This window comes from Oryzias latipes, chromosome 22 (assembly GCF_053564925.1).
Source record: "Oryzias latipes strain Hd-rR chromosome 22, Olatipes_Hd-rR_3.1".
Lineage (NCBI taxonomy): Eukaryota > Metazoa > Chordata > Actinopteri > Beloniformes > Adrianichthyidae > Oryzias > Oryzias latipes.
This window is the reverse complement of record NC_136258.1, coordinates 23,181,099-23,242,046: the sequence shown is the minus strand read 5'-3', so window position 1 is coordinate 23,242,046 and position 60,948 is coordinate 23,181,099. Positions and strand designations below refer to the sequence as shown.

General features: G+C 37.3%; 1 protein-coding gene and 2 long non-coding RNA genes across 5 annotated transcripts; 1 reads left to right on the top strand and 2 right to left on the bottom strand.

Annotated features, from left to right (window-relative positions):
• Window positions 1–922: 922 nt before the first annotated feature.
• On the bottom strand, window positions 923–55,898 carry cdin1 (CDAN1 interacting nuclease 1). 3 transcript variants are annotated; one of them, XM_078940421.1, is made up of 13 exons: window positions 55,587–55,601; window positions 55,237–55,337; window positions 47,434–47,525; window positions 43,600–43,645; window positions 42,480–42,544; window positions 41,627–41,687; window positions 38,388–38,460; window positions 31,946–32,025; window positions 31,585–31,634; window positions 30,198–30,265; window positions 24,376–24,441; window positions 24,037–24,142; window positions 923–2,025 (listed from the first exon to the last, which is right to left on the bottom strand). In XM_078940421.1, exons 3-13 carry the CDS (start codon window positions 47,469–47,471, stop codon window positions 1,863–1,865), a joined length of 816 nt encoding a protein of 271 aa, XP_078796547.1. In that variant the 5' UTR covers window positions 47,472–47,525; window positions 55,237–55,337; window positions 55,587–55,601; the 3' UTR covers window positions 923–1,862. The 3 variants fall into 3 exon arrangements, with proteins under 3 accessions (XP_078796547.1, XP_011488540.1, XP_011488542.1); XM_011490238.4 differs by lacking the exon at window positions 47,434–47,525 and having other exon boundaries at window positions 55,587–55,898; XM_011490240.4 differs by lacking the exons at window positions 24,376–24,441; window positions 47,434–47,525 and having other exon boundaries at window positions 55,587–55,898.
• On the bottom strand, window positions 26,439–27,839 carry LOC111946850 (uncharacterized). The gene is made up of 3 exons (XR_002872633.2): window positions 27,719–27,839; window positions 27,278–27,339; window positions 26,439–26,634 (listed from the first exon to the last, which is right to left on the bottom strand). It is a non-coding gene; the product is annotated as an uncharacterized LOC111946850 (long non-coding RNA).
• LOC144988964 (uncharacterized) lies at window positions 27,363–28,372 on the top strand. Its single transcript, XR_013653072.1, has 2 exons — window positions 27,363–27,494; window positions 28,196–28,372. It is a non-coding gene; the product is annotated as an uncharacterized LOC144988964 (long non-coding RNA).
• Window positions 55,899–60,948: the final 5,050 nt, after the last annotated feature.

Sequence of the window (60,948 nt, the reverse complement as noted above, 5' to 3'; positions counted from 1 at the left end):
CCCTGGTAAGGCAGTAGGGTTGGGTTTAACTGGACACATGGGGACAGTTGTTTTGTACCACATGGAGCAGGGTGGGGGCTGACAGAGGAAGCCACTGCCGCCTGGCGACCTCGCGGTGACCCAGTGGCCCTTCTCATGGAGGGATCAAGGCCTAGAGGGGAGCAGGCTGCGGGTTAGCAGTTTAAGGGTAACAAATCAAGCAACACTTTAATGGTATTTAACCCCCACATACCGCCTCTCTGCAACTGCATGAAGAGTGCACGACTAAAGCAAGGAAAATCACAAAAAAATAGGTTAAAAGGAAATAAAGCAGTCAATTTTGGTCATTGTAAAAAATAAATACAACCACATCTTATATTCAGATCTTAGAAAAAGACGTAATTCAACTATTTTTGGTTCCACCGACAACATGGAGAAAAGGCACCACACACACGAAGAATACCTTGTGATGGAAAGTTCTTCACCTCTTCCCTTTCTTTGCTCTTATCGTTTTTTCTGTGCCATAAAAAGGGAACGGGATAGGGACCTCCTATGGGCAGTGCATATCTGCCTCTAAAAGCATCAGTCAACTTTATGTTCACCTCTGCTTCTCATAGCCTTGCTGTGTTTCTTCCATCAGTATCTGCTCATAAAACAGACCGGGGTTATAAAGATGTGCAACAGAAAACCACTACATAGTCATACACTTTTACATAGTAATCAGATGTTTCTATGGGAAGAACTTGCAGGGAGACAAAGAAGAACAGATCAGCTTGAGGGTGATAATCCATTTAAAACATTTAATTTTTAACAGTAAAAAGAAAAAGTTTTATCCCAACATATGAAGTTCTTTTTGGTTGAACATAAAAATGTATTAAAAAACTTAAAAATGTTTGAAAAAAATACATTTAAGGTGAAATAAAATGCACACAAACACACGATATTTAATATATTTCATATTTTTATTATGTAAAGCAAGCATTTTGTTACTTTTTTATTTTCAAATAGATTTGATCATTTCTTGTCAAATATTTTGAATGACGAGGTATTCCAAAAAAAAAAAAAAAAAAAGGTAATTGTCCAGGATTTTCCACATTTAAATGAAATAATTACAAGAATATCAATCACTCAGTATTGAGAAAAAGTAATTAAAATTAGTCCAAACACTAAGCAAGACTGAGTATTTAGGTTAATTAATTTTAAATTCTGGAGGACGTTGGATGGAAATTTTGGCATAACTTTTGAATGGAACAATCCATTTAAATGAATGTCCTCTGTTTATGCATGTCTGTTGAGAAATACAAAAAGAAATGTGGGGGGGAAAAGGTCACAGTGAGGCCAGCTTAAATCAGAAATCATCCTGTTTAGCCCTCCTGAAGAGAGACTGAGAGGGCACCGAGTGACGCAGGTGAGAGACAGACGTCCACCAAACATCCAGACCGCACCTCTCTTATCTGCCAATGGAACGGAGGAGGAAGGAGTGACAAAGGCCAGGGCTTTGGGAGTGATAAGGAAGGGTCTTGTGTCCTGCTTTGGTTCTGATCGTACTGTGGGTGTCCTCTGCAAGAGGCCATCCAAGAGCCAGGTAGTCCTGCACAAGCAGTCTGGTTTTTCACAAATACAGAATGTGGTTATGTGTTTTATGTGCAGTCACTTTAAGACAGAGAATGAACAAAACAAGAGATGCAGAAACAGGGGGTCAGGTGGAGTTCAGGGCAGATTTTTCACGAGTCCTATTACGCTACAGGAAAACCAAATTGCTTCCGGATCTAGGCATCCACCCCTGCATAGTTCATAGTCCACCTCCTAGCCTCCCTCCCCTTTCCTCCCATTCAACCTTCCATCCTTCTAATTTATCTTTTATCACTTCCGACTTTTCTCAATCATTGTCCTCCTTCTGTGCTCTCTGGTGATTGTTGATGGGTGGCATGGCAAAGGGTGACTATGTCAGTGGGGAAGCAGTCTTTGAGTAGGATACCTCTGTCTCTTTGGCAGTCTAGCTCTCCAATAAAACCATACCAGTATATGACAAGTCCTGGACCAAACCTGAAACGAAAAACAAAGAAAATCATTTTCAGCTGAAGTATGTGCATGTTAAAGCTTTTTTTGGATTTTAAAACCAAAGGTAAAAAATATGTAGTCAGTAAGATGATATGAGTGAGATGCGTCTACAGCAGATAAGTCGGCCCATGGATGTTTATTGGATCAAGATCCAGGAAACTTTTACTAAATAAAACTAACAAGAAAAATCTCCAGGAAGATAAAATTCTTTCTAACAGGCTGATACACACTTGATCACATTACAGTGGCAATGAAGTAACAATAATATGTGAAATTTCAAAGTCCTGCACCAAGGCCTCTGTATCCTGTCATCAGAAGCTTTTGGCACAGAACAGAGCAGGCAGAGGTCGACACAAAGCCTGTGACTTCAGCTTGCTGCATCTGGTGGTTAATGTCTCCCAGGCCAGCAGTGTCCAGCTGTTTCATTCACATGTGCTTTGAAAGTAAAACAACTTTGTGTTAGGTGGTTTGCACGATTACTCTTGATGGCTATCAAGGACTTGTCCATCAGATGAAAAAATGTAAATCCATACTGTTTAAAAATGTGTGTTTTCCTGCAGTCTTCTAGCCTGCAGCTGTTTTTCTTTAATCCTGAAGCTACTGCAGACTGGATTTGGTTCTGCTGGTGTCCAGGATCCTCTCTGGAATGTGAAACAGTATTTTACAACTTCACGAAGGAAATAAATTATGTGTAAAAGTATTAGCTAAGCCCGACAGAGCACCCGTGGCCCTTCTATGCCTCAAATAGATCATACCTATTCTTTGAACATTTGCTGCAACGCATGAAGCCTTCGCCGCTGAACTTTGACTGGCGAGCACTTAAGGTCCCACATGCATGACCAGATTCAGGGAGCTGAAACAGCTCTAGTCCCTGGTACTGTTCTCAGACAGTTAACAGTGTTGTGAAGCCTCAGGAGATCTAGACAGGAAGCTAGCCAAAGAGCTACAGAGGAGAGTGGAAGTTCACTTCCAAGGTAAAGTACACAAAAACTTCAATCTAAAATGTATTATTTAAGACTGAAAATTTGACTCAAATACTATGTTGACACTTTGTGTGGTTACATTCTACGAGGTTGTAATGAATATTTTGATAACTGACTTTAGACTTTGACATTCTATTGTGACAACTTCAGTTCTAAACGTGTGCATGGACTGATCAAACCTTGCAGGCTGTACATGTGATGTGTTGACTAAGCTTTGCGGGAATCCATGTTTTACATATAGTACTTCTATAGAGACAGACACATGTACAAGATGATTTGTGAGAATACATGGCCACCCCTCCTCTCCATGCTTCTGCACTCCGCTCCTGCGTTCTGCGCCGCACAGTTTGTGGTTTACAGCGCTGTATCTATAAGCAAAAGAGGCCAAAGCCAACAGGCCTGCAGAAAACCTGCAAGTTCACTTCAATGTCACACACACCGCAGCGTCTCTGAGCAGCCAAGCTCAAGAAACCGTCATTTCCCTGGTCTGCTGCTGCGCATGTGTAGCATCTCTTAATATGGAAATGTTATGGAACCCAATCTAAACATTTACATTAGACAACTTGAGGAAAAGGGTTATTCTCGTTTTTCTATTAAGCCGCTGTGCTGAACGTATTTCCTGTGCACTGGATGGGAAGAAAAGAGGTTTTGAGCAGTTGAGAGGGGGGAACTCTGTGAAAAGGTTAAAACTGTACATCAAAAGATAAGACAGTGGAGCATGATACATCATGTCCCAAGTCTGTCAGGGGAGGGCCGAGCACAAATTAAAACTAGCAAAATTATAAACACTGGGGAGCAATGTCACCAAGGTCTTTCCATGCTGAAAATAAAATAAATGAACTTTGAAACCCACTCAGCATTAATACTAGTGAATCCTACAAGGACCTTGAGGAAAAAAAAAAGTGAAATCGAGCGTAGGAACAATAACAGAGGGGGAGGGTCAGGGGATGACTACATTAAATACTTAAAAAAACAAGAGCAAAAAAAAAAATAAAAAAATAAAAAAGAAAGAAAAAAAACATTGTAAACGTTCCTTTTTGTCCTTTTTTAGTTTGTGCAGTGATAATTAAGGAATTAACCTGAAATGTAGTTTAAATTTACAAGCAAATGATGGTTCATTATGTGGGCTTGCAAACCTTAACCTGGCGTGTAGTTATTACACAGACCAGTACTAAGTCAGACCAACTCACTTTCAATAAACAATAAAACCAATAAAACCTAAGTATGTAACAAGGCAGTAAAATTGTTTGTGAAATGCAGCTAATTTCAGCAAGAGGACCACTTGACAAGTCTGGGCGTGGGCTGCGACTGCCAGCCATGCTTTTGTTAGTGTTAATGAGCGACTGGTGGTCACATTTTAAGCAGGTGCCAAGTAGCTTACTAGAGGAGCTTAATGAGAGCAAGACACTCAGGAACAAAAACGCTTAAATGGAGAAGAGGGAGCGTTATTAGCTGGCAGGACACAAACTGCATGATGTGAAGCCAAGCCTCTGAAAGAGCGGAGTGCTAAATGATACCTCTGCATTTTAAATACTCAACCAATGTAATTCAGAAAAAGGGTGCTGCTTTTAAAATATAGAAACACTTTGGAAAGTTAAAAACGCTGATGTCTACTGGAAAAAATATTAAGAGCATATTTTCAACCATGTTGCATCATCTATTATTTGTACCACAAAGTGTTCATGAAGTGAGAAGAGGAAGTTATTTCCAAGCAAAAATATTTCACAATCTTCTTAAAGTGCTCCAAAAACTTTCTTCCATTGGTGTTGTGTCTCAACTGCAGTCAATCCAGTTTAAGAGGGGAATTTTTACCATAAAGTAATGTCAAAGACTTTGCTTGTTTTTCTGCAATTTTTGCTTGTTGCCTTTTTCTTCCTGCACCTAAGCTATATTGACTGATTTACTCAAAAATTCTTACTAAATGTTTATCATTTATACATTAAATACATTTATCATGTATTTAATTAATGTCATCCCTAAAACAAGGACAAAATAAATTAAGTGATAGAATTAGATAAAATTCAAATAAGCATATTTGGATCTAAATTTGTATGACAAGAAACATTTCAATAAATAAATATTTTAATCAATGAAACACATGCTTTCCTCAACTAATTCATCCTCTCACAGTTTGTGTCGAGATAGAAGGTCAACGGAAAAACCCCAGAGTTAAATGTTTCAATCCATGGCACAAATCGAGGTTTATTTGATGTGGCACATTTAGTGAGAAATACTTGAAACCAACCACTTTGGCTAAAATAAATCACATTACGTGATGAATTATCAATAGAATCAAGACAAATTTCCATGGAAAAGAAAAAAAAACAACCCTTGACTTCACTTTACATACCACACAGAGCCATTTTAAACAAAGCCGCCAGCAATGATTTAGGCAGAGCAAGTCTCTACCTGAAGGTGAACTCTACGTCTCTGAGGTCTCTCTATAAAGACTTCTTTGTTTCAGAATCCATACATCAGGTTACAGGGCAGGGCCATTAAAGAACTGCCAAACATTAGATTTAGCCAGTTTTTTCTCTGCATTTCAGAATGCAAGTATAAAACCTGCTCAGCTTTAAAAACTAAAAAAAAAAACAGATGGCTATGACATTTATCAGGAAAAAAGTTTATATGAATAAAAGTATTTGTGTTAAAGAAACTCTGTGTATATTGCAAATGACATAAAATATGCCTCTTTAAAGAAAAATGCTCATTTTTATGGGTCAGTCACTGCTAGTGTCTACATTAGGTATTTTATGTCACCTCCGTGTGTGCTATAGGTGCTTTAGCTGGGTGACTGCTAACTGTAAATCTAGCTGTTTGCGTATTTCAATGCCCGTGCAGTAGTTGTTTGTAGAGAGTCAGCTAGTGTGACGATGATGACACGAATGATAAGTAAAGCTTTTGTGCACAAATCAAATATTTAAAAGCTGACTTTGCCTAAAGGGGCATCCTGGAACAAGTGGGTAAATAGTCCATTATAGCAAACTCTACAGCCTGCTCATCATAAACAATGGGAACTGAGAAGAAGATTTAACTTCTCTGAAACAACTTGTTAACATCTCGAGAGCTAAGATTAGTGGACTCCTTTTTTCCCCCCGTCTTTCTTTCTGATTTGTTTTTAATGATATATACTCATTTTACCTTATTTATCCGTTTGCAAAGACTGAATATTTTTTTAATTCGTATTAGCTTAACCAACTGGGACAACATAATAAAATTGAACAGAGGGCAGGATGTTGACCTTTGTTGAAAGTGCTTCGTACTGTTTGTATTTAATACCCTTGTTTGAGCACTGCAAGTATTTAGCAAGATTATAGTGCAAACACAATGTTCATTTTTTTAAGGTTTTGCATGTTCTTTAGCATTTTGTGGGGAGGTGTACCTTGGCATGTTTAACCTAAACACTTTAAAAGAAAGAAATGAAAATGAATGCATTGGAATAAAAAATTGTTGCTTTAAGTATGCTTTAAGGTAATAAGAAGGATGGCTGTGTGCTGACTAAACTATGAGAACGGCTGTGACTCCCGGATTCCTGCTCAGCACTGAAGACTGTAACGTATTTTGTTGAAGTATTTTCAATTACCGGTAGACTTTTTTGGTGACTTAAATATTTTAGCTACTTTAACATTTTATTCAAAAAAACAAAAGAAAATTGTTTAGAAATAGTTAAAAAATTTCAAAATGATTTATTTGTAGGACATTTTGACATTAAAACGTAATATCTGAAAATATTTGAAGTGGAATATCTAAAAACTTCATAAAACGACAACAACAGGTTCCAGACATATGGTTTAGCTTCAAGTCACAGTTTTTGTAATAATACTGAAGTTGTAGTAGTGTAGTAGTACATGTAGTAGTGTTAAATAATACTAGTATTTAGAATACTAAAATTGGTAATTCATTAGAACACTTGATAAGTGATAAATATTTTTAGGAATTATTTAGATTGAATAACCTATTTCTGATAGTAAAAATCTAAAATAGAACAGTACAAAACTAGCCCTTCTTTTTGCACTTTGAAAAAAACAGCAAACACCTAACATTTTTTCCATGAACCTTCCAACACCACAAGTTTTTATCTAAAATTATCAGAAAAACCTCCTTCGACCTCACTTCCCCCCAAAAAAGCTCTTAGCCACGCTCTCACACTAACCCAAAACTTATCACCCAACACACTCACGCACAATCTGACAGCAAACTGATAAATTGAGTTCTACATGATTATGTGATTAAGCTGATAAACATTAGAATGATTTCAACTCTGAGAGCACAGGGGGAATATGTGGAAACCTTGCTCCAGGCACCATGCGAGTCTTACAAACAGCAACTGTTTGTATGACACTGGGATTTCCAAACATTTTCCAGCTGAAGAGGCGAGTTTTAATCAGTGTTTGGAACTCGTTAAGTCTCTTAACTAGGCATGTCGCCTTACACATTAGCAGCACATATCTGAGGGACAAGTGTGCTCTGTGTGTGACCTGTGTGAGCCGTCCCCTGTCAGATCTCTCGCGTCACGGTGAAACAAGTTTTGACGCACTCCGGTCTGTGTTGGATGTAGAGTCAAACCAAACAAGGTGTGGTCTAACTATAGTTTTGTCCACTATTTAAAAGTTGGTCCAAACAGCAGAGGGGAAACTGAATACACAACCAAACAATCAAACAAAAGCAGCTCTGTCAGGACAAAAGACCGCTCTAGAGTAAATGTTAGGACTTTTTTTTTTCCTCCAAAGTTAGAAGGCATTCATGATTTTCACCTTCATAAACTGTTAGCAGCCTGTCGGGTCAATGGAATTTTTGAAATGCGCTGGCTGAATAAGGGTTAACATTCAGATAGTCGGAGCACACTTGATCTTTTCTCAGATATCGACTCTCCATTCCCTATAATGGCCCTCTATATCATGAAAATGGCTTGATCTCTTCAGTTACTGCACTCTGATTGGGTATTCATTAAGACTATCTGGCAATATTATTAAATTATACTATCCTGATGGCCACAAATGGTATCTCCTTTACAACAACTTCCGCTATGAAGCAGGCATTTTAAAAGTAGTTACAGGACAGGATTAAATAGACGTTTGTACAATTTTGCTGGGGAAAAAATGTTCAAAAGGCAAACAATACATGCTTTCAATGTTTTGGGGAAAAGCTTAACCATCTGTAAAGCCAATTAAAGTAAAATGAGTTAATTTGGAATATCTTTCCAGCGAGTCCCGCTAGCCTTTGATGAGTCCCTGTGTCTGTGTGTTCTATGTCGAGACAGGAAGCACCCCATGGTGGGGAGTGAGCCGGGTGGGGGCAGATACACTGTGCAGACAGAGAAGACCACATCGTCATGGGGATACATGCTCCTTTAACCTGTTACTGTGAACTCCCAGCAGTCCTGGCCGATAATTGCAACTCGTCTCTGGGGAAACACAGTCAAAGGCAGACAGAGGGACAAACATTTTGTATCTGCTGCTCCTCCTTGCCCTGCTCACTCCCGGTCTTAATCCTGCCCTTAAGCCTGATGGCTAATGTGTTTTCAATTTGGGATGATCCCCCCCCACTACAGGCATGGCCCTAATCAACAACAGTTTGTACTGTAACCCTATCTGGCCCAGCTAGGGCTAGCGTCAGTTTGACCGGGCGCCTGCAAATCTGATGTGTCCAGTAAGGCAGAGTGTGTATATGTATAGATTTCATGTTTACATGTGTGGTCATTAACATCTAAGCCTCAGACTTGTTTTTTTGTCCTCCACTTTTGCCATTAGATTAAACATATATACATCTATGTACATTGATTACAACTAAGCACAGTTACTTCACACTTTACAAATGAAACATATGCCTTTGACCACAAGTGTACATAAAAACAATGATTATTCATTTTGAAATGCTTTCTGTAGAAACCTTGCATTCACCAAAACAGATGATCCATAGATGTATTTGTTTTTTTTCCCCATTTCTGTTAGATTTTAGAGGATTTTCTTTTAAAGGACAAAGGCTTATTGCTAATTCTCTAAACAAGATGAAGTGTTCCAACGTGACTAAAAAAAAAAAAAAAAAAAACATCAGTGGCTCCTTCTCTCTGGGAGGTTCAGGTTAGATCTAATATAAATCTCACCATCCCATGGAGGGCTAAATCAAAAGTCATGGAAAAGGCAGGTGTGAATATTTGTTGTGTAGGCCTCCTGACCCCTGCATCCATGAGAACAACTCTGCCCCAAAATTAGAGCGCAGTCTCTAATGTCTCCCTGAGAGAAAAAGAGGCCTGGCTTTCATCCAAGTCAGCACCTTTGGAAGTGCAGTCATGTTACCACCACTAAATCAACATGTCAGCACCCAGCCTAGTGAACTTCTCCAACCAGACTCCACTGCTTACGGCTACCTTACACACCTAATGAATTGGTGTGAATGCCTATCTGTCTGTTAAAACCTAAGACAAAGGAGTTAGGAGAATGAAAAAAAGTGGGGGGAAAAGAACAACGATTTTATTTTAAACTTCACTCCAAAACTACGGCTATGTCCACCCAAACGGTGAATTTGGTCATGTTCCATAAGTGGGAAGTTGTCAGAACAAGCCAGCCTAAGCCAGGTAAAGGTGTGTTCACCTTCAACCTTGTTCCAAGTGTCTAAAATGGATGTGCCTCAAGGAGAACGGAGGTGAAGGCCAGTGTGTGCTCACTACACAGTCTTGTTTACATTCCTATATGTAATTTTAGCCCCCAGGGGGAGCAAAGCAGGGGGGCAACATATCGTTGGGGTTCGTCAGTGTTCAATGGGATAGCCAATGCAATGGCGGGACTTGGACATCTGGGGGGCACATAAATACATATAAAGATGAAAGAAAATAAGCCCCAGAAGTAAAGATAAACCAACCTACCAATGCCATTTAGGTTTATTTCTTAATGGTTTTTACAATTAAAAATGAGAAGATACAGATTAAATGAACATCTTCTCCATATGTGTAACTACATACATGTTTGTCTAAGTAGCGGCAAATACCACAGCAAGACTTAGTCTTACTAACAGCCACAGATGACACATGATACCCACAGTGTTTTTTGCTGACAATCAGGGGTGCAAATCTAATTTCATTGTAGTTTTTAAAAATTTGCTATGCAAACAAAACAATAATCCTTGCTTAGAAAGGAAAGAGTTGGGGGTGGGCTTATGTGTGCATGTTGGGATTTGTCTACTTATTACTCCCAGTCCAGAGCATCCCTTCAAAAGAGCAAGGAAGCATAATGTCCGTTATGTTTGCAGGGTTCGTGTGTGAACACACGTGTAACAGAGAAGGAGAAAGAGGCTCAGAGCTTATCGAAACTAATTAGGCAAGGGATCAGGGTGGAAGTTAAATACTGGGCTACATGTAATGAAAGAAGCAGAGTGAGGGACATCTAGGGGTCAGGTCCACACCAAACAGTGGTCCTCAGGCAATCTGGTATTGATTTTTTACCCGTTTGGGGAAGAAGGAGGATGGGAGGGAGGGAGGCCACGGAAAGGCAGCAGAGCAGAGTCTAAGGGTCTCGTGAGTTGTCAACTTGACAGTTTAACCCCTTTTGGAGTAGAACAAACAAACAGAAGGATCTTCTAGGCTGACAGCGTTGATCTGTCATAGCGATGACACTGCAAAGCCCCACACAATGCCCACACAGGAGGAACAAGTGGGGAGCAAGACGGGAGGGTGAGTTAATATGAACAGGGACATTCCCCAATGGTAAGAAGACTGATAGTTTCCTCAAATATTTTAAAAAAGGTCTTTCTCGTATCAACAGTCTTCTTTCTATCAAATTAGTTTAGTTTAAAATTAGGTAAGGATTAATATTATGTAAATAGGGACAGATCTTGGATGTGATTGTCCATTGTGAATCATTGTGATCGTCTGCAGATACACAGATGTCAAAGCTCCTCTGATGTCATTCAGTCCGTCACCCCCAGCCCCTTCCTTCCTCAAAATGCAAGAAGAGCCTTTCACTCTTCCTTCAAGACTGCCTCATCATTTTGTCACATTGCCAAAGGGGATTCTATTAGTCTGGTCAGCTCTCACTTATACTTTACAAATACATAAACAAACGGAAAGGACGGCTGACAGAGCTAAGGCATTCACGTGAAATTAGAGTGGCCTCTATTGTCCCTTTATGGCCTGGGAGTGCTCCATCATGACGGATGCTGCTGGGTCCTTCACTTGTCAGAAGTTGTCAGAGAGGCAGGGAGTGTGGATACACACAGTTGACAGGTAATCTTAATGTCTTCAATTAGTCCAATTAAACCTGTCATAAACAATTGGAATGGTATTCAGCCAAACAACACAAACACATAAATGGAGGCACAACAGCAGAGATGTACACACTCACATCCAAAGGTCTGCAGGGTATTAATGAGAAAGGTAATGGATAAATCAGTGAACGGTTGACTTCTCTTTTGTATCAAGGAGGGGTGTGTCCCCATCCCTTGCTCTCAGCTGTGCACTGCTGCTTTCTACCTGGTCAGTTCAAATTGTACCATCTCCTTTCATTAGCCCATTGCAGGCTGAGAATCTGAAGGGCCGTGACAAAATTCATCTGAGACGAGGGAGAGCAGATTGCCTGAAGCAGGTGCTATAAGGGAGATAAAACAAAAGCTGCACCTTTGTAGAGCTGTGTGTGCACAGATGAACTTTTTGCGTGTTTCTCAGAGAGATTTTTCCTTGGTCTTCACCTTCCATTCCTCTTCTTGCTTTGGTAAATAGATAATGACACAAAAGTGCTTTAAAAAACAGAAGGGACCACAGAGAGATCAGCCATGCACACTATTGGTGCGTTAACAAAGCAGCGGTGAAATCTAAATATTATTTTCAGGGTGACTAAAACCGCCCCCGCCTTTGTGTGCCAAAAATGTGAAATTGCAAGAATTGCTAGACTTTTTTTGTCTTTTATTCATAGGTGGTACCAACATGCCATTCATCTGCTTTATCCTCCTTATCTTTCTTTTATGAAAATACAATCAACTGCCTGTAATTTCTATTTTCTCCTGGGATAATACACAAATCTGCAGGAATTATACATTTAAATGCATCAAACAAAATGTGCTTCGAAAAAAACCCAGTTTCATAAATTGTGCTAGGTTAACCATCAATATTTGAGGAGCTCTACGTTCACATACCCCTGATATTGTGTAAATACACTCTGGAAACCCCCACATCAAGCATCAGCAAAGGGGTTTTAAAGGCAGCATTAGTCTTTGGACATCCGAATGAACAAAACACATAAATGCAACACACACGCACACACAAAAGATGTCCACGTGTAAGACCACGATGTTGGGTTTCATTCAAGAAGTCAACCTAGAGCAACAAGACAAACCAACAGCTATCACCAAGATCTGTGATGGATCTTTAACTCCATTTTGATCCCAACTTCAAGTGACAGCTGGTAAACCATCTAAGAAAGAAAAAAAAGGAGAAGGAGAGCAGGAAAGAGAAAAGCCGTCACAGGGAAGTTGTAATAGGAAATTGCTGTTGGCAACTATTTGTTCAAGCACCAGAATTTTTTTTTTTTAATGCCAACCCAGCGCGCCCCCATTGGAAAACGGGGAAGGTCCCTCTAATGAGTAATCTATTTCAAAGCAGTCGTGTCTGGGCATGACAGTTTACTGAGAGGCTTGAAGAACTGGTAATTACCAGTGTTACGGAGCAATTAATGAATATTACACTGCGGCACTCATGGTGGTGACTGTCAGCTCCCCAATAAAAATGAGCACTCTTCAGCTAAAGGGTGACATTAATTGGGCCCTTAATGACTATGCAGAGGAACCAAGCCAAATAGGAACAAAACAGGGGACTCACTCTGACAATAGCAGAGGGCTGGAAATTGGACTAAAAATGAGATTAATTGCTGTTTAGAAAAAAAGATGGAAAAATGTGGTAAAGGAACGAGGGAGAGAGGGGTTAGAATTACAGGGTGCATAGAGCAAGAACTGTTCATACCGGTGACAATTCAATTAATTATTTTACACTGTAGTTTCTCTCTTTAAAGAAATGTAGAGCAGCCTTAAAGTTCAGTTTTTGGCTGTCTGGCTATAGAGCCCAAAATATAAACAAGTACTCATACATTTCCAAGATAAAGTCAAAGGGTTTTTATGATTAAAAACATCCACAGTAATTTTAAAAATACATGACGACGTTTGCATTATTTTCCTGAATGTACAAACATGCCCAAATGTCTCCAATTGTATTATATCTATTTTTCTACCAAACTATACATATGTATTTTTAAATACTTAGAATTAAAAGTATTAAAAAAAACTCAGACAAGGATATTGTCTTAGAATAAAATATTCTAAATTACAGATTAGATTTGAAGTGTCCTCGAACACTTAAAATCCTAAAATGTTCCGTAAAAACATGAGGCAAAGAATTCCCCAAAAGAAAATCTACCACACTGCAAGTTTACCACCTCCAGAAATGTTTGTTTAGAAGAAGATCAAGGATGTGCTGAAGAGATAAAATAAAATCACGATTAATGGTACAACATCTAGGCATCCACTGAGCACCACCTGAATATGCAAGCTTCAATTTGCGTGAAAAAAAAAATGCATGCAAAACATGTAGACATTTGCATACATTTCGAATTCTGGATTTCCTTCCTATTTAAATATGCAGTTAGAAATAGTCCAGCACTGCCTCTTGCACTGTCACGCTGTACACTCACACTGTCATTGGTCCTGATAGAACTCTTCGGCTTCAAAGGCAGCTTTGCAGTGGAGAAAAGAATGAGCAAATATTTGAATTGCAAAAACACATCATTTTCTGAGGGGAGAAAATTGAAGACAACTTTTTAGAGGCCAAGGCGATCCCAACCCCCAGCAAACCAACTTCTGTGCAAAGCATTAAAAAAGTCAACACATTCATAGCTTAAGCTCTCTGCCTACAAATTTACCATATCCAAATTTGTGTAATAGGCTATGACATACTTGTGAGGGGCTTGCAGGGGTAAAAAATAAATAAATAAATAAAACTTTAATTTGAGGAGAAAACCATAAAATGTTTAAGGTGCTGCCATACTAAGATGAAATCCACCATACAAATCCAGGGACCCCAATCATTTGACACAGGTTAGACTACAAAATGAAGTGCAATTAGTAATTTAAGTCTTATGTAGAAGCTTGAAGAGAGGATCACATCTATTTTTGCTACAAATTTCAATGTAAATAATGAGAACTTCTGAATCTAAAAGCACATTTTTGGTCATGCAAAAATAAGGATTTTTTTTCCAAGGGTTTTTGCAGCGACTTCAGAGAGCTATATCTAGTGGTTTCTGTTGGATGTCTAAAAATAAACAAAGCAATATATTACCTTTAAAAGTTCCTTTAAGTTTAGCCATGAAATCCATTGAGGCAACTGCATAAAATTAAATAAACATCCTTAAAAATAAAGTCTTAGATTTCGAATATTCTGAACACAAAATAAGGATTACCCAAAGCAAATTGAAACATTCTCCACATCCAAACCCAACCAACAGGCTACGCAACTCTTTTAAGGCCTATTTCTGGGTTTCCGGCTTATGCGTAGACAACCTGGAGACAAGTTTGAGCAGAAATCAAATCTGAGTGATTGATAGCTTTACTTCAGAATGACCTCTGTCTCTATGGGCTTTTGCCTTAAATCATTGTTGGTGATAAGGGCCCTCCGCCAGCGCTCACCTTGGTATGTTCACCAGCACAGCTTATCTACGGCAGGAGGAAGTATGAGTAATAACTAAAGACAAGCTACAACAAAACCACTAACTCCACCTTGTCAAACAAAATTTACAACATATATCCATTTGCCCCCCACCCCCACCCCCCGTGCTGCTGTTAAACAGTAATTATGAGCACCAAAGAGGATTGCGAGTTGAGAAGATTAACCAGTTACAGAATGGTGGGAGTATTTTGTTAATACCCATGATTTAAGCAGACTTCGCTTTAAATAATGAGGCTAGGACTAAAAAACTCCACCCTTCCCCATTCATTTGCAAAATTCTGGATGAGATCATTTAGTTTCAGTGTTGCCAAGACTGTGTGGGGAAGCCAAACTTTGAATGATGCAAACACAAAGAGGTTAGAGGTTGTAGTTTGACAAGGGAGCTGACAGGAAGTGGTGGCAGAGATTTTATACCCAACAATGCAAGACTTCTAAATAGTTTCCATTTGATTATATATGAAAATGTGTGTGCAGGACAGAAGGAGGGACATCAAGGAAGCAAGAGAGTCCATGCTCCACAGGCAGTCAAAATGAAAAGAGAGACCAAACATGACATCAAACGTTGCAATTAGCTGACCCCTTTCTCTCAGAGCCACAGTTTGGAAAGGACTGCCTTTAAAACTCTGATTAAAATATGTTTGCTTTCTCATTCAAAATGACATTTGACAAGGTTAGCAATATTTCAACTAACTGCAAAAACATTCTTGGAGACGTAATCCCTTTTTTCCATCAATTTGCAGGGGAGCAGGTAACCTCAGAGTGAGTTTCCCATGAACTCAGTGGTTCAGTTAGAAAACAAACCAACGAGAAGAGAAAGAAAAAAAAAAAAGAGGAGGGAGCAGTTCAAAGTTTCACTCAAGTGTGTTTTGTTTCACCCGGGCAGTTGAAACTAAATGTTTTCTGATCATTATTCAGAGCGTTCATCCCCTTTCTAATTCAAACCGCAGCATATATCTAAAACGGAGTAAGAGGTTTTTGTTTTTTTTTAACCAACATTTTAAGCAGAGAGCAAAGGGGAAGGCTGTCAGCAAAGTTCGTCACACTGGCAAATCCTCTCATCCAGATGAGAAGGGGTGTGGTGTTTAAATCTGTTATTTCCAGTAGGAAACTAAAACAGAAATTTCAATTAATGCAAGTGAATTTTAACTGAAGTCATCAATAAATACTTCTTTTTTTTTTGACTCGTACTACTGTGCAGCCAGTTTTTTCTTTGGGATAATTATAGTATAAGTTTAAAAAGCTATTAGCTTTAAAAAGAAATTTGGTTAAATTTGGTTAAAAAAAAGAATAAAAAACATGAAGTGTCTGCAACAGCTTTACAACTGCTGTGCTTAAATACTAGTTGAACTTTCCGTCATAAGCCCTCCACGAAACAGCTTCATTCTGCCTGTTCCCCTCCAATCTCAATGACACACAAGCATCTCTTTAGAAAATAAAATAGGAGTGTCATTTAAAATATACTCTATACATCCCTAAAAAGATGGATTCTTGATTTAACTTGGAGGAAAATTCAGGATGTGAATGTGGCAGACGTTTCCGAATTTAGTGGAAACGAGAAATGGATTTGACATCATTGCAGCGACTGTTTAAAAAGGGGGCGAGTGCAAGCCCAAAACTCTGAAAAGTTTATATTTCACTTGCTTAGAAATGTTTGCCTCTCTTATCTTGCATCAGTCTGAAGGAAAGGATTGAGTTGCATCCGTTTCAGCCTCCCGCTTCTGATCAAACGCTATCGACAACAGACATAGTTGGAATTTGGATAATTACTCTGGTAACTCCTTCAGGCCTATGCTAAAGGTTTACAAAGGTGAATTCCATTAATGAAAAACAAATGTTCAATATCAAAACAAGAGAGCTGTAGAAGCAATCAATTTTTGATGCACTTTTCTAGTGGAATCAGACAAAGTTTTTGCAGATGAATCTGTTGACCTGGTACAAACGTATATGAGCCCTAAGAACTGATGAGCAAAATCAGATGGTCAGATAAAGGCCTGGTTGTGTGTCTTTGATTACATATTCCCAGTAATACATAGGCATGCGGAGATATTCAAGCTATCAGGCAATCAGACCGCAGAGAGATGTGAAACTCAAACCAGAGGCAGGAGAGTTTTGAGCTGCCTGCGAGCAAAGTGGCAGAGAGGAGGGGCATACGATAAAAATCTTAAAAGATTTAAGAAAAATAATGTTACCAACAGATTTAAGTTTCAAACTTTAGTCAAGACAGTTACATTTTTAAATGAAAACATTGTATATGAATGAATTATCATATTCTGTAATTGTTTTACAACAATTAATGATTATTTTACTAGTTTATCATAAATATTTGCAGATATGCTAACAATACTCAATGGTTAAATTCATCTTTCTTAAAGATGAAAAAGTTGTTTGCGGCATTTATTAAAAAAAAGAAAAGAAAAAATGTAAATTACAAGGTCTCTGTTCAGAACTTTAATCTTTGCAGGAGAATCTACAAATAAAAATAACAGCAAATTTGTGTTTTACCGACTTTGTTTTCATCCGCTGTGTCCTCCAAAAAACACAAATAACCAAAGAAATTACTTCACTCAATTGAAACAATAACAGTGTCGGACACAAAACAAAAGGACTAAAAATTAAAAAACAAGCTAAAAATCAGTCAAGGGAAAAAGGAAGTAAGCACAAGTGGGAAAAATAGGAAAGGAGCAAAAGAAAACACGAAACAAGGTTATGTGAGGGACAGTGGACCTATAAAAAGAAGCCTACTGTCTGGGTTATCTATAAGGAACCACTTATCACAAGCGACCAGCTTCACACAGTGACTGATGGGTCTCCACAGACCACGAGGGCTCCCACATTATCTGGTACACACAGAGCTGCTTCTTAAAACACAAAAGGCAAAAATATGAAACATTTTTTTTGCTTGATTTTTTTTTCCTCCAGAAACAACACTTCATTTTTGCTCTGTTCATTTTATGCTTATTTACATGGATACAATACAGACAAACAAATACATAAATTAAAGCCAAGATAAGCTGACCAAATTGATGCATGGCATTTAGAGCATTTCAACAGCAAACCAAAGCAGCTCCTCTAATATTAAACCCTTAGACATTAGAACATTAGGGTGATACTTCAAGAGGTTCAAAAAACAAAATCAGAGAGTCAGATCAGAAGGTATAACTTAAAAAACGGTTTAAACCCAAAAAAACCCGTAAAAGGTACCAAAAGAGCAATTTCTAAAATAGTTTTTACAAAAATCTTTTGGCAGTGTACATTTTTCTTGATTAATGAAGTCACTTCCAACACTTCGTTTACTTCCACAGCTGTCTACAGGACACAGGAAGGATAATCAGAGATCCATATACCTGAGCTACAGATATGCTCTGGCTAAACCAAGTGACTGACAATTATTTTGTAAAAGCTGTGGAGCCGTCCGCATAAAGCCTTAAAAACAACAGTTATAAATGTTGAAAAGTCACCAAAAAGATATCATTTTGTTGTAGCCTTTTTCCCCTTAGTAAATGAACTTTTATTTAAATTAGATACAGAAAATTAGGCATAAATGCAAAAACAACTTTTTGAATATTTGCAAATCATAATTCCTGTCGATTTCTAAAAATGTTCAGCAGATGGATGCGTAACTTTTTAGATGGACAGTTTTATATTCAAAATCCCATTTTATAAAAAATATTACTCCAAGTTCAACATCACATTAGGTAATGTAGACCAGAATATCTGATAGACACTGAAACTCCTGTTGGACTGACCTTCCCAATTCATGCTTCTCCCCGAGCTTTTGACAAATGCAGTCGACTTCTTTCTGAAATTAAACCCAGCCAATTGGTATAGGAGGGAGAAAAATGAGAACGGAACATTGAGACTAAGAAAATAGGAGGGGGAAAGTGTGCTTCGTAACCCTGAAGTCATAAATCGTGAAAGCTGACAAAAAAATATCTGTGTTCATCTTTAAAAAGTTCCAGACCCAAACTGAAATTCACAAAGCAGACAGGCTTGCACCTCATTTTACTGGAGGCTTTTCTCTCCGTCTTACACTGTCACAGGAAACAGGTTGACAGGAGGAAGGGGTACATATCGCTTGTTCTGCTGTCTGTCCAGCCCCTCGTTGAGTGTACACAGCGGCCATGTCAAAGCGGCTCTTACACTCAGCAGTAAGTGACAAATTTGGGTAATGTATGCTTGCAATCCGACAGAAATAAATAGAAGACATGGAGGCTTAACCTGAGCTAAATCCTGAGGCTGTTGCAGACCTGAGAGTGCGGATTACACCCTTGACGCCTTAAACAATGCGCACAAATGTGCATCCTTAAAAGCATGAAATCCTTGAAGCATCAGAGCTGGCTTGTCATTTGCCATTAATATTCCAAGTTGCTTGTGCTTTGGGGGCCAGCATTACACTTCTTTGTGATGCTGTGCCCTAAAACAAACACTTGGAAAGCCCTAAAGGAGTCACCACTGTGCAGAGCTATTTTTCCTAGTGCTGGAATATTCTACGGTGGGTTGTCATAACAAAGAAAACAATAAAAGAGGCCACGTTCCTGCACCGCATGGGGCATTCATGACTATAAATACTGGAATGGCTATGCCAGAAGCTTCTGAATATTAAATTGTTCAATTAAAAAAAAGAAATACCCCAACTTGAATTTATATTAGGAACATAAAAGGAAAAAGCCAGCTGCACAATAAAATCACACAAGTAAGTCAGTTATTGCACAGACATAAAAAAAACAAGACGAAGTAACTTGACTATAGGCATCCGCTATTCTTCAAGAACTCCTGTAGGTATAGAGATTTTATCGTTCAGTCTCCTCTCACACATATCTGATGGGGACTTGAGGTAACGTATGGGTGGACACAGGTCTTAGAGGTGTCATACTGTCACCTAGAAGCGGCAGCACTTGCCTTAGGGGTGGTCCTGGGATGTCCAGCCACATTGTATCAGCAGAAGCCTCTGGTCATCTTCTCTCAGGTGACATGCCCTATCTGCTGTGGCTATGTGATGACCTTGCATCTGAGGCTTTTACTACTATTGTCTGAACACAGAACCATTAAAACTGCGTGTGATGAAGAGGCTTTAATGGAAGAATCATGTGGATGGTGAAGTTACAAATATCTATCAGCATTTTTATTCTTTTTCCACACTTTTTTTTGTTTTAAAAAGCTGGAGAAATAATCACATCAACTCAGAAATGGCTATCTCCAATTTATTTACTATAATAGATTTTCAAATTAAAATGATAGACACATCCATTAAAAGAAGATAGAGATGTTCCATTTTTAATTATAAAAAAAATATTCAATGTCAAGAACTGACAGGATTCCTATGGTTCTAACCAAATTAACCAAAAGTAAAAGTTAAAGCATACTGCTTTTTTTTCTTTAGACAATTTGACAAAAAGCTGATGGAAACATCTGAAGAAATGTAAAAAAAAAAAAAGAAATCAATGTGTAACAAATTACTAAAAAACAAACAAAGCCACCAGATGAAACATAATACCCATGGAAGAATTCAAGTCTCAACAAATTTCCACATGGTCATGTATAATAGCAAACCAAAGAGCCTTAACCCCCATTTCATATGAGGGAGAAATGAGGCATACTGTCCCATTATTTTGCTATAAATCATGTTTTGTGGACGGCTGACAGCTTTTTATCAGATCTAACCTTTTCAAGCCTCCATTAAGAGCGCTAACATTTTCAACTCTGACACATTTGCAGTTTACGAATCGCACAGCTGATTTGCTTAGGGAGGGGCTGAGCTGGCACTCAAGCTTATTTTCACTCAGCACGCCTGTCATGTGTGGTTGGGTGGAAGTGGGGGGAGAAAAAAAGAAACACCAAAAGGTCCTAATCCAGTCATATGGCTTTACCTTTTTGATCTTCAAGTTTGAGTTTTTCTACTTTGAGGTAAAAAAATGAACATATTTCTAAGTTATTTTGTTGACCTACTAAGGTTATACAAATGACAGACAGCAATTAGAACCCATTTGGAGCCTTTAATGGAGAATTTGTCAGTGGAATCCAGATGAAAAAATAATTTGAGGTTGTGAGGAGCAAAGACAAAACAAAAAGATAGCGAAAAATAAATCTTAAACTGCACATTTTGAATCTTGTAGATGTTTTTTGGTGACTAAACATTACCAATATTGAATGAAAAGTTTAAAAAACCAAAAACAATTGACTATAGCTTGTTGTTTGTTGGGTGGTGCTATTTCATATAGTGTCTCAGCATGGGTACAGAATGAGCATCAATTCTGCTGTCTTTATCTGTGTAATGTAACAAAAAACAAAAACAAAAAAACTTTTAGATTTAGATTTTAGCTATTTGACATAATCTGGAAGCGCATAACTAACCAAAACAAAACTCCTTCTGCATGAAAAGTGTAAAGAAATCCAAACATGGATTATGATGATTTATGCCAGCTGTGACAAGTTTGGAAAGCAGATTATGAATTACAGTGAGTACTGCAGTACAATGTAATACACAACATACATTTGAAAGCAAAGCAGCAATTTAACAATTTTTCCGAATGCTTTAATAAACAAAACTGTGATCATTTGAAAGCAGATTTTTATGCTCCATTTAAAGGACTTTAATCAAAATGTAAAATTACCTTGCAAATCAGGTTTTTGATTGAAAGAATCTTATAAGAATTTTTAGAGCCATTATCTTAATTGACATTTTTATTGTTTTTGTTTTTTACAATTTTTTGGGGGTTTGAGTCTTGAGATAAACACGGTACAGTGTTGCTGTTTAAAATTCACTTTTTTTCATTTAAAAATGGAAGTTATATAATTCTTTTCAAGTAACAAACCATTTCTGCCTTTTGCATTTAATTCAAATACAGATATTAGAGCAGATTTAACTTTAAAATACTATGTTAAAAATGTACAAGTAGTATTTACACTATGTTCTTGAAATACTAATTGATACAGAAATCTGTAATTGTGATAACTAACCTAAGCTAAGCTAATTAACTACAGAAAAAAAGTACAAGAGTAAAACCTCAACTGCAGTGTTATAAAAAAAAAAGTTTTCCAGGTAGAAAATGATTTAAGCAGACCATAATCAAGGTGGGATTGTTAAGTAGATGCCATACAGGAGTTCATATTTCATTACATGCTGTGTTTAACCTTACCCACTTCTTCTAAAACACACAAGAGGCTCATTATGTGTTTAATATTCACAAGCAGGTGAATAATTTTTATGCAACTCAGATAGTTGGCTAAGATTGATCACTTAATTATCTGAACATCCGTCAGAGCAGAGGGCTTCCTGGCTTTGGAACATCCCCGGCTAAGATTGATGGCCAGAATACGCCAATGGCTGCCGGTTTACCATCTCACCCAGGCACTAGGCCTGAATGCATCATCTGAATCTACACAATACTGTTTTTCCCGTCATTTTTTTCCCCAATCCTTTGGCTTTTTTTTTCTTGAGAGCATTGTAAGTGAAGCATCATTACCCCTCACTCCACTGAAGAGGGGTTCATTATTGGGTTAGTGTGTTGGCAAGACTATTGCCTAGATGATAAATGCACTAAGTGAGGGCTTTAGAGGGAAAATTAGTTATATATGTATAATTTTTTTCTTTTTGTCTTAAAAAACATGTCTTTACTCTGCAGTGCTCCAGGGCAACTGCAGAACAATTAACACCAGCAAGCATCTCAGTTAAAGCAAGGAGGGAATTCATGAAAAATAAGCAAATCACTGGAAATGTCAATCGGGGCAAAAAGGTAATTACAGAGACTTGGGTGTTTTTCCAAGGGCAATCAAAAGAAAACCAAAGGATTTAAAATCAAGGACTCACAACTGACATTGAGGAATGAAGCAATAGATGGACGCACCATAGATCAAGCCTCTAGGCCCAGTCTTAACAGAAATTGCTTAAAAAATGAAACAAAGTAATGATGCTTTGACATATCTTGTTTTTGCCCCATCTCTCTATATTTGTGGGAGACTAAAGGCTATTTCAAATGCTGCGTCAAATTTCCCAAAATTGCACATATGTACAATATTGCATACAAATTAACAGATGATTATCCATTAAGTCAAAGAATACCTGATAGTTCTCAATTTGAAATGCCAACTTTCATTTGAAATGGACATTTTATCTTGTTTTGACAAGTAATTTGTTTGTTTATGGTTACTGTTTTTTTCTAAATTGAAACCAAGTTGTATTTTTGCGCGAAAAATGTTAAGGATAGACTAAAAAAAGATGTCTTAAAAGCTATTTTACCATTTAAAAGTGAACACCTCACTAAGAGCGCCCCCCCCCCCCATCTATTTAGATCCAGCATGAGTTTGTGCAGTTTTACCAAATAAATAAAAAAAATAACAAAAATAGGTTCCATAAAGATTTTAATACAGTCCAGTGGGCACTATAACTCCATTATTGGGGTCACTTGATGACCCTAACCTGCTTTCTTGCTTATATCGTTCCTCATTTATTAAGTTACATTAGATTCTGTTAAATAACAGAATCTGAATCAACATTTTTGATAACAATGTTTTATTGAAAATTAACCAGAATTGTATGATGCGAAAACTTAAATGTAGCTAAAAAACAATTTAAAAAAACAGCTTGAAGATTGACTTTTTTGATCTCAAAAATTCCAGAATTGAGACCCTAATCTGCCAAAGCACATGTACTAGAAACAAACGCTCAGAAAGTGAGGCAGCTCGATGCTGCCTGGCCTCGGAACGGAGAGCAACACTTGAACAAACAGGCACTTCTGTGACATCTGACAGCATTTCAGCTGGCCATCCTAGTCGATAAGGATCAGGGCTGAAGTAACAAACTGTGACTCTGTGTCACAAGGGGGCACGTATGGAAGTAACATGTGTGAATGACAGACTATTGCATGTTCATCTATGTCTATAAATGCTACCACACAAATTCCAAACATTTTCTCAGTTTTTAATCAAAACTTTCTTCAAGATGTAAAGAGCATGTGTCTAGCATAAACTGTGACTTATAGACTATATATAACGGCTACAAAGAAAACTTAATAGGGGGCAGCATGAAACACACATGCAAGCTTTTAATTAACCAGGAAAGATCCATACAATCTTTTTAATTTGTAGTTCATTCTTCTTTTTGAGAGCAGGACTCTGATTGGATATGAAACAGTACACAATTTGACATTATGTGATCAAGAAAGGAAGTGAACTGTGGACTGTTTTGTTTTATCCTGACAAAATTCACAAATGGTTTGTAAAAAATAAAAATAAAAATTGATGTTAAGATTTTTGGGGATATTTGCATTTTTATTGCCTAGTCAAATATATGAAAAAATAAAGGAAAAAGCAGACCTGTTCCAATAGCTCCAAAACTGTTCATTCAGGTACGTGCGATGGCTGTGATCATCTCCAAAAGAAGCTTTGCTTTCAATCCAGTGCACAATGTGTCCTTCCACAGCTTTTGAATTAAAAACAAAGAAATAGTGTTATATTTAAAAAAAAAAAATCATCTAGAAAACTAGGAAATAGACACAAATCAAATATACAATGGTAGGAATATTGTTGAAAGTGTTTTACTATAATGAATGAAACAATTCTGGCATTAGCTTTACAATTTAAAAATGAAGTTATAATTCTTCATTATAATAAGGTCCTTGTTTGGAGACAAATTAATCAAATGCAACTGCTCACCAATTGGAACCTCAAGAATGATGTCAGGTGTTTTGTCATAGCCCATAGTTCTTAGTTTGTTTTCATCTAAAGAAAAACAATAACTTCATTAATAAAATGTGCAGGGAAAGTCAATGTTGTCATTACACACCATGGTATAGCAGCAGAAGAAAAAACAAAAAGGGAATGGAAGTTCAATAAAATAATGAATAAAATTTGGCACATTTGCTGTCTTTGCACAAAAATTGTAATGTCAAGCTAAATGACTGCACTTTAGGATATAGTTTGGCTACACTTTGTAATAATACAGCAGGGAAAAGAACAAGGCTGGCATTACAGATTCTGCACGCCTGACCCCTTGCCTGTTCTGGCTGCAGCCATTGTCCTTGACTCCTGCTGGGCTTTGGCCATTATCCCGAAAACACCTGATTTCTCCATTAAATCTCAGGCTGACCAGGTCATTCAGTTTCAAGGGCCTGCCTCTTTGTCTCCAGCCAAGCTCAACTAATGGGGCATGGAAGGGAATTGAGGGGAGATGGAGGGTGGCGGTGTCAGTGATGGGGATGAGGCAGTATCAATATAACAATGAAGAAAGAAAGCTCAAGACAGGTTAGTGAGAGTGCCAGTGGCCTGTGGTACAGAGGGGCATCCTGGATGTAGTAATACTGGATTAGATTAGTGTGTTTGCATTTGTGGCATGATGGGAACCTCTGTTCGCACCCACTAGGCTGTTGACATTCTCTTGTGGCTCTGATCGTCGTTTTATGTCCGCTTTGATTAAAATTAATGGTCCATTCCTGCTGTTGGGTAGCTTATTTCCAATCCATTTATCTGATGGGGTGAGGCTGCTTTAGTGGCCCTCGTGCTCCTTGAACTCTGACAGTTTTGGAACAGTCCTTCGTACAGCCCTGAAGAAAGGTCAGAGCTCTATGTCCAAATAAATGATATGGTCTTAACGATGGAGGGAATGACTTTTATCTGTCATCATTCATCTAACCTTGGAGGCTGATGGGATGAGGTGATAGGAGGAAGAGATGTGTGTAAAAATTCCATCTCACAATACCTGGACTGACCACTTTAAATTCATTTAGTTGAAATAGAGGATTCCAGCAATTAAAAACTAAAATAGATGGAAAATAATTGATAATTTACTTCAAACTATTCTGCTTTTTGGTTATTCCGATTTATACCACTGTTCATTCATTTTAAATGGAACCACTTGTACTTTCACTCAAATTTGTGAATTGAGGATAAGTATGGTCGGTAACGCTTTCTTTTACAGTAAAGTACTTACAGTGTACTTAAGTGGTATTTACATGGTACTTATAGTGTAACTACTGGGTACTTTCAGGGTACTTACATGGTACTTTTTTATGGAATTTACTGGGTACTTACAGTGTGTTTACATGGTACTTTCTATGGGACTTTACTGGGTACTTACATTGGTACTTTTTGTGTCTACTCTGTACTTACATGGTACTTACTGTGTATTTATATGGTACTATTTGGTTCATACCTATGTGGTACATACTGGGTATTTATAATATTCTTACTGGGTATTTACATGTTGTGCAAAGGTGTCTTTTATGGTACTTACCACATGTAAGAACAAGGTAAGTACAAATAAAGTACCTTGACCTTTAGGTCTGCACTCGCTGCACGTTTCATGGTATTTACCATGAATTTACCACAGAAACTACCCCTTAAGTACAGTGAAACTGTAACTGTAAAAGAAAGTCAGCCCTATTTCCACTCAACTACATGGTACTTTCATTACTAAATACTGGGTATGTTCACTTGAATAGTACTTGGTACTTACCCCTTAAGTACACTGAAACTGTAACTGTAAAAGAAAGTCAGCCCTATTTCCACTCTATTACATGGTACTTTCAGTAGTAAATGCTGGGTATGTACACGTATTACCATCCCGTACAGTGTACATGAACACACTTGGTCTTCTGTCCTCACCACATGAGACAATGCTAACCTGTTGGTAAGGGTAAAGTAACTACATTGTAAAAACATATTCTGGCCTGATTACTTCTTGTAACATGAGGCAAGTTTAAAGAGAAACAAGACAGCTGTGAAAACAACAATCTTTAATATGATACATGTCTGCAGCATACAAAGTGTCATCACAATGAAATATGTTTTAAGTACAAAACAGTACAAAGGAGCATTCCAAAAAACACATTATTGGCCTGAGGGTCGTGCTTTTTGTCCATCAAAATTCTTTCAGCAGAGTTTGGTAACGGTGCAGGACTTCTTCAGGGTTTGTAACTGCAAGAAAATTCACAATATGAGCTCAAGTGAACATAAAAAGCATAACGACTTTGATAAAATACAAAATAAATTGTACTTATTTAATCATTTCTGTAATGAGTTTGATAAATTTCTGTGAATTCTTTATAGCTTTGACTGTAATGCTTGAAATTAATCAATTATCCTCATTTATGAACATGACAATAAATTATTCACAACTTTATATTTTAGTTACATAAACAAGAACAACAAAAAAGAAATCAAAGAAAAAAAATCAAAATTGCCATAAAAAAATCAAATTTGTTTAGACAAAGAATGACAAAAGCAATGTTTTAATTGGCAATTGCTGTGTGTATTTATTCTTTATAAATATTATTCGCACCTACAATTTGCATTAGCATGAAAAACATTGCAGTGTAAAAGAAAAGGAAAAAATAAATAAATAGGCAATTTCAAATTCAACACAGTTATTCACAAAAATATGTTTTAATTTTCAAACATTTACATTCACTGTTGGGTGGTATTGTTGTCTCTATCATATTTGAAAATAAATAAATAAATAAAAATAAAATAAAAACGGCGAAAGAAAAGAAAATGGGGAAACGGCATTTAAACTCTTCATTAATGTAAATAATATGTCCACTTGGAGGATTTAGCTTACTTTAGCTTACTCTCCTGTGGCTTCACGGATTCGTCTGGGATGTCTTCTTCACCATAGCTGATCTAAAGCGGTAAAAAGACGGAAGTACGTCATCATTATTTTAAATAAACGCCTTTCTTTGATTTTCCCAGAAAGACGTGCGCTCAGTCAAACGACCACAGAACAACAGACTTTATCATTTAGGCTACGTGCTTGTTTTACAGGTGCCTCTCTCCTGGTAAGTAACAAAAATGTTTGTAGATTTTCATTACAAACTTTGAAAATGTATACATGAAATAACTGAAATTATTGCAGCAAGGTAGACAGGCTCTTACGTCACGTTTCAAACACAGAGATAGCGGCTTGAAATCACGAGGTTAGCTTCTTTATAAAGTTTGATCAGTTTAAATATTTACATGTAATTTATCCAATATTTAAAAAAAAAAAAAAACACTGGCTTACCTGCCAGATGAAGAGAAATTCAAACTGTTGCGCGCGCCTCGAGGTTCTCCGGATTAATCTGCACGTTCACTTTGGGGGTAGTTGTGCTGCATTCAAGTGCGCTGGGAATTTGCAACTTTACTTCCCCTGCCATACTTAACAAAAACACACACTCGGGGTGTTTTTAGTATTAAAACTAATTATTTAGCCTTGTTGTTTTACATATTTTCCTGACATTATATAATATATATTTAAAAAAGTTCATTTTTAGAACAATATTTAAAAAAAGTTAAGTTTTGAATAATTTATTATCATGTTTTTAAATGAGGATAGTACTTGATTAATTTCAAGCATTACAGTCAAAGCGATAAAAAAATTCATAGAGATTTATCAAACTCATTACAGAAATGATTAAATAAGTAAAATTTATTTTGTATTTCATCAAAGTCGTTATGCTTTTTATGTTCACTTGAGCTCATATTGTGAATTTTCTTGCAGTTACAAACCCTGAAGAAGTCCTGCACCTTTACCAAACTGGACAAAAAGCACGACCCTCAGGCCAATAATGTGTTTTTTAGAATTCTCCTTTGTACTGTTTTGTACTTAAAACCTATTTCATTGTGATGACACTTTGTATGCTGCAGACATGTATCATATTAAAGATTGTTGTTTTCACAGCTGTCTTGTTTCTCTTTAAACTTGCCTCATGTTACAAGAAGTAATCAGGCCAGTATATTTTTTTTTACAATGTAGTTACTTTACCCTTACCAACAGGTTAGCATTGTCTCATGTGGTGAGGTCAGAAGACCAAGTGTGTTCATGTACACTGTACGGGAAGGTAATAAGTGGCATTTACTACTGAAAGTACCATGTAATAGAGTGGAAATAGGTCTGACTTTCTTTTACAGTACAGTTTCATTGTACTTAAGGGGTAAGTACCAAGTACTATTCAAGTGAACATACCCGGTATTTAGTAATGAAAGTACCATGTAATAGAGTGGAAATAGGTCTGACTTTCTTTTACAGTACAGTTTCATTGTACTTAAGGGGTAAGTACCAAGTACTATTCAAGTGAACATACCCGGTATTTAGTAATGAAAGTACCATGTAGTTGAGTGGAAATAGGGCTGACTTTCTTTTACAGTTACAGTTTCACTGTACTTAAGAGGTAAGTACCAAGTACTATTCAAGTGAACATACCCAGTATTTAGTAAGGAAAGTACCATGTAGTTGAGTGGAAATAGGGCTGACTTTCTTTTACAGTTACAGTTTCACTGTACTTAAGGGGTAGTTTCTGTGGTAAATTCATGGTAAATACCATGAAACGTGCAGCGAGTGCAGACCTAAAGGTCAAGGTACTTTATTTGTACTTACCTTGTTCTTACATGTGGTAAGTACCATAAAAGACACCTTTGCACAACATGTAAATACCCAGTAAGAATATTATAAATACCCAGTATGTACCACATAGGTATGAACCAAATAGTACCATATAAATACACAGTAAGTACAATGTAAGTACAGAGTAGACACAAAAAGTACCATGTAAGTACCCAGTAAAGTACCATAGAAAGTACCATGTAAACACACTGTAAGTACCCAGTAAATTCCATAAAAAGTACCATGTAAGTACCCTGAAAGTACCCAATAGTTACACTATAAGTACCATGTAAATACCACTTAAGTACACTGTAAGTACTGTACTGTAAAAGAAAGCGTTACCGTATGGTCTTAAGATAAAACTATTACCAAGAAGTAATTACATCTCTTATAGCTTAATCTCTACATTCAACGAACCCTTTTAACCTTTTGGATTCACATATTACAAAGCAAAGGCACAAATCATCAGCACAAAAGTTCAACCTCCAACAGTTTCCTTCTCAACTCTGTCTTTTGAAATGGATTGTAAGAGACAGGAATTTGGATGACTGCAGAAGACAGATGAAAGATGCACAAGCGTTATTGTAGGATGTTTTTAAAATTAATTAAAAGAATGTGAAAACAATGTCTCTATTTTGCATAAATCTATTTAAAGTAGCAAAAACTACTATCTTTCTATTAATCTGCTACTACAGATACATATGGATGCTAATTTAGCTGCTCATAATCTCAACATTTTAAATGTTTTCCAGAATTAAATGAAATAAAGACACTATTTCAAATGATTACTATTCAAGAAAATGAAAACAGAAAAGCTAAGCTGATAATTATGAATAATAATAGCCATATATGAAATCAAAAGCATTTCTTTTTAGAAAGAAAACCAACTGCATTCCTCAAAGTATTACATTCTTTAAGTTATGTTTTGTACTGTTTTCTGAAATGGTGCAATAAAAAATTGTTCACAAAAAAGTATTACATTCTGATATCAATACATGTACTTGGCAACAAAGTAGTAATAAAAACCTTGGAGTCCAAGAAGTAGTAAACTTCTCAAAAAATACATAAAGAAACATTTTTAGTGTCACATTGAAAATAGGAAAAAAGGAAAAAGGCTTACCCAGAAAAGAGAGGTTCCTCTCTTTTAGCTTATCACGCAGGAGAACCTCATGCTCTTCGCCGATGGCACTGGGAAAAAAAGTCAAGGAATCCAAAATACAGTACATCTACAGCACTGTTGTATATTTTAACTAAGATACTGAAAACGTGTAGTAAATGCTGACTTAACTGCATCCAAAAGTTGGTTAAAACAACAAAACAGAAGTTATTTAAAACAGAATAAATGCATGCCAATACAACATTTAATATCAGCAATACTAAAGAGCAAAGATACTCCTGTATTAATCAAAAAGGAAGAATGAGCCAAAACCCCCATTGAATGATTTGGGGGATTAATACAAATTCATGCAATTTACTGTAAAAGGTACCTTTCACAGAGTCAAAAATCACGAGACAGTTCTTCCCATAGGAAATGACTTTATAATAGTTTGTAAGGAAAGTTTGAATTATTGAATGTATCTTTAGCCAGTAATTTTTTTTCTCCAAAAAAAAAAGCTCCAGAAAAATCAAACGGTCTTTTCTAAAATTGTTAAGAAACATGGGTTATTGCGAAGTTGCAGGTAACAAATTAATTACTTTATATGACAATCTATATTCTCATAGTGTGGCATTAACAATCACAAAGGGCAAAAAATAGATTCTGATTAACACATAAGCCATTTTCCTTAAGTGCACATGTGAGTCTTTGAAATTAAATAGCAGTGGGGCGGTTATTATGAACTTTGAGGCAGAGTAACAGGCTTGCTGAAAACACTGAAAGGGCTGCCATAGAAAAGCAAAAAAAAAAAAAAAAAAAAAGAATCGAAGGAGGAGGGCAGGGTGCGAAAGGGTTGACTGGCTAAGAACAGAACAACACAACCGAAGACACACAATGAAGGCTAGGGAGACACAATGCCATACACATTTAAAAACATTTAAACAAGTGCACTCCCCATGGAAATAGTTGGTGTGCTTCCCAGCTGGTTTCCCTCAAGAAGTGTGGTCCCCCATTCAGCCTCTCTGCAGGGCAACGGCCTTACTAACCAAGACTGCAACACTAGATTAGAGGCAGGACAACAATACAGTGAAGAGGCATATTGGTGTCAATATGAGGTGTTTTAATGAATCCTATATTAAATATAGTCCTAAAATAAATGTTTTCATTTAAATGAATACATTTAAAATAGTTCTATAGATTTGAAATGTAGATTCATCAGATTCATCTATCCTCTGGTTCCATTCCATCCCTTGGCTTTGAATTGCTGCAATGGGCACAGTTGGATTGCAGACAGAATAAAACACCTCCTCTGTGAAGCAGGACTTTTATTTCAGGTGAAGCCAGACACATCTTATCCCCCTTCAATGGCTCCTCATCAATTTCAGGCTTAACATTTTATGGGATAGGATACTGTTTGATGCAGTCTACCAGCGGTCCATAACAGCAGTCATTTATTGTGCACTGAAAAGAGGGGAAAGACATATTAAGGCATGGCAAAAAGGGGCTAGAAGTGTTACAAGAGGTGAGGGAGCTGATGGGGTGGGAAACACAAGACGTGCTAGTAGTTTGGTTAGCATTACAAAAACTGTTATGTGACCTGTATGGTAAACATGGCTGCCAGATGTGGGTGTTAGTTTCTCTAAGAACATCTCATAACTAAGTGGGTAAAATACTCTAATGTGAGAATCTATGTAAAAATATGGATTATGAAACAAGTGAATATTTCATTATAACCATGTTATTCTAAATTTATGGAATATATAAAATCTTACCTGGTAGATATTTTTGGCCAGAACTTGGTCTGGAATTAGTGATGGGTCTTTCAACATGCTGTTCAGGACAGGTTTGGAAACTGAATAAAAAAAAGAAAAAAAACATCAAAACAAAAAGTTCATATCTACAAAACATGGCTAGCAACATTATGGCAAAAAATGTTTTATATCTTGCAAGGAATAGGGAAAAACACACTCAAATTCAGTTAAATGTGGATACTTTTTTTTCTCAACACGTCTTCCAAAAAGTCTACATGGCATATCTGTGTTATGAACATTAACCGTTCTGCATCCATCATCCCCATTCTTTCTCTGTTAACAGTATAAATCAGAGAGAAGGAAGCCTACCAGGTTGAGTTGCTGCTACTGTATCAGCAAAAGAAAATCTCTAAATCATTTCGAAGAAGATCTGGATAATATGGATTGGATTACTGTGTGACAATATACATACATACATAAATATACCAGACCCAGTACATATTCCTGAAGATTTTATTCATTATTCAGGCTTGAATAGCGCTTTTATCAGCACTTGAGAGCTGAATGTGTAATAGTTTATTTTAGACAAAAAGGAAAATAAACACAAAAATAATTTCTAATACATTAAGTGACATGTGAGCTACGTCTTCCTTTCTACTCTAGCTACTTCTAAAGAAGAAGTAGTTAGAGTAGTTATATTAACTATCATTGAAATGACACACAATGTGTAAAATGGTGAATGTATAAAAAAAAACATTTCTTCTTTTTCAATATTTCTTTCTTTATCTTTCTGTCACATTATTTTTTTCCTTGTAAACGGTTTTTGGTTTTGGTCTCTGCGAGCTACAACGCTCCCCCAACACAAAACCCAACACAACCTCTCAGAGCTGCAAGGCACAAGACTGCGCTTTATTTCATTGCTCATTTTTCTCAGAGATTGGTACCTTCATACTCGGATCCATACCGTGCTCCTGTGCAGTGCAGACGGCAGTGAAGAAAGAGGGTTATATTTCCCCTTGAGTTAGGACACCTCATGACAAATGATAATGGATAATCAATAAAGTGGGAAATATGAGGGAGCAAACTTTATGAAGCCAGGAGACATATTACTCCCCAACAACACTGGTTTCCCTTAACAAAGTCACTACTCGACTGTGCCTAATAATCTGAAGGAAAATCAAAGTACCCACAACCACATCAGCAATATTGGCAACTTATTCCACTTTAATGGCATTTTGATTGATTTTTTTCCCCTCTTCCTAATGGTCGTTTTATAGATTTGACGCTGCTTCTGCAAAACAGTAGCTTGTAATAAACCTCCCTGAAGGCAAGCGTTAGCCATTAAAGCTCTTGTCTTACTAGAGCTCATAATTGGACGTTGAAATTGGACGTTGACCACCATCACAATTTGGTGTCTCAAATAACACAGACTTGTAAGGGTTGGACTTCTGTCTCAATCGTCTCTACAATCCTTTGATATTTTGTTTAATAACTATAATAAGTGATATGAGACTGTTCTCCTAATTTATCTGAGCGATGGGGTTAAAAATAGCCATAAAGAGGTGACCTTGGCGCTGACATTGTGGGATTTCAGCCAAGCACTGACCTGATGAAAATGGAAGGCCAGGCTGCTAATAAATCAGGATGCTTTTAAAATGAGTTTACCCTAATGCTCATTCATCACAGTCTGTAATGCCATTTGCAGGCCGAGGATTCGCTGCTGTGCACAAACACAGCAGTAAATAACAACAGAGCCCTTGCATCCTTCGCGTCGCTGCAGCCTCCAACATCAGCATACATTTATTAAAAGACGCCCCCGCCTAGCATGACAACACACCTCTGTGACACACCACACTCACACTCAGAACCCAGCCTTCCTGTTTAAACACACAGACTCAAGGCACACTCAGAAGTGCATATAAAACCCCATGCAGGAAAATGAAAAGCATAATCTGAAGAACACCAGACGCAGAGAACAAAGCCCTGCAGCACAACTTTGCACCTTGTAAACATTCAGCAAATTTATTGTAATTGTGCCATGTTGGTATAAAATCGTACAAAGGTGCTGTATCACCCCTCTGCCTCTCTGCAGGAAGAACAGAAAAGATACGAATATTAGATGAGAAAAACTACACCTCCATAGGGATTTGCTAAAGAAAACAATTGTAAACAAATTGTGAGTCTGCTTTCATATTTGATTCTTAAACAAGGGCATCAAGATATGACAGGGTAAGTGCAACTCAGCAGTGCCTGGAGTTTCCATTGCTAACTTGTGTCATTTGTGTGTACTTGCCTTTACTCTGAAAAAGTCATTATCTCAAAAGGAAAAAAATAAACAGAAACCTCATTAAATTGCAAAATTTGCTGAGGGAGTACTGTAATAAACAGTAATGGATGGCAGTTGTTATTGCCCCTGACACTGATGAGCTCTTCTGCAAGTTTGTTTATTAATTAAAAAACCCAATTCTTTCCAGGGGTGGGGGGCTGTTAGCCATTTCCTGTAGATGCCATCCCACCCACACCCCATGCGCAAGCCATTGAGCTGTGGAGGGCCACTCGTTCATCAAACTTCATGGAGCAAGGGAGAGACAGGTCCTGATAATGTGCGCCGCTAAAGCTGATTTTCCATGATGAATCTCGGAGCATATAAATTGGCTAATATCTGAAAACATTTACAGATACTAGAGGAATTGACTACTTGTGGGACATGATGGATGAGGCTCTCCAATGCTGGCCGACAGCTCTGCAAATCTCTGCGGCTGCCTAAAGCCATCATTTGATTTTCCAATTTACTCCTTTTAAATTTATCCTTCTGCTTTGAAAAAACAGAAGATAGGAAAGAGTAGGAGATGAGAGGAAGCGAGAAAAAAAACAACATATTTATGTTTTTAACTACCTGAGGTGTTGTATTGGTTGTAGTTGATAATATAAGGTAGAATCTCCTGTGCAGGAGGAGCCCAGTCCCTGAAGGGGTTACTGGGGCAGAACTGATCTGCTTCCACCCGATTCCTCCTGAAAGCGATGAGATGAGACTCTACATTTTAGTGTGTGTGTGCACATGTATGTGTGTGTTTCTCCAGAGTAATGGTAGACCAAGGGTGGCTCTGCAATGGAGAGAGGCTTCTCGGGTCAGGCCATTAGACTGTGGCAGAGTCAGACTGGAGCTCCTTTGCTGAAAAGAAGTAATTAGTATACTTGTCAAGTGAAGTGCCACGGTGCTGCTTACCTCCCTCGCACCCACCCCTTGCATACATAGATACACGTATAGATCCACACGTGGGCAGTAACACTTGAGCGTACTTATTCCCCCCATTCTTGCTAATGAAGAGCTCTTGCTCCCATTATTTGAAAAAAAAGGCTGCACATATATATATAAAAAAGAGTGGAGAAGTGCAAGAGAAAACAGAAGGGCACTTGAAGACTAGAGAGGAGGAGCATGAAGAGCTAGAGTGGATACTGAGATATTTTGTCTGGATAGAGCATGATACAATATTTAATTATCATCACGCTTTATCTGCAAAGAACTAAAGCGATTATGAATTCTGTCAAGAAGTTAGAGGATCAGAGCGGACACTAACGTTCTCACAGTGTTAAAAATCGAACACGGGACATTTATAACCTTGCGTACATGGCTTCTGTAAAGGAATGTGACAATAAATCTTAAAGCCAGTCGAATCACATAGTCACAAAACATGGAGTAGCAATCTAATCTGGAACCGGGCCTTGGGAAAATGGAAAAGGTCAAATAGCTAGCAAAATTGCCTCCTCAGAAAAGTATGTCTAAATCTAGAGGCATATCAACTCCTGTCAAAGGAGGAATAGAAAGAACGATGAGGAGATAGCAGAAGGGGCATAAGAAAGAGCACGAGCTCCCCCGATTTGTCTGCTGGTGGCTTCTGAAAGGTATCTAATAACAGAATTGGAATGTCAGACAACTTTACTGTTTGATAGCATGTCCAGAACAAAACAATCAAATTTGCATACGGAATGCAAAGTATTTTTTTAGGATGTATACCATACTGCCCAATTTTAACAGCTTTTTTTTTGCTAGTGCTCAAATAAATAACCATAATAAACTTTTTTATCCAACATTTGTAGTAATTTCAACAAATATAAATGTCTTTCTGTTTTTTTTTTATTTTTATTTTGGACATTTAATAATTTCACAAGGTTTTTTTTGTGTAATTTAACAAAATACAACAGAACTCCTTAGTAACTTATAATAATTAAGCTTTTAGTTTTTATTTTCAAAAACTAATTTAATAAAACAACAAACTGAAAGGTTTTGATTAACAAATGTTATAAATTTCCTTTTCCTTGTTTTTACTTGATTTTATGCATTTGTTTGCAAAGAACTTTAGAAATATTTTAATACAAAAGAAAAAATAATATATTGATGTTTAAATTTACTTAGTTAAAATCGAATAGTTCCAAAACCTGGACTTATAAAACACATAACTCATATAAATAACTACCATATGAGAGACACTTTCCTATATTTTTTCCTCTTTTTTTTGTAGTCGTATTTAGTTTTGGGTTTTAAGGGGAAACCCACAGTTAAAAAAGTGACATAAAAAGGGCAGTGGAAATAAAAATGGCAGATGTGATTAAACATCTATGTTTAAAAAGTACTTATAACAAATTCTAACCTAATTTTGTGCATACTGTTTATTCAGAAAAAGAAAATATCAGGATATAAAAAGGACTTTCAATATAAAAAAATCTTATGATTTCTTGTTTGTCTTCTGGTGTGCTGTTTTCTGTTAAGCTCAATTATGTCAATCGTTTATGAATGTTTACAATACACCAAATGATAATTTATTTTAATTAAGTTAACTGCTTAAACATTAATATTGGACAAAAAATAAATACTTAAACTAAAATGCGTTTCTCCAGAAATATGTAAAACACAAGTTTCATCTACAGTGGCCCAGTTTCGTCCAATTCCCTCGTATACTGTCTGGTTTCATAAAATAATGATGATTATGGATATTGAGTTCATATTCAATAACAGATCAAACTGATCTAAAAGTATTGATTAATTTACAAGCAGGCATTCTTTCCTCGTGTTTCATAATGGCTGTCTCCAATACCTGCGCTGAATCAAGGTCGGCAGGTTGGCGATGCTGTCGTCATTCTGAGGTGTGGTGGGACGAGGCGTGGGGGTGGGGTGGGGGGTGTAACAACCAACAGGCAAAGCAAAACAAGAACGGTGCAAAAAACAATTTAAAACTATGTATTGATCTGAAGCTGGTGATTGAACATTTATTCTTCAGTCCCAGAGGCCCTATTCATGTGTCTACTCAATGTGAGTACAACTCACACACAGACACACTTGGAGGTTAAAAAAAAAGGAAGAAAGGTAATGTTACTCATCCAGTCTGAGAAATACCCCTGTTACAAAAAAAACAATGGTACTTTCCAGTAAGTGCTTCTTATCTGAACCTACAAACAAACACAGAACTAACCAGTTTGCTAATCACCAGCAAAGATCTTTGTTGCCGTCTGATGGTGAAAACACAACACGGATGCCCTATATAAACACTCAGACATAACCATCTGATCACAAGTCACATGGGAGCTAAGTTATATGTAAAGGCCATTTGGGTCAAGGTAAGATTGCAAGAAAGCTATTCTGGAACAGCTAAATGAAGGAACCACCTGTAAAGGTTTCACCTTGTGGATTTCCAGCAACTTATTGGATGTAGATTATTGCGTTTCTGACACGTGTCCTTTGCCTGATTTGAATCTATATTTTCAACAGAGTCACGACTGTAACCTTTCTTTTTAGCTTGTAAATGTGCATAGTCACCAGCATACTCAAGTTAAACAATCATTGCAGAAGATTAATCTGCTTCAACTCTTTTCTGAACAATAACTAAGCATGTTATCACTGTAGAAAACAGGGTGCAGGCAGCATGCTTTGAGGCTTTCCTCGATGTTTTACAAGCCTCTGAGTCTAGTATTTTGACAGGCAGTGGATAACAGTAAATCTAAAACAATCAGATCCTTGACTTTGACAAATGGTTATTCTGTGGTGAAGTTAAACATGGCACACATCCACATAACCTCTTTCTCGATTTAATCTAAAGCACAGATTTTTGTCATTATGTGAATTACTCCTAAAATACTGAATATTGCAAAAGAAAAAAAAAGAAGGATCTCAAATCCAGTCTTTGCAGGACACTGTAGGTCCCAGACTGACAGGAAAGAGGAAGAAAATACATTTTCACAGAAACAAACATACGAAAAAAAACAAATTATTAATAATATTCGAACGTTGACTGGGGGTTGGTTATTCTTGGATTTTCCGATTATATGCTGCAGGTACTTGAAACTTATGTTTCTTATTAACGAAAGGAGAACTTTGAAACACAGAAGATAGACATCAGTCTGGACTAACCGAAAAAAAAAAGAAAAAAACAAGATTACACAAATAATTAAAATGAGGAATTTTACATACGCATTTCACCGTTCATGTCCTGAAGAAATCTGTCCAGGACAAGCCGAGCCATCAGAGCAGGAGACAGATCCACCTTAAAGACAAAACAAAAACCTGCATCGGCATGACTCAAAACATGAAATGATGTCTTCTCAGAATTCCTTTCACTTAAATACATGCGTGTGGAGGAACCGCTACTCTTAATGAATGCTCAATTTACAAACCTTCATATTTATTCCCCTGACTTCATCTGGAGGCAGAGTGGGATCTTTTAAATAGGCTAAGAATTTTAGTGCTAAAACTGTACTAATAGTTTAGCTGATGTCACAATCACAATAAGTTGACAATCCTTATGATCTTAAACCATAATATTACAATTTCCAACCTTGACCCTAGCTTGTGACAATCCCTGTTTCAGTTAGTTATTTGAAAGCCATGCTTGCAATAACCTTTCCCACAGGACCAAGAAATCCAGTATTTCACAGCCCAGCTATAACGGTGAATCGCCTTCCTTTCTGTCAAACAGAAATCTCCAGTCTCTCATCTTGTAAGAAACAGCAGCTCATGCTATGCCCAGACAAAAGGCAATGGAGAGCTTTAATCATAGCATGATCACCAAGGCAAAACAGCAGCAAACAACAGGACACGCCTTGGGGACTGTGGGGAAGATGCCTCTGATAGGAAAGATGCTACCTATGGCTGCAGTTTGCTTTGAACACAAAAACACCTGAAGAGGGGAGCTGTGTTTTCGGTTCGAGAGAAGAAAGGAGCCATGACAAGTCAGGGAGCACTAATGATTGATGCTAAAGGTGCCTGCTGACCAAACTATTGTAAGGACGTTGCAGGTTCCTCCATTTTAAACCATATAAGCAATTCAAGTTTGAAAAAATAGGACAAAAGTAGCTTGGATTAAGAATAAAATATGCAAAAGTGTGCTAAACTTTTTTACATGACTGGATTTTTTTCTGTATAATAATACCGTAGTAGTAATAATATGCGAGGAAATATAAGATTATTGGTGTTTAAAGTCCCACTCTGAACATCCTTTGAGTGATTTCAAAAGTGCTCCCAGTGGTCTTTTAATTGTGATTATGCTAATTTTAGGAAAAAAAAAAAAAAAAAACTGTCATTTTCTAGGACATGGTTTCTGCAGTTGTTGAGTTGTGGTGGGTCATCTGGGTAGGTCCCTCCTCCAAGCAGGAGCCCCCATTCCATTTGTTTGTTCCTGATTCACAACAATTTGAATAAAGAAATCCTCAAAAGGGCAATTTTGAGGTAAATTTTCTTCATAACTGTCTTTCATCACCAGAAAAACGCCACAAGAAGATGGTAAAAACATGATTATCATCAGAGTGGGTCTTTAAATTCTCCACAAAAAAACATCTCTGCATTTAAACACTGGTTGAAGAGCACCACCCTTTAAACATCCTACTAAAAACAATCTGTGAGAAGAAAAATGTTTTATTCTTGCCAGCACAAGTGGGACCAAAACTGGATTTGTTCTTTTTAGCTTAGAACAAAGTGTTTCATCTTCAACAGGATTTCTCCACATTAAATAAAAACAATAGGAGTTTCCAAACAATGTCTTCTTAATTTAAGTCGTATTTGTTTAAATTTTCTTTTTCCATCAATGAATCAGTTTGTAAAACAAACCTTGCATGTCTATAACGAATAAGGGATGGAATAAATATCAAATACCACTTTTCTTTTTAAAGTGATGGTGCTAGTTTCTTGTTTCCCCATCTCCTAACTCTTACAGTATTTTTTTCTATCCTATATTTCCTCTGTCTCCTTACTGGTCTGCCCCCCATTCATCCTTTTGGATAACAAGAGAGCATCAGATTTCCAGTGACCTGCATCAGAACTGACACATGAAAAATGGCAACATTAGCAGCGAGGCTCAGTCTGTATAAGTACCGCCTGATTAGTTCAGGTGTCTGCATCTGCTTAATTTTCATATTAATCATGAGTCCACGTCGATTCTAAAGTCAGGCAGCAGCACTTCACACCAAGACTGGAAGCTGTGAATCCCTGCTGTAAAAATATGGTTGTCTTGTGCTGAAAAGCTAAAATGCACAGTTCCACGGCATCCGTTTTCAATGGTTTTCAACTGAGCAGCTCAGAGGCAAAAAATATCCATAAATATTTTTCATCGTTATTGATTTTCATCTGTTGATAATATATTGTCACTAAGATTTGGAGCCACATCAATCAGCACTCTGGGAGTCCATAAATGGTGGATTTAAATGCTAAGTAGATTATTAAAATGGCAGTTTAGGGGTTCATAGACAGAAATCATTGTGTTAAATGTAATCCTTTTATGGGAAAAAGTCAATCAATTACATAAGGAATGAATAGTAGAGGTTAGCCTTATGTTTATAACTGAAGCATGATAATTCAGATTTTAAGCTCATCTTTGAATCAACACTAATGAAGCTAATTAACATTTTAAAAAGTATACCCCTATTAATAACAAAGCACAACAACAAAATAAGTGTTTGATTGTATACATGAATAAATAAAATAGTAGAGCTGATTTAACTAAAATTATTATGTGATCTCTGAAATATGCATTACATTATGGCAGTATTTTATTCACAATTTATTGTAATACTATATTGTTAAATAAAAAATAAGACAATTGAACCTTAGAAGTAAAACAAATACAGCATCAATGGAAAGTGACTTTATATTTGTGTAAGAAATTATATAAAAAATTAGTTTAAACAAATCCTAATAGTAAATTCTAAGAAAAAAATCTATTTTGTTTTCCTCTTTCTTAATAGTGTTATTTCTGTATTAATTATAACTTTCATGCAGATTTACTTGGCTCACATTCCCAAAACAGAGTCCTTCTCTAACCTCCTAAAGTAAATAAGTGGCAAAAGGACAAGGAGAGGAATTAACCGATGACCCTGTCCTCACCTGTCCACGGATTGTGACAACTCTGCCTGAAGTGCAATTTTGAAAATGACATAATAAAACAGAAAAGGTATTTACACATCTGCCTAATAGAGCTTGGGGCTAATTACATTAAATAATTGGTAAAAGAGTGGGCCATTTGACCAATTTTGATAATGATTAACAGGCAAGAGAGAAAACTTTAAAGTCAAAGCAAACTCATATATTTGTTGAAAGAGCATCGCCCACCTTTTGAATAGAAAAAGATGTTTTTGGAATATGGATGTTTAAGTATGACCTTCCTTTGTCAAAGGTTAAAAAAAAGAAACAAAAGACGTTCATAAAGATTGTGATGTTACCTCATTGGCCATCTCCAGCAGGACAGGAGCGGTGGGACGTGCCTTTGCTTCATTCAGATACCTTCATAGAACAGATAAAAACATGAGTGGACTTTTAAAAGAAAAGAAAAGGATAAAAACAGCCCACAAAGGCAGACAGAAGGGTAGAGGGGGCTAGACCAGGCTAGCCTAGACATGCTAATGCCCCTGATGACTCTGCTCTGGGTGGCATATGGCAGACTGAGTGTGGTTAAAACAGCACTGCTTGGAGGGCTTCAAATTTCCCTGAAACCAGACAAGCATATGATAGTTTGTTAACCCCCACTGCTCAGAAAAATGTTTTTTGTTCCCTTCCCCAGTTAATTTTTTTTTTAAGTCTTTGCCAGATTGTCTCAGGTTTGCTATTTTTTGTGGCTTAGAAGAACATTAAACTAACCTTTATTCCCCCAGAACAATGACCCAACAAGATAAATAACAGCAAAAAAATGGTCTCTTTTTATGGCCTTCTTTTTCATTTTTATTTCAAAAATGTTCCCTGAATTACATATGAACATTATAGGAATGGAATGTAAATACCCTGTGTCTGTTATTTATTTTTGAGTTCCAAGTTTGACATGGAAAACAGAGCTTTGGCTTAGCAGGTGCAAGTGGAGGTCTGGAAAGAATCCTGAGGGGAGGGATTTCTTTGGGGGAAATTATAACTGTCATGGTGGCCTACTTTCTGTCATGCTTCTTTGGCAAGACTTCCCTGGTCAAAGAGTGGACACGGAGAAGGTGATGTAAAAGAGTGGGAGCCATTAAGGGAAAACAAACAAATCGCAAAAAGGTTACAATAGAGACTCAAATTAAAAACAAATGCTAAATAAAATGGTACCTTTGGTAGTGACCTTCAATGACATCTGCTGCATGATGTCTTGATATTGTTCTTTTAGTTCGTTTCTATAAAAAAGAAAAACATGTATTCATTTAGATAGAAAACAAGAAATAAATAATTTTAGAGATAAATTCTAAACATAAAAAACTAAAAAGATTTGTCCTAGTAGCAAAATGATATATAGTGGAGAAACTTTTTAAATGCATGCAAAAGTTGATGTTTCTGTAAAACAGCTTTTTATAGCTGCAATGAATGTTTCAAGTCCCGACCTCTTAATAAAATGCACTCTTCTCTATTCCACTCTCTATTCTTGAAGAACAAGAGATTCTGGGCTCCCTGTAATGTAATTTAAACAAGTATGCTGGGGGTCATGGTGTCCCAAGGAAATACTGTTCGAATGTAGCTTCACCCCCCTCACTCAAACCTTACATTCATTTCCCCCCTTTTTCGATCAAGGAGTAACATTATTGGACACACGTCCCGCCATTTCCATACAATTCAATTGCCATCCTTGCAGAGAGGCAAGAGGACAGAGGATAATAGAGGAAGAGCATTGGTTAAAAACAACTTATTTAAAAACTACTACACACATAAAATGTAATTCCACAGAGACGGCCAGTGTGACTGACACCTGTCAGTGGGATGATAAATGACTCCATTTCTGCCGGTGCTGCCTTCTGCCACTGGCGGCAGAGGCCATTTATCATCATCCGCTGTCAGCCGTGGAAAGCAGCAGTGACAGTGCGAGTCAGCAAACATTTAGCGCACGCAGCCGCACTACACGGGGAAATTATTATTGTCAGAATAATAATGGTTTAGCATAATTTATTACAGGTCCACCAAATAAGCAGGGGCTAGATGTTATTAGACAGATGGATGGGAAGGCTTGGCAGACATCCACTGAGGCTCAGGCAGGCAAAAGACCTCAACATGAATGTGAGGAGGAGGAAGAGACGGAGGTGGAGGGGGTGAAATAAATGGGGGTGTGGGATGGTGGTGGTGGGGGGGGGGGTCCTCCAAACCAATCAGAAAGCTGGCAGTTCAATTACAAAGAAATAAAGGGACATTCATCATTCAATTAGGCACCTGTCAGGGCTCACAAAGGAAGAAAACTTCTAACCTGGTACTCCAGGGAGAAGATGCTCAGAAGGGTGGACTGCGAGTGACTGGAACAAATAAAAGAAGGACAAAGTTAATTACCAGAGTGCACTGCACAGAGACAAAGGGAGAGGGGAGCTTCAAAGCTGGGGCCAGCTGCCCTGTAATCTAAAAGAACAAGAAAACAAGTGTGGCAAAGTTGTTCCAGATGAACACCTCTGACAAAGCATTCCTGCCAAGATGACGTGGGGGACAAAGAAAGGGAAGGTTGTGTGTGGTATGAGACTTGAGTAATGTATAGCTTTGTTCCCTCTTCTAGTCATAGCTGAAACTCCTTTAGTGTGGTTATTATGCTACACTAAAGGAAACCACATACGGTTAAAATACTCCATCGTGGCCAATCAAGACAAAGGAGAGCTGGAGAGAAATTACCAAAACAAATCCAAGTAGATGACTGAGTTCATATGGAGTACATGAGGACGCCCGTAGTCCAGATTCAGTTATTGCAGAACTGATGACAATCTTGGACTTTTTTGTTGGAGATGTCCAGATCCAATCACATGGTAGGAAATCGGGTTGATCACGTATTTTCAGACTCGATCAAAATTGTATGTTGCATCCCCAACAGGGATCAAAGGTTTAGTACTCTCATTATTATGATTAGCACTATTTATTTTAAGATTATTATATCATGAGCGGATCACAACATTTTATTGCTGTAAAACACAGCACGATACAGCACTATTTGAGCAGAAGACACACAAAAGCAGTTTGGTTTTTGACTTCCGGGCTCAATAACTCTTTAATAAATATTAAAAACTTACAGCTGGTATTGGCTTGTCTTCTCGCAAACAACGAACTACAAAGCATTTTAAAAGAAACTGACGCAGATTTTATTCTTAATGACAATTAAAAGGAGAGATGGCAATAAGATGGGTGCTAACCATCCACAAAGTGCAAGCTCCAGGAAAAATTGATCCAAATAAAAAAGAATAGAAAAAATCTAAAATGTTTTAAAAGAAACCAGACTGAATAAATGGATCGATGATGTAAGCAAGTCATAGATATTTATCATCATTCTCATGCTACAACAACAATTTGGGAGAAAGTCCTTCCTTATTTTTTAAGAATTTTCATTAAGATATGGATCACATTATATCAAAAATTTTAATATCTCTGTTTTCAAAATCGAATTATTCTATACAGCGTTTTTGTAACTTGATTGCCATAGCAATACAAATCATGGTTCTTTCTTTTCTTTATCTCTTATCAATGAAGGTGTGCGAATCTTTTAGGAATCTCTTTTCATTGCGAGTGATTGGCCTTAAAAATCTAAACCCTCTCTGTAAAAAGCTGCGATTCACAGTTCAATGGGTTGCCATCAGCAACATTCACCTTTAGCTCAAGTCAATGTCAAACACCTGGCAGAGACCAACCTGGAAAACAGGCGAGGCCGTCTGGGAATTGCAGGCCCAGAAATATCCATTCCCAATCCCCACAACATCTTCTTACTTTCCTCTGATGTTTAAATGTACTAAATAAATAGCCAAATAATAGGAATACAAATATGAGCATAATTTAATATAAATGCTGGAAAACTATTATTTTTTTAAGATATTTCACAAGCCTTTTAAATGTACATATAAATATTTCAAACCTGAGGCTCCAATCTGCAAAAATAGGGTAAACATTTATTTTAGGTTTTGAAGATTTGAACCCAAATCGACAGCAAAACTAAAAAAGATAAGAATTTCTTTTGTGACATTTTATCAGTAGTTATTACATTTGTTCAATGGTTTTGGCCAGTAATGTTATTTAAAGACATGTAACCTATTTTCTTAAAAGAAAGGGATATTTTGACATTTTGGATATAATTTTTTATTTTTTTATGGTTCAAATGTTAACAGTTAAATATCAGAAGCACAGAATGAGTTTTAAAATAAAGTTTAGGGTTGAAAGGATAGCAGCAATTAGGCAGATAATTAAATGGTCAACTGTGAGCACAAAAAAGAAAATTCTTACACACTTCAACCTTCCACCTGAGGATTTCTGAAACATTATAGCTTTATTGTTGGCATGGGACCATGAAGACTCCCCAGTTAAAACAGACATCTGTTAGTTTTTAAATGGATTACTCTCTAAAATGAGCATAATTACTATTTAATTGCTAAATTTAAACTGTTTAACTGTTTAAATGGACATAAACTGCTCTTAATATCTATGAAAACATACCTGTTCTAAATTCACTAAGAACTTTTGGGACTTGTGTTTTAATTTCTAAACTCCATCATAGTCTGTAGCAAATGTAGCAAACATGAAAAAATATTTAGAGAGCAACATGAAGCGATAACTGCAGTTAGCGCAAAAAAAAAGGAAAATAAAGCTCAGACTTTTTACATTTTGTGCGTAAAAAATCCGTTTTTAAAGTTACTGGGCTTTGACAATAAATCATGGCAGGTTTTATACACAACGTGCATTTACTGCGAAAACATTTTCATTTTATGCTAAAACTCACCTCATTTAATAAAATATTTACCGTATGTTTGTGGAGATATAATCCATTATTCTGCTCCATTTATATTTTTTCGTAGTGTAAAGCAATACAAGAGCTCATGGCTTTTCTTTTTTAATTTAAAACTGTAAAGTTTGTCTCCTGATCCTTTTGTTCCATCTCGGGGTCACGGAGCCTATCCCGGCCAGTTGCGGGTGAAAGAAGGGGACACCCTGGACAGGTCGCCAGACCACAATCACACACCCACGCACAATCCCACCTATGGACAATTTAAAGTAACCAATTAACCTATGTTTTTGGATGGTGGGAGGAAGCCGGAGTCCCTGGAGAAAACGGGGAGAACTTGCAAACTCCACACAGAAAGGTCCCCCATTGGTGTTCTGTTTCAGGTCCCCCAGCTGGGACTTGAACCACAGCCTTCTTGCTGTGGCGTGGTGCACAATGGCGCTAACCACTGCGCCACCGTGCACTTTAAAATTGTAAAGTGACAAAGGCAACGGATACAACATATTAAAGAGAAAAAATAAAAAAAAATGCAATAAATGACTTTTTTTCAATGACAAAAATACATGATTTTCTTTAAAAAATATATCAATAAAGTTATGAGTTTATTAAAACAAAAGTTATTGTAAACATGCTTAGAAAATAAATATCTTAGCAGTCAGGGGCTTCAGAAAATCTTAAATGAATGAAGCTTAAATTGTATGTATTTCTACGTTTCAAAAAAACTTTGACACCACATTGATTCAAAAGTCTATGACACAGACAACCTCACTTTGACTTAAGGCACAAAAATCTTCTCTCGTGAAAATAATTTCAAACATGGGGAAACAGACGGCTGGGTGACAGAGGAGCGGTTTGGGAATCATTCACTCCCAACCTAATTACCCGTCCTTACAACATAAGACGCAACATTAATATGCACTGGCACCCAAAATAGTGAAACAGTAGATTAAATTAAAAACAATTAGAGACTTTCACTTTGTCACCGAGCTGGTATGGCTGTCTGGTCAGTGCTTCAGGCTCTATTAAGCTAGGATGTCCACGGCTGAATTTGACAAATTCTGCAGTGTACAACTGCCTTTCGGTGCAATGTTGGTCATTTATAGCATTTTTAAAAAAAATAGAACAGGAAGTGCAGAAAGGAGGCGGAAAAAAAGGCAATGAAAATGAAAAGCCTTGAAAATCCCATCAGCCTAATTAATAGGAGATGAGGGAAATTCAGGCCATCAATTATATTCACAATCTTCCTATTTACAAATAATTAATTATAAACAATAGCTGTAATTTGGGTAATGAAAGCCACCTGGCTAATGGCATTGGTATCATATGCTGTGACAGTACTTAGCATTTGGTGGATCAGCATGCAGGGAGCATTGCATGGTGCAGCTCTTCAGGGCATGGAGCTGGCTAATTGAAGCACTGCAGATATTTTTCTGGGGGCGAAGAAGGAAACAAATCAGAATGCAATGATATAGATTAGGAAAAAAAAAGGTGTTCTCTTTTAAAAAGTAGGAAAAAGATAAAAAATAAGTTCAGATTTGATATTTAACTGCAACCCAGCAGACCCTTTACTGGCGTAAATGTGAGTTTAAGATTTATGAAAAGCTAGGATTTATAAAAATCTTGAATTTCAACCAACTAACTTTGTATTTTTCTCTCTGCGGATCAATATTTTTGTAAAATGGAAAAACAGCTCAATGCAGACTATAAGGCTGCATATGCAAATGCTCCTAATTACACATGCTGACAGGCAAAATGCTGGCATCTGCTTCTCAGCTAAGCTTACCGTCATCAGCAGCAAAATAAACATGTAGGAAAAATCTTTATGTGTTAATGTATAAGTGTAATATATTTTGACAAGAAACAAACAGGGATCCCAGCAAGTCAAAAAGCTCCAAGCAAATACTTGCGCACTGATTAGACATGTTTACACTTCAAAGTCTTATTCTAGGAAAAAAAAATGCTAAAGCCAGTTTGATACAAAATCAAGATATCTTTTATCATGATAAATGTGGAGGTAAACAGATTTTCAGTTTTAGAAAAAGTCTCATAATATATTTTTAAAAAAAAAACAGAAATGGGATATAGACATACATTCCAAAGTATTCCCTTATAGCCCCCATCGCTTTTCTGCAGAAGGCCATGAAAGCCTATAGGCCTGTGGGGGCCTATGGACAGAATAGCTTTAACAGAGACACAACAGGGCATCTCTACCAGGACAGTCGTAACAGCCAAAAATCTGACCCTTACACAGCTCCTCCACTGACTTTATTACAATCTTTAAAATTTGTGTCTGCTGAGATGCCTGAGATGTCAGCAATGTTAACCACTGGCGGCAAAAAGACCAAAACAGTGTCTACCATCAGCACCATAATTGTGATATTACCTAAAAGAAAGCGGGGGACTGTCTCAAATTTTTCTGAAGCAAAACACATTAAAACTATTAGGTTGCCACTGTTACAGTATAATTACTGTCTCCTGCAACCTCTCAAGGAAAAATTAAAATGAGCTCCACATTATCCATCAAGTGGCGAGTGTTCTCTGGTCTGGCAAAGAAACACATTACACTGACCAATTGCCTACTCCCCCCCCCCCCGGCATAGCTTGGGAGCTTGTACCATCCTGGGCAATTTGTTTCATTCTCCTCCTGCAATTGATCCCACTATGCAAAGGGACCCCAGGCAAGACAGTTAGCTATAGCTGTCCAATTCAACACACTGAACTCTTACAAGAAATGCCATAGATGTTTAAAATGTGTCTTTACTGTGACTCCAACACTAGAGGACTTATTCAGTTTTACGCTTACTGACTATAAATACCTACTGTGTACTCAAGTTTTTTTTTATATTTCAAGGTTTTGTCTAATTTCTTTGTAAGGGATATATTTTTATTTTTATTTTATTTTTTTTACAAAGAGAAGGAAACAAATGTTTTATTGGCCCATATGGCCAAAACATTTTTTTAAATTTTGTTGGACAGCATTCACAATATGAAAAGGAAGTAGTTAGTCTAGAGCTTCCTAAACAAGTAATTGATTGCATCTATTATTCATGAACTCCTTAGCCTGACATGAAGTTGTAAAGTCAGCACAGCTTCTCCTCTTCTTGCAGCTCTCCCCTCTGCTTACACTTCATTCATCCCTTCACCCTTCCAATACTCATCTAACCACATAAAGCTGTGGAATTAGTTTGCCAGCTTCTCAGTCTTCAAGGGTTGTACCCCTAAGCCCCAACTGCCAGTTTGCGTTTGGGTCAATGTGGGCAGCCAGAAGTGTGGGGCTGTGCACTGGAAGCCGTTGTGGCTGCCCCCACAGGCTCTGCACTTGATCAGTCTCTGTGTAATGTCATTGCCACTTCCAGCCTACAAAATGGCTTTGGTATTCTACCAGTCCAAAACTGCAAAAGGACTGATCTGATGAACGTGCATTTTTACACATTAAGCCAAGAAGAAATCCAAATGTTTGCTTAATTTTTCGAGAGCCATTGTGATAAAACTCCCCCTAAGATTATGAAATGGTATGTTTACACATTTTTGAATTTTAGAAGAAATGAAATTGAAAATGACTTAAAGCAATATATAAATGCATCCAAGAAAACAATGACCTTACAAAAAAAACTGAAAATTACAGTGAGATTACAAAAACTAACTAACTTTGACAACAAAACCACTAAATACAGAGCTTGCCAGTTAAACACATCTAGTGTTTTTCATATCCAAAAGTTTATTCATTTTGTGAACAAAGAGGTGTAAACTATAGCCACTATTAATAATCAATGAGAGGGTCCCTTTGCTTTACACAGAGAGTACATATTACCATCAAAACAGTTTCTCTAGCCAAGAAATCACCATATCAATGACACATGCCACAACCACCGGGGCCCGGCGCTTTCCTTCCAAAGATCACACCAGATAAACCCCAAATAACAGAGAAATTAACAAATACTTGACATTTGCTCAACATCCATTATTCTGACACTTCTTCAGAATTTCAAAAGGCTGAACGCATGCTTAATCAACATTCATATTCCCAAAGCACGCTCCAACACCATATTGCAGCCCGCCTCACTGCTGATGAAAACGGCACATTAGGGCCCGATTCAAAAAACATTCAGAGACTCCTCACAAGGGAGTTTTGTGTGTGTGTGTGTGTGTGTGTACACAAACGGGAGGGATGCTTCACACTTTACTGTTTAAGCTCTCTCAAAAACAAAGCATCTGCCTTTTTTTTTTAACTCATCTTCCTACTTCCATGACAGTGAGGGCAGTACTGAGAGAACTGAATTGCAGTCTAAAGTGGGGAGGGCTAAGTCATTACATCCAAATTCATTCATAATACGGCACAGAAGGACTCTCAAAATCCCTCCCTCTTCATCCTACCCTCCTTGCATCGTCTCTCTCTGGGGACAAATGCAAGAAGGACCGGGGTCCCCTCTAGACACAAGGGAAGTCGAGCACAGCCTCAGAGAGCAGCCCATCATTTCCAATTCTAATACATTGCAGAAGAAAGGCCTGATGGGACTGATTTCACTTTTTTCTTAACCCCAACACCCCCACTCCCCCTTTTTTAGTTAGCTTTCTACAGTCCAGATACTAGACAGGACACCCGAACTGGCTATGAGGAGGGCAAGACAGATAGGGCAAGAATGGGGGTTGATATTTGCATGTCCCACCATTGTGAGTGGGGGTAAAAAGTGACAGCACCGTGTCCAATTCTTTTCCCCCAGAGCAGCTCGGCCCCGGCAAGAGAGGCCAGGCTGACAGATGACTCCCAACATCTGTGTTATGCAGCCGTTACAGATGAGGGACTCCACATTGCCATCACTCTCTTTCTGTCTGTCTATAGGACACTCCTTCTCTCCTCCCACTAGCCTTTTCATGGCACGACCAAAAGACTGACAGACCGTGCGTGGAAATTACCCTGAAATGGTCTATAACAATCATCTTGTTCAAAGTTCAGATTTTCTTCCCTCTGAGTCTCCAATCAAAAGCAATGACTGTGAAATGATTTTGAACTTAATACAACACTCAGAGACCTTAACTTATGGGTTATTCATATTTATTTAAATCCCAATGCATAATTTGAGCTATTGAGTTACTTAATTTTAAGGTTTAGAACTGTGCTTCAGCATATAATAAGCCCCAAATCACATGCGTAAATATTTTTCAATGATTTAGTTAAGGTCAAACTGGCCAAAAAACTTTTTTAACTAGCAGGGAAAACAATTATGTTTGAAAAAATTATACATCAGTAATAATTTACAGCCAAAATCTGTACCATGAATAAATGTACATTTAAACTTTGTATTAAATGGGTTTATCTGTATTTAGTGTGTAATAATAAATTCTATCACAACTTTTTTTGTCATTTAATTTTATTTTCTTATATATTATTGCACATAGCCATCTGCTAAATTCTCATAATGCTACTTTAATATTTATTTTGTTCCATCAACCAAAGTCAATTTGCCTTTGTCACTTTCTAATAACTCATTAAAAATGCTCCAGATGCAGAGCAAAAGTAATAATTAGGACAACACTAGGGGTTTTATCCCTATTAATACCAGGACAGCATCAACTCATAGTTGGTTTATTACAGTAAGTAGAACTTTAAATTAGTCAAACAATCTACAGACAGCTAAACATTATTTTGTACACTAGACATTCACTGGAAAGCGGAATTACATAGTAGCCAAATCCTCTCTGCTCTGTCTCCCCAGCTACAATAACCAAACAATTTTTTGCCCATCATTTCATTGCATGCTTGTCCACAACAAACTGCCAATCCCCCCCTATCTGCCCCTCCCTGCCAGCCTTTGCGTGGCCAATATTTACGCAGTGGCTAGGCTCCCACACGGTCCGAGGGGACAGGAGGGGTGTGGGGTGGGGGTGGCTGACTGCTGTGCCTGAGCGCATGCTAAGAGATGATGGATGGCCTAGTCGATATGTTATGTCTTAAGAGCCTGATTTCCTGCCAGTCCAATCACTAACCCTCCAGAGCCCAGCTCAGCTGATTGGACAACCAGAATAATTTTGCAGGCTGTGAAAACACTGCTGCCGTGCCTGTCTGTCAGGCTCAGTGACGAGACTCAGGGATTTTAAAGAGCAAGGGCCTCCCCAAGATTGGTTATGGGGAATGAAATAATAACAATAACCAGCAAGACTAAACAAAGAGGCAAGCACTTCGGGGGGCAGGAGAGAGATTGTGAAAAATTATTGGAATGACAACTGCCCAACATTTTCGCAAATCAAAAATACTACTCAAAAAAGGGGATAGTTATCTCCTCCCGTTTGGGTTTTGAAACTACATTAAAAAAAAAAGGAAAAAGGAAAAAGTTTCCAAACCAAATAAAACAAAAGATTCTGTATCAGAAGCTCTTAAAAAAATATGATATATTCTATAAACTGCTGAAAAAGAGAACAAAGACACAATGAAGCTGCACTCCATTCCCTTTAGGGAAACAAGAGATTCTTCCAGATTGGTGATTAGGGAACACTGAACGTAGGAATCTCCAAATACATGCGACTTTGTAAGTGACCTCGATGGGATCAGTCGTTGTGTCCTTCTGGCCTTGGGGGATTACACACATGTAACATTCAATAAAGTGAGGGCCTTCAGTGTCAAGGAGAAAGGCAAACACAACCATTAACCTCTCTTTTCGATTTTTTGGTGCACAGGTGCTGTACGGCAAAATAGAATGTAATGCCAATACAGGAACCTCCATAAAAAATTATTATTTAGTGGAGTTTAAAATAGATTGTCTTTGACTCTAAAAGCATGACAAATACCTATTTTAATCTTAATGCAATTTATGCACACCTTTTCAATTGATAAGTATAAAAAAAGTATGCGTTTCATACTATTAGTTTAACAAAGTTTTATACTATTAGCTAAAAAAGGTACCAGTTTCTTAGCTTTTCCCTCTAACCCCAGAGATGTCAACAGCAACACGTAAATAACACATTCTTTACATTGTCTGAATGTTTTAATGTATTTGTAACTAACTGTGGCTGCCTCTTGGCCAGGACTCCCTTGCAAAAGAGGTTTGTAATCTCAATGGGAATATCCTGGTTAAATACAGGTCAATAAGTAAATAAAAACGATAACGTGAATCACATGATTCTGACGCAGAGAGAAGGAACTTTGCATATCAGCTTTGCACATTATGAACATAAAGTGTTGCATAGCAGTATGCAGTCGCTTTTCTCCGCAACAGAATCAGCTGATTTATGTTAACTGTGTAACCAATTCACTACCCGTACTGTACAGTGTTGCATATCAGCCAAAAAAGCTGCTTTTCTCCGCTCACAATCCACTGGAATTACGTTAATTATGTGAACGGTTTATGAGTAACAGTAGTCAAAAGAAACTAAACACTCGAACTAAGGGTGTTTTCAGACTGGACACATTTGGTCCGCTCTAAGTGAACCAGAGTTCGTTTCCCCTGATAATCCGGAACAAATGTTCAGTCTGAATACACCGAAGCGGACCCTGGTCCGGTACCAGGAACCCCATTCTGACCCATCTTTCGAGGTGGTCTCGGTTTGCTGTGATGGCACTTGGTTGTTTTCACACTATAGTAAAATAACTGTGCCTCAATACAAATGGTGTTTATTTAGAATCAATTTATTACCTTTTGTAAAGATTTTATAATGGTATAATTCGATAATAACTAACAGATTGATCTGGTTGGATTGTAGAGATATAAATCAATTCATTGATTAGGTCGATTGATTGTTACACCCCTAGTATTGAATATAAAGTACATTGTCTCAACTTTATGCAGACTACTTAAATATAAATAATATTGAAGAGCACTGTGCACATAGTTGGCAAATAAGTGGTTTAACGTCAGAAATATGTGGTAGAATTTCACAGATATACCTGAGATACTGGGCTGCACGGTGGAGGAGTGGTTAACGCTCTTGCCTCAAAGCAAGAAGGCCCTGGTTTAAGTCCTGGCTGGGGGGACGTGAAACAGAATCACCAATGGGGGACCTTTCTGTGTGGAGTTTGCATGTTCTCCCCATACATGCATGGGTTTTCTCCGGGGACTTCGACTTCCTCCCACCATCCAAAATCATGCTTCATAGGTTCATTAGAATGCAGTTTTTGAAATGGTAGAATAATCTAAACTGTCCCTAGGTGTGAATGCGAGTGTGAATTTGTGTATGATTGTGGCCCTGCGACAGACTGGCGACATGTCCAGGGTGTCCTCTGCCTGCGCTCATGAGTGGAAGGCTCCGGCAGCCCCGTGACCCCGAAAGGGGAAAAAATGGGTTTAGAAAATGAATGAATACCTAAGATATCTATTGGAGAATAAGCCACTTTATTAATCTACACATGAAAAGCTCAATGATTGTTTTAAATGTTAGCTCTGGCTTTGAAACACAAATAATTGCAATTCATTTTACCTACAGGTTGATAAATGGGGTTTAAGGTGACTCACAGAACAGCAGCAAGTTCCACTAAAATTATACCTCTAGTTTGTGGATGTTGAGCAAAAGTGGCGTTCTGAAGCCCAGTAGAACAGTACCCAGTAGAACAGTAGTCCCAAACCTTTTTGCACCACTGGCTGATTTAATCCTTTAAATCCAGAGATGTCTGTGGTGACACCTAAATAACACGTTAGTTGGCATACCATATTTTCTGCACTATAAATGCACTTAAAGACTTTTATATTTTTCCAAAAAACAACAAAGTGCACCCTGCCTGACTACATACTGGTTGTGCTTTCTGGTGTCGAAGTGACTTTGACAGGTACACGATACTCAGTGAAAAATTTTATTGTGAATAGCCAAACGCAGCTAAAGTGTTTTAGTGGTACGAGTCCATTTTTATTATTGTATTATTTTGCTTTTTTAAGTAAACATGAAAACCAGAATTAATGGCAATTGATTATTTGATTGATTAATGGTATAGTGTTTCATAAGGTTCAGCCCCCTACTGTTATTCCACATGAGAATAATAAAAACTAAACATTATACCACACTGACAGATTATAATGGTTGGATAAATCTATTCATTGATTAATCATTACAGCCCTGGTTTTTACTCAATTTACATCTGCATTTTTACTTTAAGCCTCAGTTTATTTTGAAGAAGGAGGCTGATATATTAAAGGTATTTCAGTCTGTACCACTTACTTAGGAAATCTGTCCTTCAGCATCTTCATACATTGTCGTGTAGGTCTCAGTTGTTCAGTCGACCTCACAATGTCTCTATATTCAGCTCGGGACAGTCTCATCTGCATTTTGAACAAAGAGAAAGAATTCAGACATTTGTCATTGCAGCAAATGTTAGACTTAAAGACAAAATTACTGATGTGATAGCTAAAAGATGCCCTGCTAACCAGAACTATCTTTAGCATACGACTAAAACGATGCAAAAACGTACGTTATGCACATATTCTCTCATGTATGTAGGAGAAAATAACATATTTCCTGAAATAAAGCTCTAAAATGACAGAGAAAAAAACAGCAAACTGCTTGTTTACCTTCAATTCGTGCTGCTTTAGTGTAGCTTCGGTAGATACTTCCCGCTAGGAAGTTGAAGGGCCAGAGCCTGTGGTATTGACGCTCTGATTGGTCCACAACACCCACGAGGTCAGTATTCTAGTAGGCGATTGGCCAGTCGAATTCAGGAGGGCGTTGTCAACCTAAAACGTGTTGCAGGCTGCTACCAGTGTTGACATCCAGCTGGATTCTCATCTTCTGCCTTCGATGTGTAAGTCATGTGACACGTTAGGTGTTTTCCTGAACAAACGTGCATTTACTTTTAGACAGCGCTCGTTTGTTTGAGGGGCAAGCTGTGGAGAAACGCACGCGTTCAGCAAGAAAAAAAAAGAGGTGGTTTGATGTGTGTGACTGTCAAACTCAAAGGCTTTAACTCAAATGTAATCATATATTGCATAAAATCCTCGTGCATTGAGGATGTTTGGAGCTGTAACATCTAATGAATACAGTTTTCTGTGGTGCTGTACCGATTCATGATTTAAATATATTAAAGCAATAGTAAAAACAAAAAAAACATGTTTACACTTCAAATTCACAAGTTTTAAAAATAGTATTTACTTCAGAGAAACTTTTAATGAATGAAAATAGTTTTGGGGGGGGGGTAGAATTTTTTTTAAAATTGAATTCAGTTTATTGTATATTTTGAACTAACACCACTTATTTCATAAAAATATTATTGTTATTTTGTGATTAAATGTTCACTTGCTATAAATATGAGGTCACATACATTTTTTAAAACTTAAAAATTCTCTCATGAATAATCTGCTTTTACAATAGCATCGTTTAGCCAAACCAATTCTCATTTTCAAATTAATTTCCTTCTCAAATTACCAAATAGATATGCATTTTTTGTGCTTTTAGTTTGCTCGCAGTGTTCAGGAACCTAGCAAATAAATAAACAAACAAATAACAAAGCACTTTCCTCAACAACCTTTACGCTCAAATTCATCTGCAGGCTGGTATGATGACATCAAGCAATTCAATGTCCGTCGGACAATTTCTGTTTCCTGGGTGGACAATTCATTGTTGGGTGGAGAGCCTCCGTCTGACCTGTGGTGCATCAGAAAATGGAGCTCATTGTTGGTGGGCAGTGTAGTATGAGATCTGAGATGAGCTGAGGTCTCGGGCTGTGTGTTTACGCGCACCGTCCGTGGGTCTGAAAGGGCTCTGCGCCCAGTGCTTACTACAAAAGGAAGCTGTGTAGTAGGATTGGTACTGGCAGATAAGATCAGCCCCTCCGAGGAAGTCTGGTCTGATTGCTACAAAGGGCTGAGGTCAGGGGCAGAAGGAGCAGTTTATTCATCTAGGTATCAAGATCAGGGGTTTTGGTGGGCTGCTGTGCCTTTTAAAAGGATCAGTGTAAGGCGATGGCATTAAAAGATTTAAAAAATAAAAAGGTGGGGGGGGGGGGGGTCCAAAGGTGATGTGCTGTGATGGACACTAAAGCTCCAGGATTTGAGTGTTTTTTCCCCCCTGTGTTTTACTTATAATTGGTGTTTCTTGAATGTGAATCTTTGGTATGAGAGCCACGCTTCACTGTGACACGAGCTGATGCAAAAAAGCAACAGAGTGAATGGCAAATGAGGGGCACAAGTAAAGAAATGACTATTTTAGAGGCTGATTGTAGGCAGGGCAGTGGCTCACCCTGCCCTGCTAACCAGCTGTGAAGCGTGCTCACAGTTGGAGAGGAATTTACAAAGGATGTCTCCCTCTGATATGCAGGAGATGCTGCACTGATCTTTGCTTCGCTGCTCTCGGCACACTATTGTTGTGTTAAGCACCGTGCGACTAATGGTACTTCTATACGCCTAATGCTTTAAAAACACTTACATTTGACTTGTAGTAGAGGAAATCTGCAACGCTGTGTAGAAGAAGAAAAATCTGTATAAAAGAGTTTCTATTTTTTATTTTGTTTGACTATCAAATGTACGGTCTGTACCTGGGATTAATTTTGTATTTGCCCGTGTATAATTTTACTTTGACGTCACACCGTTCGAAGAAGTTGCTTATCGTGATTAATCATTTTGTGACTGCCTGCACAGCCAGAACATTTGCTAAAACCAAACGTTCTCCCTTTTTTTATCTGTAAATTCTGTGGATTCAATCCCAAGAACCGCAGATTTGCTATTTTTTAAAATCTGGAATCTCTGCTATAAAAATCTCTGTTTAAACATGAGGCAAACTAAAAGGCAGGAAATGCCTGCAGTATTAGCAAGGTATCAGATTCACATGATCACAGGGGTACAGCATGACTGCCTCCTGAAAATCCCACATCCATATTTTACATCACACAAGACAAGACACATGTGTTTCACTCAAGCTTTCAAAGCGGATTCTTCCCTTTATTTTATTATCCTATAATGAAATTAATTAGACAACATGTAATTAGAAGCAATTGCACTTACCCTCTCCAATCCACACACACGCACACACAGTTTTGCCAAACTCCTGCACACAATTTGGTTTTAAAAGGTTAGAAAATGTGCATTGTGAGTAAATCTAAAGCATTAATAGGGGATTGATAGTATTTTGAGATTGTATTTCATTCTAAACGGCAGCAGGCGGAAACAAAGGCTGCAGCCCAAGCTCATTAATCATTGTCAAGGAGTTGCCCGGGTGCAATTTGCATGACCGAGGTGGCTGCACATGATGCCGTTCGGACTGTGTTGCTGGATCTACCTCAATTTGGCTAGGCTGTTAAAGCTGTGTCAATCAAGAATAACCCAATAACAGTATGACAGAAGAAGACTGAAAATAAAGCTCTTCTAATTAACAAACTTTCCTTCATCTCCCTCCCGCTCCCTGTCTGCCCAATTTCTGTGTTGGTTTGGACTAATTAAACTGGGCTGATGACAAATGAAACAAGTGTGTTACTTAAAAAATGTGCATAAAATGTTTCTTAAAAAATTAAGGAAATCTATTCAATGTTTATATTTGAATATTGTGCCTGTTTTTTATTGTTTTTATTTTTTTTAAGTGAGCAGGGGTGTGGCCTTTCAACTTTATTCTGAAAGAGTAATCACTTTTATCTGTAAAGGAAGCTTTTATGCGGGTTTTGTCTGGGTTTTTTATTTATTTATTTGTCAGTCACAGTTTGGAGCCTCACTAAGCCATTGTAACTGGAGATAATTGGGTTGAGGCGTGATGCAGGGAACTTCAAAACTGAGGAGCAGTTTCACAGAGCAGTAATTTTTGCCTCTCTACACCGAATTACAACTAGAATTAGAATCTATCAGGGAGCAGGAAAAAAAACTAAAGAAAACCCATGATGTATTTTAACACCAATAAAGGTATGCTTCTGGATACATGTGGCAGAAGTCAGGCGCACACAGAGAGACACCAACCATCGCATCACACAGACGTGAATGTGGCTTGTCTGGTCTGGCCTCTCCACCTACCTCTGCTGCTGTACGGCTCACGCTGTGCTCCCCACCCACACACACACATACACAATCCCCTAATATCCTGGAGGCATTTTTCACATTATCAAATATTGTTTGATGTCTTTTTTTTATTTCTTGATGATTAAACATGGTCACCAAACACTGGTCTGGATTGTTTAAAATTTAATTTTGGGGCTCTGAACTACCTGCAGAGGGGCAGAGTGGTGGGGACAGCCTTATTTTATGTATGCTATTTTTAACACTGAAATGCAAGAGGACACACAATGAGAAACACAATAAATCCTGGAGGAGAATCATTAGTGGAGTACTAGTGCTTTTTATGACCATTGTTATTCAATGCTGTATTGAGATACAATAAATTATTCTGTTTATTATGGCTTTATGGATTCAGTCCAGTATTCAGCATAATTATGTTTTCTTATTCTGCATATATAAATTCACTATCCCTTTTTTTTCAGTGCTATATATATATATATATATATATATATATATATATATATATATATATATGTATGTATGTAAAATGCAAAGTAAGTCTTTTTTTATTTGCCTTGCATACATCTGAATATAATGCGAGCTGCGTATAGACAAACAAGTTGCCCCAGGAATCTAGGATTTATGATGGAATCAACACTGTGAGCAAACAAATAGGCAAACAACTCTCTCCCCTAATGCCAGCGTGTCAAAACTATATTGGATACTTGAAATATTTCTGTATCTAAGGCTGAACAGCAACCATTGTATCAGTCTAATGATATTATTCTCAGAAATTTGGAGTGAAAGAAAAATGGCAGAAATGAGCAGCACCATTGTCTGCCCCGTTTTATTTAAACAAATTGCAGAAGCGGAGCGACACAGACGGAGGAAGAGAACGAACAAGTGAGCCAGAGAGACAAAGAGAGAGAAAGTGCTGTGTGAATGAAAGGTTATGTGTCGTCCCATGTGTTTGTATTGTCAATAACTCGGGAAGGCTGTCAAGAAAGTAGGGAGATAAAGGTCAATAACTCAGGCAAATGTGTTCCTATTTGTACACTCCTGCTGATAGCATAGCAAACGTCAGGGCCTGTGTCTGACACCGCGCAACAATAACACAAATAGTGAGGCTAACACCAGAATAGTCATTATTATTGCTGCTGCTGCTGGAAATGAGAGGGAACCTCAGCGCACGGCTGTGACAGCTGCTGAAGTGTCACTCAAACAGCGCTCCATAATGAAACACACCGGAAATCAGAAAAAGCAACACAATAGTGTAAACCGAATATTTTTATGCCAAATTTTTTTGATAATTTTTTCTAATTTTTTCCATCTGAAATAATATTTTGAGAATTTTCCAAAATATTTCAAAAACCATTTTATTGATATATATATATATATATATATATATATATATATATATATATATATATATATATATATATATACACACACATTTTAAAATGAATTATATTTAGTTATTAATTTATTTGACAGGGACTTTGCACATAAAAAAAGCATGCATTCCATCTGTAATCCCTTGATAGGTTTGTAAATACGTCTCTCTAAATCTACGTGAAATTAACAACAAAAATACAATATGAACATAAATGAGACTTAGTGTATATAGTAAAAGGGTAAAACACAATATAAATATAAATTAGCGATAGGAATAATAACAAATCTTTTTTTGCAACTATTACAAGACATGTTTTTTTATCAGATATTATGTATTAAATATTGTTGATATTGCCTGGGCAAAATTGAGTTATTTTTGGTTTAACCATCTTCTACATGTTTAATGACAGTTTTACCCTAAACTGCCAAATAAGAATTAAATAGAAAACTTACAAGAAATTGTTTTGCTGTAATGTTAGATTCTCATTTATTTTTCATTCTTCCACAAGACTTGTTTTTTTTTATTCTGCAGCTGTTTAGTGCATCTCTGTGGCCTTGAGTGCAATAA

Coding starts and splice junctions, on each gene's coding strand:
- cdin1 (XM_011490238.4), bottom strand. CDS start 55,337: ATGAGACTGTCCCGAGCTGAATATAGAGACATTGTGAGGTCGACTGAA. Junction 43,646..55,236: donor CTGAAGGACAGATTTCCTAA/GTAAGTGGTACA, acceptor TATTTGTTCCAG/TCACTCGCAGTCCACCCTTC. Junction 24,442..30,197: donor GAGGAACCTCTCTTTTCTGG/GTAAGCCTTTTT, acceptor GTTTTTCTTTAG/ATGAAAACAAACTAAGAACT.